Source organism: Ochlerotatus camptorhynchus, unplaced genomic scaffold, assembly GCF_037179485.1.
Source record: "Ochlerotatus camptorhynchus isolate MF236.1 unplaced genomic scaffold, CSIRO-AGI_Acam_v1.1 ptg000770l, whole genome shotgun sequence".
Classification (NCBI taxonomy): Eukaryota; Metazoa; Arthropoda; class Insecta; order Diptera; family Culicidae; genus Ochlerotatus; species Ochlerotatus camptorhynchus.
Window position 1 is genome coordinate 5,605 of NW_027041237.1, and position 72,089 is coordinate 77,693.

Below are 72,089 nucleotides of genomic sequence, written 5' to 3' on the forward strand. Positions count from 1 at the left end.
GCTATCATAGTACAGTACCAAACTAAAATGTCGTATGACAGGCTCTGTCATACGACACCGTCGCCGAAGACCGTCACGAATGTATGTATTTTAGTTTTTCTCATAATAAGAGCTGCTGATGGTGTGCTTGTGTGAATTCTGAAAATAGCAAGCAATGATGTGCTAGTAATAATATTTCTGATCAGAAATGGTTTGATTTACACCAAATTGAGGAATTACAACGAAATCATACATGTCATATGATAGCTATTTTGATCATTTTCTTTAAGCTCGAATGTTATTCTACCGCTCGTGTTGTGTGAGAGAGACGACGGTAGAGCATGAGTGTTCGAATACAAACAGACTGTCGCGCACGACAACGAAGCGAGTGTAGTAAAAAACGTCAACTGTTTCAACCCCTGGACTCGGGTGATGATAGGGTTGATGGCGTTAAAGTTGCATGGGCAAACCTTCGGCCTCGCTGAGGCCGCTGCTTCCAGAGTTGAGCGTCTTGGTCCGCTAGTGGCAATTTTTACTTTACTCACAAGCAGGGGAGTAGATCAAGAAAAAAAAACCCTTTCGGACAAAAAAAAAAATCCAATTTACAGAGTGCAAAAAATATCTTGTGACGGTGGAGGGTAGCACAAAATGAACTTGATCAGCCGAACGTTCGAAAACGAATGACCTTTCCTTTCCATTATCACAAACTTTGATTAAATGGCGTCGACAATTTGTTTTCCTTTTGGACCCGTTTTGTTGTAACCGTATCGCCAACTGTCAAATTACTGGTTTGCGTCCCTCTTCTTTCATCTGCATATTTCCCCCCTTTTTGTTTATTTACACGATCACGATCGAAAACTTCCTCAAGTATGTCACTTCTCTTCACCATCAATCCTGGCAGCTTGTCTATTAATATCAGCCCGAACATTAAAACTAATGGTGCAACTCCTATCGTTGAGTGTGGAGTAGAATTATGCATCAGAACGAACATGCTTAAGTCCCACTGCCAATCAGATCCTTCAAATTTTTGGCTTATCTTCAGCCTTTTTTCCTATTGAACAATTAATTCGGTCAATCTCCTTCTTTTCCTGAGGCCAATATGGTGTTGTTCTTCTATGTTCTATCCCAAACTGGTGGCAGAATTTATGGAGATCCATATGAATAAATTGTGATCCATTATCCGTTTTCAACAATTCTGGCATCCTGAAACGACAAAACATTTCATGCAATGTATGAACAGTTAGAGTGGCTGTAATCTACATCATAATGATAATTTCAGTAAACCGACTATAATAATTTATAAGAACGAGCAAGTTATGACCACTTGGCAAGGGTACATCAAAATCTGATGCGATGTGAACCCATGGATGTCGGGTAGGGTGTTTCATTTTGAAAAAAGTGATGAATTTTTGATAGGCCACCCTCCAGTTCGATTCATAGCCCCAAAATATGAACCTGTGCAAAAAATGGTAAAGATTGATGAAGGTTTAGAGGTCGCGCCAATGATTTGGATTTTGTATGGAGATTTTGGTGAATTAGTATGGGAAATTATTGATTTTCGTTTACATTGCTCTAACTTTGGTTGTAGTTGTCCAAACGTTGAAAAAAAAAAATATGTGGTTGTCATGACAATGATCAACAAGCCTGTTGTTGTTGCGATGAAATTGGCGTTGTTGCCTTGTACATATTCATCTGTCAATTTACCCTATTTTGCCATTTTTTCACATTTTTATAATTCTTGATACGCTGCAAAACTGAGCGTAGCAACTGTAGGCTTTTTGTTTATTGCCATAGCAATAACATACTAAATTTTTTCGACATTTGGACAAGTAGAAGCAAAGTTATAGCGATATAAGCGATTTTTTAAATTCTTCCATAGTAATTCCCATACAAATTTCAAATCATTGGCGCGACCTCTAAACCTTCATCAATCTTTACCAATTTTTGCACAGGTTCATATTTTGGGGCTATGAATCGAACTGGAGGGTGGCCCATCAGAAATTCATCACTTTTTTCAGAATGAAGCACCCTAATGTCGGGGCATGTCCGTCCGCTTCAAAGGCTCTGGATGATGAGGCGTTGAAACTAGTGTGCAAGATTTGCCTTTCCTTACAACGGATTCAATTTCTGAATCCATTTTCGGCCACCAAACTTTTTGTCGTAATCTCCTATTCATCGCTACCATTTCCGGGTGAAATTCATGAGCAATTTCGAGAATTCAATGGCGTAACACCAGCGGTAATACCAATCTATCACCTCGCAACACTAGAATTCCTGACCGACAAAGTTCTGTCTGAAAAGCTTTGAAGTCTTTAGTTGTGTAGTAACTGATTACAGCGTCTCAGCGTCTGCTACATCGAAATCAATCGGTTTAACGGATTCGAAATTGGTCTCCCTCACCATCCCACTCCAAAGGGGGAGTTTGGTAAAGAGAAATGAAAAAACCGATTTGTACCTTCCTTAAAAGTTGTCCTAGCTCGCTATTCTAATATCTATATGCAATCTTCACACTGCCGTACTCTAACGGAACTATCAACTCTATGCTTTCATCTACTCCATCTATCGTATAATAATTACCCCTACAGTCTGTTATTTGAAATTAGCATCTTCAACTATGTAAATCGTTTACTTCACGTAGAAGTAATACTAAAACATATAGTCAAAGTTAAAGATGTTATTCTTCTTCTTTTCGATTTTCCACACAAATTCTAATCAACCGGTTTACTAATACCCACTTCCCGTTCGTAACGTAAGGGAACTCATCTTTGCTTCTTTTTTTAAGAACTTATAAAAATTCGCCATCTTAATTTTCACTCTACACATGAAGTGCATGCATTCGCTACTTTATTCTTAGTAACAAGGAAATAGACTTACTTAATTTTTCTTGGCACTATGTACAATGAAGAAGATTTTCCGCCGCTTACTTTCGTTCACCTTTATCACAAAACAATAAAACTCATAAGATTCATCCGATCATCGCCAATGAAGTATCGGTTTTCCGGATTTATACCTTATACAATTTGCAAAGACACATCTATTCTTTTGCTCGGTACGAATACAAATCTCCGTCCTTTATTCTCCATCTCTAGTCCAAGATACATACATGTCACACACTCATAAAATAAATCACATAACCAGTGGAAAATATCCATGTGAATTTCACATAAATTTCATCTGATCCAATAATTGCACCACTAAATCACATGAACGTTATGTGTCCAATGAAATCTATATGATTTCTCATATAGAATTTCTAATGCTAGGGTCAACTACCCCATTTCCGGCCTATTAAGGAAAACCCACATTTAGTATTTCTTAGTCTAGCGCAATTTAGCACCAAACGGAACGTTTTTGTTACTGATGACTTCCAAATTTATTTACGTTTCCGTACGTACCGTAAGACTTGATAAAGAGAAACCAATCGTTGAGATATTTTCAAAAGTCTAACACTGCCTCTTGACGCCAAACTCGGCCTAATGCATTGAACCGCCATTGAAACGCCAATGAATTCACTTCGGCCTATCGGATGAAGATAACAATTGATTCGGTCGGAGCGCTTCTTTTGTTTTTGGGAATAATGGGTGCAAACCTTCATAACACGCGCTCTCATTAACTTCGTTCGGTAGCTTATTAACTAAAGTATCGGACCAAACGTATAATTGACTTGTTAACTCTGAAATCATGGATTTATTTGAAGTTTTCTGCTCCATAGGCCCATAATGGGTGATTAGGCCGAAGTAGTTCTCTACCCTATGTGATTTTCAGGGAAAAATCATTGTTTTTGTTTTTGGAAAAAATACTGTGTGCATTCCTAATAGAAACTAAGTGAAAACTTTTTTTCAGTGCAGTACCGTTGTTTATCAAACCAAGATGTGTATATATATAAAGGTTAATCAAATCAATATATGTACAGTAGACTGCCAGCGAAAATGGTAATTTTTAATTTCGCTAACAAACCATATACAAAATGTTTATTGCCTCGAAAAATGACCCTATGCAAAATTTGAGCTCAATCGGACAAGATTTAGGGGTGGCGCAAACGCGTCAAAGTTTGACTTTTTTCACTCTCGAAAATCTCCCAAGGGGGGGGGGGGGGGTACATGAAATTTTGGAAATCAAAAAAAAAATGTTGATGCCAAATGTCTTAAAAATGCATGTAACGTCGAGATTTGGTGTTATCTCGATTTTTTTTTTTCAAAAATCGACTTTCTTGGACTTCGAATTTTTTTCATGAGTTCTATATGGAATATAGAAGATTGATGAGTCGGCTACTAAAACTGTTCACAATTGTCTCCAACCTGCTTATATATCGAATTAAACCACCATTTAGGATGTAATACGAAATAATTCACTAGGGTGGTCCAATTATTCTTCATTAACGGCACCGGTAGTGTAGTGGTAAGCGTGATAACCTCTCACCCCAGCAGGCCTGGGTTCAATCCCAGTCGGCGCCGCCGGGATGTTCTGAGGCATAACATCTCTGATAACGCCTTCCTTCGGATGGGAAGTAAAGCCGTTGGTCCCCGGTTCATGAGTTGATGGGTCGATAGGTAGGGTCCAGGTGTGGGAGCTGCCTTCCTGGCACGTCGGTAGCATTGGTGCTCAGCACGGAAAACAAGATCGACGGAGAAAACAAACCAAAATAAAAAAAAAAAAATTATTCTTCATTAGGGTGGTCAAATTCAAAATTATATGAAAAACCACAACTTTTCATCAGAAATTCCTTAAATCAATTGTAAAAATATCTTGAATTGCGTTAATCTGTTTTTTTTTTGGGGATCATGAGTTTTACACAAGAGGAACATTTGCCTGAAAAGATTTATACTTTGCCATATATTTCCTTATTAGCTACACTAAATCAGATTTCCTGGTACTCTTAAATTTTTTTCGATGATCTTCAACTAATTGTAAAATACACTGCTTTTGATCTTCATCCGTTGATAGTTGTGAATTGTATGTTTTAATCAATGCTAAACCACGCTCTGCATTATCATTAACTACTTCCAAACATTGAACCCGTCTTTTCGCATTTTTAAACTTGATGGAACTACTCCACTGCTCCATATCGACATTCAGCAATGACTTCGGAATTTGGAGAGCTTTGAATAAGTTTTCAATACCACTGCTGCCTTGTACAAACGAGTGAAGTTCAATCGTTGAATTATCATATAATTCAACAATGGATCTGGCTGTAATGTTTTTATGAGTATCCGTAAAAAAAAATCATTAGAAAATTAAATGCAAATGTATCAATTAAAGCCTGATTACCTGATAGAGGTAAGGCTTCGATGACCTTTTTCTTAACCGGGAGGTCTACATTTTCGTCGAACAGACATAGTCCGATAAGGCTGTTGCCTAAATATTGCAAGTGAGCTAAAATTCCTTTATGTACTGCTTTCGCAACGTCTTCATCAACAGTTTCATATTCCTTCAATATTTTTACCAGGTTCAGATCGTTGTTGGGTGCCATCGCAGCACATGGAGAAAGAAACCAACTTTTCAAATAAATTTTTACAATGAACACACAAAATCGAGCTAGTTGATTTTTAGTTTTACCTGGTAAAGCAAATTCATGCCGAAGAATAAACATTTTCAAAGAATAAATGATTTTGGCCATCCACCTTGCATTGTGGAACGCACCAGGAGCTCTTATTTGTAATTTTTCATCGATTTTTCCACACAAATATAAAATGGCAAGTTGTAGAACCTCTCGGTAATCACCAAGGTGGTGTTGCTCTCTAATTTGTTTTTCATAAAACTCCAATAGCGCCAATCTTTCTTTTTCCGAAATAGCTATTTTTAAAAAATCAACATCCATAACTGAGTAGTATGAAGTCTTTTCCAAAATGTGCCATTTTGATTGGAATTCCTTAAAAATGTCAACATTTGGAGACTTTGACGTTTCAAATTTCAGAATTTTAAAAGCTTTGCCAAGTAGCAGTTCATATATGTGGTGTCTATAAGGGAGGCTTATAAGCTGCCTCTGAAACAATTTGTCCAGGTACTGACACGCACCTTTTTTTCTACCGGTGTTTGATGTAGTAGTATCAAAAGATGTAAACATAATTCTGAAAACAAACGATAAAATAGTCAGAATTCTGAGGTGAACATAAAAGATTTAAGATCATACCTATCCGCAAGCCCCCATTCGACGACTGCATTGTACACCGCTTCTGCTTGTTGTGCCCCCGTAGAGTTTTCGATGGGTGGAACAGCCAATAATTTACTAATGCCTTCGCCTGATACAACTATGGCCAAGCGCTCGGTTTTTGGTAGAGCTTTGGATGGTAATATGTTAGATAGCAGCTTAGAATCCCAATGTACTGTTAAATTTATACCTGGCTAAAACGACGCTTTTAAATCAGGTTGCATTTGTAAGCGAATTCCTGCTCTGGCGATTCTGACAGATTCCTTGTTCAACAATAATGATGAAACATCGTGCCCTAAAGCTTTAGCGATCGATGATATTAGAAACACAGCATTTCGATCACTCACTTTACAGCGGTCCAATGCAGCAGCTACCTCAACTGTAACAACTCGTATCAGTTGCGATTTACGTGTCAAAGCTGGTTTTGGAGAACCTAGAACGTTCAAAATATATTAATATGGATGGTAACAGATGTATAATCTAAAAGAAAAAAAAAAAACAATAGTCAAACATCACAACGTACCTGTTTTTGGAGAAGCTCTTTTGGATGTACTAGGCGAGTACACTGACCTGGCCTGACCTGACCTAGCCTGGCTGTCGTTTTGTGATGATGTTTCAATCAGTGCTGTAAATTCTCAAAATCATTTGAACATTTTTGATGAAAATGAGAAAAGTAGCTATTCGCTATCAAAGGAGACCTCCTCCGAATGGGTGATATCAGATGCTTACTCATTTGACGAAGGCAAGGATCATTCTCATTTGAGAAACGCTATATATCATTCAATTGAGTGTAACCTACACACAAACGGAGCTCTGGTCGACATATAGGCGAAAAAGCTATTTCAAGCCGACACCAACCCGACATAAACCCAAAATTGACCCGACAACAACACGACATTGGGTCGACATCGACCTTTAATTAGCCTTACATTGATCCGACATCGGGTCGACTTGTCTGTTCGGGACCATTTTACTGTATTCCTTCCATACTCTACTGTCGTATATCAAATGATACTGAGTGACTCAATTGACAGTGACAATGAGCTCGAATGAGAAAGGGGCTCTTCAAATTATGGTCATGTGAGAATTTGTTTACACAGAATTGATTGAATGGTTGTATTGGTTCATCTTCAATCGAATGATATGAAAATTTACAGCACTGGTTTCAATTGAGGTTGCACTACACCAGTCTTTGGCTTGACCCTTCTTCCTCAAAATCGCTACACGAAATGGTTTCATTGGTAGGGAGAACCTCAGTTTCTTCTTCAAGATGAGCTTGTTCCCGCTGTTTTTGCAAATATTGCATCGCCTGCTTTTCTTCACGGGTTTTTGCCTTAAAATTCTTCCCGATATCAAACAAACTCCGCAATGATCCATGAAATGTGTTCCTTTTTCGACGTCTTTCTTAGCAATTCTAAGTTTGCATTTTAATAAGGTATTGAAAAATAGCAACAGTTTTTTCTTTATGCGTATGTCATTTACCAAATGTGTTATGTTTTCTTTTCTTCCAAGCATCCTTTAATTCCTTTATTGTTAGGAAGGCACTAAGCTTACAACTTTTATTTTCAGCACGCAAATGAAACATATATTTACGAAAAACTTCACTATACGTCGGCAAGTTAACAGAATGGCCGAACGACGGCAGATATTCTCCAACTAGCCAAATGTCAACTATTTTTAACAAACTGTCGTACTCTATCAGTTCTCTGCTTGTTGTCTTCTTCAAACGCACTACTGATTGATCATTGACATCCTCAGATCGCATCCTTTTTATACTAAAGCATAGGTAGAAAAAGCCAAGGTAGAAAAGTTTACGTAGAAATAAGTACTTGAGACCGTTGCTTGTCTGTAGGAGAACACTGTTAGTGTGTGTTTTTTAATTAATACCCAAAAGGAAGCCAGATAAACAATATGCTTTATGCGGGTACTTTTATGGCACCTCTATAGGGTAGGAATTTAAAAGAAACACATATAAAGGGTTGTCCCGTATTAGGTGGATATGTTAAAAAGTCGTTGTACTTTCGTCAGACTGTACTGTAAACTAAACAACACTAACGGTTGTCCTGTACAATTTTTGGAATTATTCTACGATTTATGTCTGTCTATGCTTCTATTTTACGTGGTCTCAGATACTAAAAAGTAATATAATGAAATGTTTTGAAGTTTGGATTCTTAAAAATTCCAAAACACAACATGATGATATTTTCAGATACATGCGTTTGGTAAAAAGTAATGGTTTTCACATATCTTTTTTGATTTTTGGACCACCCTGAAAAATAATTGGACCAACCTAGTGAATTATTTCGTATTACATCCTAAATGGTGGATTAATTCGATATATAAGCAGGTTGGAGACAATTGTGAACAGTTTTAGAAGCCGACTCATCAATCTTCTATATTCCATATAGAACTCATGAAAAAAATTCTAAGTCCCAGAAAGTCGATCTTTGAAAAAAAAATTCGAGATTGCACCAAATCTCGATGTTACATGCATTTTTAAGACATTTGGCATCAAAAAAACTTTTTTGATTTCCGAAATTTCATGTACTAAGTAGATTTTCGAGAGTGAAAAAAGTCAAACTTTGACGCGTTTGCGCCACCCCTAAATCATGTCCGATTGAGCTCAAATTTTGCATAGGGTCAATTTTCGAGGCAATAAACATTTTGTATATGGTTTGTTAGCGAAATTTGATGGTAAAATTTTTCCCATACATTCATTGGCAATCTAATATACAGGGTGTTTGGTTCCGGGTTTTACATATTTCCAGGGTGGATAGGGCTCCTAAAGTTATGATAAAACTCCCCATGAAACATAGGGTTGGAAATGACTGCTAAGTGAGTTATTCAACATTTTATGTTTTTTTGTATTGCCAACTTTGGTTAGCTATATTTTTTAATCTTAATGTGGTTTTCTGATTTCAACATACCAAATGAAAGATTAAAGTCTTAGCTATCAATGCTCTTTGAAAAAAAAAAACTCGATTAAAGTTAATTATCATACGAAAAAAACTGATGAAATTTCATACATTTTAGTGTTTTTAAGTTGAAAATTTTCATTTCTGTTTATTTAGTTGTTCTACAAAACATTTTCCATGCAATTCCCTAGATTTGTGCCTTTGGTAGTAACCTTGTAAGCTTTATGGTTTCTTCGTAATTATTGATTTAAACAGCCATAAAAACTTGAGACGTTTTCATAAAATGCGCTACAGTCACCCTATTCGTTCGTACGTTCGGCTGTTGCAGTGGACTACACTCATAAAATAAATCACATAACCAGTGGAAAATATCCATGTGAATTTCACATAACTTTCATGTGATCCCGTACTTGGAAACTGCACCACTAAATCACATGAACGTTATGTGTCCAATGAAATCTATATGATTTCTCATATAGAATTTCTAATGCTATGTGATATTCAGGTAAAAATCATTGTTTTTGTTTTTGGAAAAATACTATGTGCGATCCTAATAGAAACTAAGTAAAAACTTTTTTCAGTGTACGCACATGAAAATTTGGTAGAATGATATTGTAAATATTTAGCTACATTCTTAACTTTTGATTACCGCACATCTCCTGCGCCGAAAGAAAACATAACTGCGGAGATGTTTCGCGGTATCGAATATTGCTCAGTCTCAGCAGAAAGCACAACGAGAGACACCGAATCGGCGAATTCTGAGAGCGGAAGGGAGAGAAGTAGGTAGTGGTAATAGATCAGTGCACGGTCCCTAACCTCACTTTTTGCTTCCTATCATTTTGTCTGTGAGTAAAAGAGATGGCAACGAATGGGAGCCAAAACAAACCACCCAAAACTGTCAAAATTTACGGGAGAGGGAAGAGTGCGGCAAATCTTCGTGCACTGATCTATAAGTCGATGTCCTTTTTATTTCATAGCACTCGCAGCTCAGCTGCGGTGCTTTTTCGATGGAGGAGTGTGGAGCTCCGCTGCTTCTGTATACACACTTAGATCTTTTACAGGAGTTAGTATTTTTACTGGATTTTTGGATTACTAACTCGGTTAAAATTCAAATGACTGTTATTCGTAAGGATTGGATAAAATTGAAATTTTTTATATTTCATCATTACACGGGGTTAACAGAAGTTAGTCTGTAAATTTTCGTAACACATTTTCTCAACTTTGAATTTTTTACAGATTTTTTAAATTTCTCACTTAAAAACTTCGCAATTCAAAAACTCGGTAAAAATTACTGACTCGATAAGTGTGTACTGATGTATGGTTGGTGAAGAGGCTAGCATGTAGAGGGTATTCTCGGGCTAGTGAATGCCACCCATTCCCACTTATAAATCAGTAATACACTATTTATTCATTTCTGTTTGATATGTTTACAAAGTTTGCAAACAGAAATGAGCGTTGCAGTGTAGTTACCAATTTTCCAAGTCATAGACTTCAGATAACTATTCAAAGTCCCAGATTTTTTATAACGGAATCATGAACAAAAAACCAAAGACCACTATGACAAACGTGATCGGTCTGAAGGGATCTTTACATAGAAATTGTTTAAGGTGATACGATCTAGAACCTCGGGCTCTGGTTCCACTTCGCTTTTTCCAGGAGGCCATTATCTGCTAACGGAAAACATACTTATGATAATTTAGTGCCTCAAATCGCAATAGTGCCCGAGATTAACTCCTTAGAAAACTCTAGGTGGCAGTGAAAGTGCCTGTGGACGCTGAATCGTATCACCTTAAGAACTCAGTATGCCTTAAGAACTCAGTCATAGTAATTAATTAACCATGTTTTGTTGTTTTTGACATCATCCACATCCAGAGGGCCAGTCACTTCGAATGTATGGGACTGGTAGGAAACCATTTGGAAATGCATGAAAATTTTCAGTTATTATTCATTCTCGTCTTTATGGGCAGTTTTAGGTGCACAAAAATTGCACGAGTACATTACTATGGTGATAAGGTAAACACTCGTTTATGTGTTTCCTTCTGTGAAAGCATATTTAGTCACAAATCGAGGATTTTCTGATATTCTCCATACTGCAAAAATGATTTTCCTACCACTGAAGGGGCGACATCTCTCGGATCTTCAGTATAGCTACTTATTTATTTATTTATTTATTTATTTGTAGTTTGTTACAGTCAACAGGTTAAAATACCCAAATGACAATTAAAACTTAGAACTATCGCACTATTGCTACTGTGACATAAATCTCAAGAAATTCTGCCTATTGGACGCACGTGAAAAACTAAAGTCAAATACATGTTGACAATGATTGAACACACGGCACATGCTACGAACTGGCTCATTCAAACCATAATTTGTCCTGGAAGTATCGATGAACAAAAAGGCGTGTGTACGTAGCTGACGTCTCCTAATGTTTATGTTTAGCTGTGTAAGTAGCGAAGGGCAGTCGATGAGAGACGTTAACAGATCACTGACAAAGCAAGCTTTTGCAACATCACGTCTAACACTGAGTAGGTCCAGATGAATGAGTTTGCAACGACTCTCGTAACTAGGAAGATCCAGACGGTCAGTCCAGGGAAGGTGTCGTAGAGCATAACGGATGAATTTCCGTTGAATCTTCTCAACGCGTTGAATTCCATTTTGGTAGTATGGACTCCAAACAACGGAGGAGTATTCAAGTATGGGTCGCACCAAGCTGCAGTACAAGGCCTTTAAGCAGTATACATCTTTGAAGTGCTTGGCAAAGCGAAATATGAAGCCTAGCTGGGAAGATGCTTTCGAGATGATGTATGTCAGATGAGCGTTAAACGTTAGCTTCGAGTCCAAAAGCACTCCCAGGTCTTTAACCAAGGATTCTCGTGCTAGAGACACTCCGGACAAGCTGTAGTTATGGATGAGCGGTGAACGTTTGCGAGTGAAGGAAATCACTGAGCACTTGGATGTGTTTAATACCATACGATTTCTTCTGCACCAATCAGCAAACGTTTCGAACTGATGTTGTAAGAACTCGGCATCGTCTAGTTTCTCGATGATCGCATAAATCTTGAAGTCGTCTGCATAGGATTTCTTGTGACACCTTAGAACTGAGTTGACGTCGTTCATAAACAACAAAAACAGAAATGGCCCCAGATGACTTCCTTGCGGTACACCGGATGTAACAGGAAACGAAGTTGAAAACTGGTTGCCGAGCCGTACACGCATGTTACGCCCCATCAGATATGAACGTAGCCATTTGAGTAGCCTAGCATCAGCGCCTAATTTATCATACTTGGCCAGAGCGATTTCGTGGTTCATCTTGTCAAAAGCTGCTGACAAATCCATGTAGATTGCGTCAATTTGGCAGCCACGCTCTATCGAGCGAGCAAGAAATGAAGTGAACGTGGTTAAGTTTGTGGTAGTAGAGCGCTTGGGCATAAAGCCGTGTTGATCTTCCGAGATGTAGTGCGAGCAGCCGTGTGAAAGGAAGTCCAGAACAATCAGCTCGAAGAGTTTTGAGGTTGCACATAGAGCGGCTATGCCACGGTAGTTTGAAACTGTTTGCTTACAACCTTTCTTATGTACAGGAAAGGTGCCACCGAGCTACTACTCAAATCATATAATTAATTGAAAGCTTTCTATGCCAACCAATGTATGAATCTGTATTATTACAAGCACAGTGATATGGGTCACATTCGTCGACAACCGAGTATCAAATATACAGCAAGCAACTCAGCACTATGCTTGGAATCATGTTGCTGGCCAACTCAACCTAGCGGACTGCATTTCCCGAGGAACAGAAGTGGAAACCATCCTTCACAACGATCTGTGGTGGTGCGGACCAACCATAGCTGCATCTTGAACCCTCTTCATGGCCCAACCAACTGACAACCAACATTTCGAACGACATTACACTTCACGAAGCACGCAAACTACCAGTACAAGCAACTGCAGTAACCACCGAGCCATCGTTCATCGATTTGCTAGTGAGCAAGTTTTCGAACTACCACCGGCTGCTACGGGTCGTCGCGTACTGTCGCCGATTTCTACGGAACTGCAAGCCACCTTCATCAACAACACATCCTTTTCTTAGCTCGAAATAGCTCGAAGCTCGATTGGTTCAGCAACAGTTCTACAACGAAGAATGGAAAGCACTACAGAAATCACTACCGGTTTCGTCCAAATTCAAACTCCGATGGTTTCAACCCTTTATCTCCAGCGATCAACTTATGAGAATTGAGAGCCGTCTAAATTAGGCTCCACACCTTTCGATAGCAAACATCAGATTATCATGCTAGCAAGGCACTTCCCTAATACAAATGTTATGGTTAATTTGCTTAACGACGTGTTCGTGGTATCATCCAAACCATTTGTGGAATAGTTCAATCATTTGGGTTATCGTTCGTGTAAGGTAATTTTTTATTAGGGTTATCCACTCTTTCGCTTCGTTCACCGCACCAAAAGCTTCTGCACGCCGCCCCTCAGCTTCTTGTGACTATCCTCCGCCTGCGATACTGGAGCCTGGCAAAAATTATCATACACAACTGTGTCACGTGCGTACGAGCCCGTCCATAACAGCTGCAGCAGCATGTCTGAATTACCAGCATCAAGAATTACAGCACGCAGACCATTTTCCAGCACTGGCATCCATTACTGGGGTCCAATTTCACTTCAACCACCACACCTTTGCGCCGCTCCCAGAAAGGCTTACGTTGCGGTGTTCTGTGCTTTTCGACCCGTGCGGTTCATTTGAAATCGGTCACCGTTATTGCAAGCGCTGAGACGTTTTGTAGCACGAAATCTACTCCCACAACGAACGAAATTCCATCGGTGCAGCTAACGAGCTAACTGATTCGAAGCTAGGAGCATCAAAGAGCGATCGTAGATGAATGTGCAGCCAACGGTATCCGATGGCGCTTCAACCCTCCCAAGGCATCACACTTTAGTGGCCTGTAGGAGGCAGCCATTTTAATCCACACAGAAGCATTTTGTGGTTCTTGGTACAAGCACACTCGCCCACGACGATATGGAGACGCTGTTGTCGTAAATTGAGTGCTGTTCCCTAATAAAAATTGTATGGTTAATTTGCTTAACGACGTGTTCTGGGTATCATCCAAACCATTTGTGGAATAGTTCAATGATTTGGGTTATCGTTCGTTTATGGTTATTTTTTATTAGGGTTTGCTTTCACATACGATGACCCCTCTGAACGATGATCCTACAGATTACGAGGTGCTTACTTCTGGTAACTTTTTTAACGGATCTGCGCTCAAGCTAGTTCCTGACAACGATGTCTCCAAAATCCCGTGCAACGGGTTAACTAAATGCCAGCAAGTCCAAAAGAAGTTTCAAATCATCTGGAAAAGATGGCAATTGGAATATTTAGCCACCTTGCAGCCAAAAATGAAGTGGTGCAATCCACCAATCAAACTGGAGAAGGGTCAGCTAGTTCTCCTTATGAAAGAAAGATCTCCGCCCTGATGGAAACACAAGGGTGGTCATTCTATGTACCGCCCACGCTACACTCGTCCTGTTAGCAAGATTTGCCTACTGCCGATTACACCATCCGACGAGAAAACATCAGACCCAAACACTTCAACTCACTAAGAAGCTGAATACCAACAACAACACTGAGTCATCGTTTCATCAATTTCGTCGCTGATGCTGCACTGCTTACCATCTGGAGTCACCTGAAATTATATTAATACAAGGCCCTAATGAATTAGGGACAAGGTTGGCCTCTGTCCAATAGTTTGATCCTGTAAAAACCATCAACCGGGTCTTCTGTTTTCCATGTAAATTTATATCGCAGCCGAGAGAAAACATCGAGGAAGAGTAAACGTCATCCGTCAATCATCAACCAGAAATGGTGCTTTCTGAAGGGGCCAGGATGTTTGTGTACGAATATACTAGCGCCGTCTAGTTGTCGGAAATGACCATCACCCTTAAGAAAGATCCCTTGTTCGTCGATTTCAACGAGTTGTCGTCCCAACGGAGGCAAGGAGGCATCAGACAAGATGGTGTTGTCATTTATATATTTCCTTTTTCCGCCGTTCATGGAAAACCCCAGAGTATAAAAACGACAATCCCGCATGTGAAAAGATCTCTTTTCGTAGCTGCTAACACCGAAGAAAGCATAGATTGTGCTGAACAAAAGTGGACAAAGTCCAATTTGAAATTATTGAAATTACTTAGTTGTTAAGCTGAAATAAAAGTTAATTAAGATGTTTTAAGTTGAAAATAAAGTGAACTCGTGAGTTGTATGAACATTAATCTGCAAAATAAAGTAATCTTCATGAAGTGATACCATCAGATAAAGTGAACTGAAACTAAACTGAGAAAATTAAGTGATCTGTGAAGAAAGTGCCACGAATCAACTGGAAATACGACTGCTCTCCGCATTGATATCGGCACGTAGTTTAATAAAAAAAATGCCACAGGCCCCCTCCAGTAAAATTTTCTAGCTACGCAAATGCCGATTCACTTGATGCAATTTGTAATTCCACTGATTCAGATCAATCACGGAGTAGCAACCATTGATAAATGCTGTCAGTCTAAGCTAAGCTAAGCAAAACATGTTGAATGGAGCTCGCTACAAAATTTGATTTTTGATAAACGATAGCATAGCGTTTTAAGGTAACCAACCATGATGAAAAATGTGCTACAATGCTTTAGAGGGTGACCAAAGTTGGTGCTTCATGAAACGTGAACAAACTTTAAACGTTTTTTTTTACGTTTTATAAAACATAAATTTTGGACCTCCTCCCCTTGTAGCGTATGCAGAAAGTATCCTCAGCATCGACTATGCAAAACAAGATCAAGGCAAAGTAGGCATTTCAATCGCTAAAACGAATTTACTCATAGTGATCCTCAAAAACATGCCCAACATGCATATCATTTATTTATTTCATTAGTTAATATTTAACAGTTGTCTTATAACTTGTCATGCAGATACCAATAAACATATTTTTATTTCTTTCAGAACTGTCATCGCTGCTAAAAATGAGAATGCGGATGTTTACCTGTCAGACAATGTACAAGAAGCATCGGTTCCATTTCATCTACTGAAAAATAAACCATTGAAATCAGTAACGGCGCAGTATTTACCTTTAGTTGCCAACAACCTGAAACAAAAGATTAAGACATTTGACACTAATGTTAAATACGGAGTAAATCAACTAAAAACTGCACTTTCAAACAACATAAATGCAGCAGTAGTACATTTGGATAGTTCAGTTTCTAATAAACTAAATGCTGGAGTAGCCCACTTAAAAAGTGCAGTATCACATAAATTGCACTCACTTGCTGAACAAGTACAGCAATATAAGCAAAAGCCATACGCTGCTCATTTAGACCAATTTTTATATTCGAGAAATCGTCTCAACATTCAACAATATGAAAAGCAGCAAACTCCAATTTATGTTTCATATGTAATTAAGAATCCAAAACTATTAAACAAACCTCTTAATAAGAAACGGACACAGCCCAATAAATACGATGCTTTAATGACTGACTTAGGTATTTCAGGATATAAACATTTTGAAAATTCAGTAATTCGTGATTTGGAAAAACGTGAGGAACAGAAAGTGGAAGCTACTATACATACGTTGTTTGAAAATCCTAAATACGCTCTTGAAATGCCATCTAAATTGACAAACGCCCTGAAACCTATACTTTTCGAGGATCTTCACAAAGCATCATTATCAGATTCATACGTAGCTAACTCTGTAATGCAAAATTACACAACTCAAGACAATGATATTGTCACAAATGAAGCTGATGCCATCGTACGAAATAAGAAACCACATTTTAGAAAACAGATTATCACTACAACTCAAACTCCAGTAACTACAAACAAATCACACGGGAAACATGGATTTGATTTAACAAGGGAAAAAAAATCCGAAAATAATACTCTGATGTTTCAATTCAAGTCACCAGACCTAAACGATCATAAACTTCACAGCAAGAAGGAATCAAAGAAAGTTAACAAAGATTCAAGATCTGTTCAGCGTAAAAAGCTACCAAAAATACATGTGACATCGACACCTTCATCTCCTCTGAAAAGTATTCATAGATCACCATTAGATTTGAAGGATCAAGAAAGCATCCAAAACCGAGTTATTTCGTTAAACGAGTTTGAGATATCCACAAAAAACCCTAATCAATGGCACAAACAAGCCCTCAATAAGCAACCACAAGAAACAACTACAATGCATCCAAATATTACAACGCAACGACCTACATACGTACCTAATAGGTTAACAAAGCATTCATCTCACAAACTAACATCAAATCGAAAATCTTTAGACACATATGGGATATTATCGCAAAGAAAACAAAATGCTGGCAAAGTTAGTGGCTACCGAGGTTCTATTAAATTTAGTGATCACATGCAAAGTGAACATACATATTTTTAATTTAAATCATTATTTAAATTTATTTATGACAAACATTATTTATTTTTGTGCAATAAACAATCGCTAAACCATTATGACTACAGTCTAAAGTAAATGTAGTAGCAGCAAAATAAACTCAATTATTGATGATCAAAAAGTATCCCTATTTCGTTGATTTCAAACAATTGTTTTTGATGTGTGTCCCTATGCCAAATTTTACAAAATGAATTATAACAATAAATGTCCATCCATCCAATGAGCTTAAAGTATAAAGAATGTATGAGCTCTTTTTAATAAGTGCAAGACCAGGAAACAAAGTATGCACCAATGTTGCATTATCCAAAGTTCCACTCACCAAATATCTTAAATATTTTTCGATACTTTTTTTTGTTGGATACGTTTTGTAAAATATCATTTTCACCGAAAGTTTAGTAAAACATATGATTTTACCAATTCTCCGCAATCAAAACTGCTGAATTTCCATAAATTACATAAATTTACCGAAAACTGTAAATAAAAATTACTGATCAAAACTGTAACAAACTGCAATTCCGCGATACTGTAAAAAGTGTGGCGAATGTACTGTAAACATAATCTTTTACAAAAACAAACCGTAATAGTAACAGATTATTGTAAACATTACCGAACAAGATTGTAAATTTCATTCTGTCAATCTCAGTATTTGCCACTATTTCAAAGTTGAGTTTTCTTCGGTTCTCCGATGTGAAAAGTAAGTAATTTACTATTTTTGCTACTTACAATCCGTTAAACCTATGCCGAAAGGTTAATTTTTCAGTGAACTTCTAGACCAATTGCTTTCAGTCACCATGGACTTAAGGCGGCCTAGTGTCCTTATCAAACGCAAAAAAACCAATTTGTGTATGGTTTGTTACGGAGTCAGTAACATCGTCCTTCTCTGTTGAATATTATTTTTGTACGAACGTAGGATGATAATATACAAAGAATAACGTTTTATGAGTCAAACAAATGGTTTGTTTTGTTATCATTTTAATTTTAAGAAAACACATGGAAGAAATAATCAATAAATCAATCCAAAACCATAATTTTGGTACATTCAAGAAAATAATGAATTACAGATATTTCGGCAAAAATGATACCGAACGCTATTGTAAACTTTACCAATCATTCTGTAAATTGACAATCCAGGTCAGTAAATTTTGACAGCTCAAGAGTGAAGAAAATTTACTGAACGGATTGTAAATAATAAAATTACCAAATAGATTACCGAATGTTCAGCTGTTCCATATTCGGTAAAAAATTACAGTATACTGTAAAAAATTCTTAGTGTGCATGATCGGTAATGGCGGCCTGTTTGTATGACCAAATGTATCCTTCACTGTTCTTTTTGACACTAACTGGAGGGCGTATGCAGAGTCAATGTTATAATAAGAGTCCCGCCAAGAGAAAATGTTGCGAACAAGCAGCACTATTTGTGATTTATTTTTCGTCAGAGTTAACGGCAACCAGATGTTTTGCGTTAGCATCGGAAGATTTTCATTAAGAAGATTTTCATTAAGAAGTGAATAATTTCATGTCGATAACGGAAACAAAAACAATTATAGAACCTGAAAAATGTTCAAATAAGTTCTTGGCATAGCTTATAAATACCACAATATACTAAATAAAGCGAAGAAATGTTTTTCATCTAAAATTACTAATACCTCGTTCACATTACAGCCTATATCACGTAATATAAGCTGTCTTGCAATGAGTACTCATACATAGAATTTCCAGTGAAAACTAGATGTATGAGTGCTCATTGCAAGACAGCGTATATCACGTGATATACGCTGTAATGTGAAATATTGTCAGTAATGAATGCAATACTTGTAGTTCAATAGCTGTGGGAACAATAATGTTTATTTACTTTGCTTGTTTGGTACCCCACTTGACAGTTTAATTTGTACTTCTGGCTTCACTGGCGAGACTTATTATAACCAGCCCTCCCCATGGACATGGAGGTTGACGGTACTGAAGCAAAGGGTTATGTTTATTTTCTTTATATTTGCAACGATGATGATTTCCTATAGTGACACATATCACCTTCTTAATGCTTCAGTATGCCTCAAACGATTAATTCTTGGTTGTTAATAGAACTTCCTTGATGAAATCGGCTGCTTCATGCAGACTGAGCAATTCTGATTATAGTATCAGATTTGTTCTGTATACAGAGGAACTGGGAGGGCTTATTAGAAACTTCTCACCAATCTTCTAGAAATTTTGCATATAATTTATTAATATTTTATTTTATTTAAGCATATTATTTTTGTTACAGTCAATTAGCATTAGCATACAATAAAAGAGATTTAATATTACTTGCTCGTTTTTGCGTAAAATAATCAAAATTTATTTTACTTGTAATAACCTTTGAAAGTTTTTTTCATGTTTTTTTTTGTGATCTGAAAATTTTTCCAGTTTGGTTAGAAGTTTCGAAGCTAACGCATGTCCACAGGCTTAATAGAAAGATAGGCAGAAAAAGTTTATCATGAAGAATGGTTGCATGTAGGGTTGCTTCCACTCACTTTCTATAGATGCGTGATTTTCGGAGTTTTGAATGCGTTAGATGTTGTAATGGAGATTTGTGTTGTTGGATGCAGGAGGATATTGGAGGGTGGGTGTTTGACGCATAGTGCCTGTCAATTTCGCTTTCAGAGTGTCGCAGTCAGCGGTTTTATGATTCGTGAGCGCTTGCGATTCGTAGAATCGTTGATTGTGACTGCAAGTGGATTTGGCGGGTTTTGTGTGTCGGACGCTTGCTTTTTGGCCTCTTTTTGTGTCTAACATGTGCAGAGTTTCATTATAGCGTCTAATGGTTTTGAGATTCCTGGTTGCGTGAAATATATTTGTGAGAATATCTTTTTGAGATTTTAGTAGTCACGTTTTGTTTGTAGTTTATATTTTATTTCTTTCATGTAATTATCGTAAATAATAGTTATTCAATAATATATATTTTATCCATATATTCGTACTTTGATGCGAAGCGCTCTGGATTATGAGATGCTCGATGACCCTGGAGGGATTGATTTTGCTTACTGAGCAGAAAATCATGGATTTAACCCCAAGCTCTTCCACAGCACAATAAATCGCCACCATCATTTGTATATTTGATATTGAACATTTACCTCGGAAACTATTTGCATATCAGGCGAAAATGTAGTCCTGTATTTTTGCGAAGCGTTATGGTTCTGAGATGCTCGATGACCCTGGAGGGATCGTTTTTGCTTACTGAGCAGAAAATCATGGGTTTAATCCCAAGCTCTCCGTCATGACTCTTAAAATTCATGATCACTAAACAAAATGAATATGTTCTTTCGATAGCCGGCTATCGAGAGATTAAATAAACAGCAAATAAACAATACATACTTTTGGTTGCATCGCCAATTTGAGGTGAATCCTAACCGAATACCCTTCCCAACCCTCCAACTCCGTAGCACTTATGAGGGTGTCGCTAAGTCGGTGGCCTCTCGTTAAGTAAGTACTACATCAACATTTCCTTCCCTATCCCTAGTTATGGTAAAGATGGGCGTGGCCGGGAATAGCGACAGTCATGCTTCTGTTACTCTTGTTTAGATTGGAACCAATGTTTACTCCCCAGCATTATTCCTGAAAGTAGTCTAACTGAGAATTCCAGAAGAGACGTGAGTGTCACTAGTATCCAATCTACGAAGTATATCATAACAACGCTAACGCTAACGCTAACGCACTGGCGAGACTTATTATAACCAAGGTGACTACATATAGGTGTTCTAATGTGTTAAATTCATGATTCAGCCATGTTGGATTTTTGTATGGGACAGCGACCGAGTTTGTTTACAATTTGCTCTAAAACCGCACTCCCCTCCCCCCTCCCCCGACCTCCTTGCCTATAAAGTGACAAAGCTGTATCACCATGATTATAACATTGACTCTGGGGCTCTGGGCGTATGTTGTTCCATTTTCATCCTGGGAGAGGGAGAGGGAAAGGGAAAGGGAGGGGACAAAATCCGAACATCCAGATAGTGTCAAAAAGCACAGTGAAGGATACATTTATTCATACAAATAGGCTGCCACTCGGGCTGCTATTACCGAGCATGGAAGCTGGATATATAACATAATGGGCGGTAAGCTCCACCCAACAAACAATCGTCTATTGAAGAAACGACTTCTTGGCCATTTTATTCAACTGCATGCTTAATAGTACTTGTACTATTTTTAATAATAACTTCTGTTCAGGCTTTGTTCACACAAATCTGAAGAATTTATTCAACCTCAACATTGAACTACTGGTGTTGTATAAGGTATGTCGAGAAGCTTTTATTCGACTTATATTGAGTTGTAACAGAGTTTATTCGATAACATTTTTGATTATTCAGTGTTTATTAGACATCATTGCTTCCTTAAAACAGTGATTGCTCTGTATACGCTTGATTCTCATATGAAGTAACGTTTAATTAGACATTATTATAAATTTATTAAACGATTATTCAACTGTGGGAAAATTAACCCAAAAATAAGAGGCACGGGGACAGGGACAGGGAAGGATGTTGTGTGTTTCTTAAGTGTATTGTATTTCAATATTTCTGACGTGGCTCGCACCTCACAGATATTAGAAAATTTATTAAATACTTATACATGCCATTGTATGGGATTCGAACCATGTACCTTCCGATCACCAGCCGCTTGCCTTGTCATCTGAGCTATCCTAGAATTCATCATATGGGCAACTCAATAATCTAAAAAAGCTTGCATGAAAGTAAATACCTATCAGCACTCCCGATCGCAACTCTAGCTCCTTCAAGGTCCTGTGGGAATGATTAATTCATTCGTCGTTGTTTTAAATGAGACCAATGTTGCCTCTTCACATCACCAAGTCAAAAGAAAGGATGCTTGGTTATATTTTAAACTAGATCAATGCATTCATTATCGTGAGTCATGTTATCGATATTACTATTTAAATTAATTATGTTCTACACAAAAAAAAAAAAAAAAGGTTGAGCTTGGGATTGAACTCACGACCTTCTAATTGGAAAGCGGAAACGGTAACCACTACTCTACTGATTTCGCTTTGTTGTAAGACTGAATCAGTGTTGTCGAATAATGAATCTAATACGTCGTTTATAAAGCATTTACAAATCATGTGATTACAACATGGACGCATAGAGCTATTTTGCTGACTGTATTCACCTTTATTCAGCAATATTTTAAAGTAATGCAATGAAATCTAATAAAGGAGCTGGAGAACATTTATTAGACGTCTAATAAAGCATGTTATTAAATCAATTGAAAACAGTCGAATTAAAGTGTCAATGTATGTACAAATTACACTTATTCAGTTTGTTATTAGATCGAACTTCTGGCGTTGAATTGGGAAGACATTTAACACTTTTACCGCTTTTAATAAATAAATTAATCAGATCAGAGTGGAACAATGAGCTTTTTCAGCACATAATTCGACAACTCTTTTTATTCAGTATTGTACACTGTTATACAGCATTTATTCAATATATATGCTTATTTGTGACTTTGAATTGTTTGTTGGGTGGTATAAGAGCTATTTTGCTGAGTGTATTCAGCTTTATACAGCAATATTGTAAAACAATGCAAAGAAATCTAATAATGGAGCTAGAAAACATTTATAAGACGTTTAAAAAAGCATTTTATTCAATCAATTGAAAACAGTCGAATAAAAGCGACAATGTATGTGCAAATTACACTTATTCAGTTTGTTATTAGATCAACCTTCTGGTTCTGAATAAGGAAGACAGTAAACGTTTATTAAGCTTTTAATAAGGAAATTAATCATATCAGAGCAAACGGCGGAATAAAAGCGCATTTATCGATCTCAATGAGCTTTTTTCAGCACATAATTCGACATCCTGTTTTATTCAGCATTGTACACTGTTAAACAGCATTTATTCAATGTGTATGCTTATTTGTGACTTTGAATTGTTTGTTGGGCAACCCGGAATAACTTTCAATCCCGTCCCTGTAAATATGACCTGCAAAGTGTTTGCTCAGAATCGTGCTGCTGCAGCCGGACAGTTTTGATCGGGATTTAATCCGAGGAAAATTCCAGTTGGAGCTTACCACCAAATGTGAGGTCCTGTACTAATACAATTGTGAAAACTCAAGTTTTATCATATATAGTAATAAACTAAGCCCAATCGAAGGAATACCATTCTCTATATTATTAGCACAGGTAGGTTGGAAGCCTTCAATTTGGACTACTACTACTACTACTACTACTACTACTACTACTACTACTACTACTACTACTACTACTACTACTACTACTACTACTACTACTACTACTACTACTACTACTACTACTACTACTACTACTACTACTACTACTACTACTACTACTACTACTACTACTACTACTACTACTACTACTACTACTACTACTACTACTACTACTACTACTACTACTACTACTACTACTACTACTACTACTACTACTACTACTACTACTACTACTACTACTACTACTACTACTACTACTACTACTACTACTACTACTACTACTACTACTACTACTACTACTACTACTACTACTACTACTACTACTACTACTACTACTACTACTACTACTACTACTACTACTACTACTACTACTACTACTACTACTACTACTACTACTACTACTACTACTACTACTACTACTACTACTACTACTACTACTACTACTACTACTACTACTACTACTACTACTACTACTACTACTACTACTACTACTACTACTACTACTACTACTACTACTACTACTACTACTACTACTACTACTACTACTACTACTACTACTACTACTACTACTACTACTACTACTACTACTACTACTACTACTACTACTACTACTACTACTACTACTACTACTACTACTACTACTACTACTACTACTACTACTACTACTACTACTACTACTACTACTACTACTTGGTTGGAAAATACACCTTCGAGTGTCATTTTTGTCATTTTAATTTTAACAGATTTTAACATCCAAACAGGGTAATAGCCGTGGTTTAGTAGGAGATTTCACTCTATTGATATGACTGTAATTTTTCCCAAAGACAAGACGAAGCAAGTTTTTTTTTTCATTATTTCGATTGCATTCTGTCTTAATTTCTTTATTGCATGTGTATTCAAAATGCTTTGCCGTTGTCGGCTATCGAGAGTTAAGCCAGAAGTAATAGATGTTCACACTTAAATTGAATCGCCGAGATTCCAACAGCCGAGTAATTCTGCAATTTATTTTGCTGAGATTCAGTCAAACAATTGCAGAGACTCAGCTAACAAATAACGTTTTGCTGAGATATTAGCTAACAAACAGATATTTTGCAGAGATATCAGCAAAAGTTGTTAAAATACAATTTCCAATTTGTAAGAGGGCATATAGGATGGTAGGCACGTTGCTTTTCCAACGCGAGGTTACACACACACTGACACCGCAGAGGCAGCCGATGTGCCACTCGGTACATAAGAAGAGAGAAGTATATAATATAAGTAGTCACGACCGTTTATGAGTCGCTAGTAGAACAGGACCATGAAATGTAATACACTCAATGTAAGCATAACAATGTATCTGATAAAAACCTTTTGATAATAGAGAATGAATGAGAACTGTGTCTCATTCTACTGTGGTCATATTGATGACAGACTATCTGCGGGTAAAAGAGAGAATCTCTGGAGGTGCAGATTTGTCTCTGAGAATTCTCATTGGATCAGGTGGTGATTTTCCCACTGAGTCTAAGTCAGAATAATTTCTGATAAACCACTGCTGCCCGCAGGTGGTGAATCTTCCCACTGAGTTTAAATCTAACAAAAGTGAATGCCGAAGTAATCGGCTGTTGGAGATTTTACCGAGCTAGATTAAGGTTCAATTTACTTTGATGCTTTTTGGAAAATTTCAAAAGCAGTTTTTTCCGACGCATTATTTCAGATTGCAAAAATCTCGCACTATTCGATTCCTTTTGATATTTTACACAAAATGACGCGAGCTTCTTGCAATCTAAAATAATGCGTCAAAAAAAAACTGCTTTGAAGTTTTAAAACATGCATCAAAGTAAATTGAACCTTAAGTGTGATAAGATGTAGAACTTGATGGATATATGAAATATGCTAAACGTGTTTGATTATGTTCTACTAGTGAGAGTAATCGATAGAGGAATGAAGAAGAGTAATTATAACTTAGAATGTCCGTCATCTAATTAACCTATACAACACAAGTAGCGCTTAGGATTTGGTCCTGTCGTTACCGAGTACGTTACATTCACCGGAACGAATGGTAGCAAACTTCTCGTACATAAAGATTAGACTGATGCAAAATTTGAAATTTTCGCTCCACAGTGTTCAAAAGGTTCCAATTTGGTTCCAGATTACCCTTTCAAAATTTGAAGTCATTTTGTAATAAAACCGACTTGGTACAAACCATTTGAAGTTTATATGGAAATTACTATGGGAATACCAAATGATGCATTCGTATCTACCTAATTTTTTTTTCCTTTATTTAACGTCGGTCTCTATTCCGAAATCTAGTATCTAATATCGCACCCATTCAACACACATGGGCCGGGACCAACGGCTTTACTTTCCTTCCGAAGGAAGACGTGACCAGAGATTTTTATGCCTCAGAAAAATCCCACCGACCTCGGCTGGGATTGAACCCAGACCCATTGGGGTGTTTGAAAGCAGTCACGCTTACCACTACACCACCGGCGCCGGCTGTATCTATCTAATAATTAACCCTTTTACTCTGCTGTCAAAATTGATAGCTGTACTTTTAGTAATTTTTTACAGCTACAACTTTGTTCAAAATCATCTTTCGATAAAATGTAAGGATCAAAAGTTATTAATGATTCAAGTCACAATTGTCTTATGATTATGCTCAATCAACTGCTCAGCAGGCAACATTAGTAGAAACACTAACGTAGTAGAAACGGTGCGTAGAATAGAGTACAAAAATCATGGCTACTATGTCACACTACAGAATACAGTGTTGCCCACAAAACAGTTGCTTGATCATGCCATAAGATTATCAATCTCTTAAACAATTAATAACTATTTAATTTGATGTTTGGCTGAAAATCAATATTCGGCAGCTATAGAATAGCTACAGAAATTTTTAACAGTGCAATATGTAAGAAGGATAGAAAACTACGAAGAAAAAGTTTGATTTCCCCATAGTAATTCCCATCTAAACTTCAAATGGTTTGTGCCCAGTCAGTTTCTTACCAAATCAGTTCAAACCTTGGGAGGCTAATAAAGACCCGATTTGGAACCGCTTGAGCACTGTGGAGCGAAAATGTCAAATTTTGCATCAGCCTAATATAGATATAGGTAGGGTCCAGGTGTGGGTGCTGGGTAGCATTGGTACTCAGTACGGAAAATAAGACCAACGGAAAACAAATCAAAGTAAAAAAATTACCGGCTGCAAACCACATATGTACTTCACTTCACTTCTGAATGCTTCTCCCAAAGCATAGCAGATTCTTCATCACAATTCTATTGGTTAAGAAAGGGATCCTGGGGATTACATGCATTCTTAAACTTCCGTAAAGATCAGAATTTTTCAGGACGTTCAGAGAAGTTTTTAAAAGTTAAGAGTTGTTACGAAGGGGTCAAAAGCTTTAAGGAAGTTCAGAAAGTTTATGAAACTTGTAAGAAGTCCAAAAATCTATAAACTTCTCTGGTATTACGTGAACTTTTCTGATCATCTCTGAGCTTCGAGAAAGTTCTCGTAAGTTCTTTGATATTTTATGATTAACATATTGTCCCTGTTCCCTGCCAACTGTTGCGGGGTTTCTCTTAGCTCAGAAGGCACAGAAATATCTGAAACGTGATTTTAATTGTTGGACAATTCTAGATCTTCAGAATAATGCCTGTTCATCCTGACATCTTGAAAAATATCCAGAAGCTATCATTATAATCTTTTGCATCCTGAAGATCTTTGGAATGTTTTTTGAGCAACCTGATGTCATCAAAGAAAATCTGGATGGTGAATACGTGATTTTAATTGCTGTGCAATTCTAGATCTTCAAAATAATGCCTGACCATCCAAAAGTATTGGAAAAATATTCAGAGGATTTCTTTAAGCTCTTTGATATCCTGAAGGTCCTTGAAATAATGTTTGAGCAACCTGGTGTCAGGGAAGATATACATGAGAAACGTGACTTGAATTGTTGGACAGTTCTAGATTTTCGGTAATACATGGTTATCCTGAAGTCTTGAGAAAATAGCTTGAGGCTTTCGTTGAGATCTTTGATATCCTGAAGGTCTTTCGAATAATTTCTGACAGAGACGAATCAGCCCAGGGCTGAAAGTCTCCTTAATAAAGAGACCGAGTACCGAGAAAAAAAAATATCTGTGAAACATGACTTGAATTATTGGTCACTCCTAAATCTTCAGAATAATGGTTGCACAGTTCAAGATCATCAAGATAAAACCTGGTCATTCTGAAGTCTTTGAAAAATATCCAGAGGACTTCCATCAGACCAGATTTCCTGAATGTTTTTGGACCATTTTTTGAGCAACCCGGTATAAAACACCTAAGAGACGTGATTTGAATTGATGAACACTAACTGGAGCTGGGATGGGACGTGCTGTCAAATCAGCCTACTGATCATTCTTGTATGAAATTGGTTCCAAACGTAAACAAACCCTGTAGGTTTCTTATGGCTTGTTTACGTTTGGAACCAGTTATGCGAGGTAGGCGACGATTGTTCGTATTTGACAGCCACCTCCCCCCCTTGAACTGGAGGGCCTATGTTATTCCATTTTCTTCTGTTCCTGAGAGAGGGAAAAAGAGGGGTCAAAATCCGAACCTCTGCATCCAGTGTCAACAAGCATAGTGAAGGATACATTTATTCATACAAACAGGCCGTCATTACCGAGCATGGAAGGCTGGATATGATTTTTTCCTTCACAGTAACTTTTGAAAAAGTGTATTAAAAATCATAGCATGAAAACTATTGATCTGATCAAAATGACACATGATAAGAAGTTATAGCATTGGAAGAAAAATACACTGAAAGAAAAAACTTAGTGAATAAATATTTGAAAAACGTAAAACGTTGATTATCCCAAAACACCCCCTTCAATTTTAATAATTTTTCTATCAAGAAAACTGAAAAAAATGTTCTAAATTTGGTGAAAAGGGTAGATAATTAATAATTTTTTAAGTTTTTGAAATTTCATTTTTTTTTAGTAAAATAATAATTTATTTGGATACTACACATAATTTTCGATAAATTTAAAACTTTTTTCTTAAGTCTAGCCGTTCTGAAGTAAATGCGAATAAATAATAATAGTAATACTTACTAAACATTTAAGATTATTTTTAAATCTTAGTTGTGATGTCCAGCAACGAGATGTTTTGTGAATTTACAAAGTATTGACCAAGAGCATTGGTCTTTTCAACTGGGGTTATGAGTAAGGATGGATCTGATTTCTGATTAAGAGGGAAGAAGAGAGGGATGGGCCTCGGTTTATTTTTGTTTAATTTTTCCGTTTCCAAGGCGGCTTAGCACAATATGGGAGGGAGTGAATCTTGTTTGCAAAATCTTTATTAATAAGATCCACCATTGATGATTTTGCTTAATCGGTAGCAATTGGTCTTCAGGTGTGGCTGACCAGTACGCTTTTACAACCTACGAATGATGTTGCGGAGTCTAATGAGGTCTTTAGTGGGCCTGTCAAGGTTCGTTGTTGGCCAAGTTGCTGATGTAGATGTCGATGGTGGCGTGGCCAGCGGACAACTCAACCGGTTGAGAATGTCTGGACTCAAGATTATGTACTGCACTTCCTGCAGGTAACTATAGAGGATGGTGTTTTTTGATTGGGTCGTCGTGTTAACTTGACAATATCGCTTCGCAGGTCTGCTGATGACCCGTCCCTGATGATCATGTTTGGGACAGTACGCCACGACGATGATGATGGGCTGGACAGGAGTAGAAACTTCCACCCCTACGGCTTCGATCATCTTCAGCTGGAAGCTCGGCAGCAGCCGACAGTAGATGTTCCTTTTAGAGCGATGACCACTCTTACTTCCCCGGAGCTGGTTCGATACAGCCTCACAAGCCATAAATCGGAAGGAAGACTCGATGCTTCATAGTCCTGGAGGGGGAGAGGTGCTGCGGGATGCAGCGGTTACCGCATATGACTGATGACTTGCATTTTCCGGAGAGTTAGGCACGCCCGCTGTTGGCGGGACCGATGCAGCAGCGGTTGTTGAGTGGAAGTGGTGGAAGCACCGGAATTTGGCGGCGATGGGAGATGGCGGGAAAGTTCTGCCCAATATTTTCTGGCACTCTTCGGCGACCAAGTTGGTTCTGCGTAGAGGTTTTATTGCGGATATCGATTAATTCCGAAAACTTCAGGCATGTCTTACTGGTTGCCCGATGTGCTGCCCCACAATTGGCACATTTGAGATCTGCGTCCTTCATTAATTCGCCGGCATCAGGTGCGTGCTGCTTGGGTCAATTGTTGCAGCGGTAGGCCATGTGACAGTTTTGACGTAGAACGGGAAGGTGCTGGGGGTGAATCGAAAATCTAAAATTGCGACCGTCACAACAGGTGTAAGGGTTTGAACACTTATAACTATGGCATTTATAAATGAAATAAAAATAAAAATACACCAATAAATAGGAAATAACTCTCATAATCTGCTAAACTCTCATAAACGCCATAAAAACTGTTGAAAAATATACAAATAAAAAGCGAAAACTTTATCACTGTTTTCATGAAATAAACGTTCTCCCCAAACCCAGTCGTCATAATCGAGTAGCATTTGGTTGCACATCGTGCTGCGTGAATCTGAAAAGTTATAAACAGCTCTGATTTTGTGCCTCAACTCATTTTCTCTTCAGACGGTGTGTGACCAGGTAGCAGCCGCAGCAGCAGCAATAGCAGATGCAGTAGGAAGACAGCCGTTCCTGTCAAGTGCGCAGCGTTCGAGTTTTCCACCTCGAACCTTGCACGTCGTTTCCGTCGAGATCACTGGCTGCTGGCCTTGATGGCGCAAGTGCTCCGAAATAAATCAACCTCCTTGTCTGAGTGATAACGATTCCGCGTTCTACAAATTTCGATTACTTTTCCGAAAGTACATATCAGCTTTTAAACAACGCATTTCATCGTCGGTTTGGCGTAACTGATAGCTCGCCCACCCATCTAACACCACTATATCAGGTAGGCGAAAATTTCCCCTATGTTAGCATGCGTGGGTGATCTGCCAGTTACGCCAAATCGACGATCAAATGCGTTTACAAAAGCTGATACATCCCTTCGAAAAAGTAATCGAAAAATACTCCCAATTGCCGAGTCAAATTTAACTCGTGGTTAAACGTGACATTTCGTAAGCTATTTTCAATATTCGAAAATCCCGAAAATTGATCGGTTTTCAAACAGAACTCAGCCACGGTGGCCATAATTTAACTTCTAGTCGGTCAGAAATAACCACGCTCAGATGAAGGGTTATTCGATAACTCTTCTTATTCGCATTTCAAGTTTATTGCTTAGTGCATTTTAGCTTATTACGTGCTCTAAATTTAGTGTTCTAAATGCACTTCCACAGTTATTAATTGAAAGTTTTCGATGTCATTACCAAAAAGGTAAAATAAGGCACCATCCATAAATGACGTAGAATTTTTTTTGGCCATTTACACCCTTCTCCTTCGTAGAGTGTTTTGATTTACTTAATACATGGCTGGTCACAACTTCTGAAACCCCTCTCATTTCTTAACTAAAGACTTGGCCAACAAAAAAAAAAAAAAAAAACAAAAAACATTTCTTTCAGTCAAAATTTATTTCACCAAAATCTTCTTATTTTTCTTTTGATAGTTCAGTTCATATATTTAAAAGAAAAAAATGTTCGTTTATTATTTTGGTTTGCCAAATCCGAACTGCCGGTCCTTCCGTTTAACCCCTTCCATTAAATTTTGCATAATGGTTTCATCGACCTTATTTGCCGCCGAACGCCAGTTAGATTTGATCTGCTGCTCGTTTTCCATGGATTTATTAGTTTTTTTTTTTGAAATTCCGTTTGACCAAGGCCCAATACTGTTCAATAGGGCGGAGTTCTGGGCTGTTAGGAGGGTTGTGGCAATCGAGTGGTACGATGCGAACAACGTGGTTGTGGTACCCAAACAACCACGTTGTTCGCATCGTACCACTCGATTGCCTTTTTCCCATAGCACTCCTGGACGTAGATCTCTTGATTGATGGTTCCCGTAGTAATGAAAATCCCGCTTTTTAAACCACACGTGCATATGGCCTGCCAGACGAGATATTTTTTTTTTCGAACTTCGATAATTTGATGGTTTTGAAAATTTCAGCCACCTTCCCTTCTCCTGATGCGGTATAAAACTCCTGTCCAGGAAGCTGATTGAAATCCGCCTTCACATAAGTTTTGTGTGAGAACGTCGCATTCTCTTGCTGCGCGAGCAAATTTTTGACTTGCTGCTCCTCTTGCTTGGGCGTCGTTTTGAAAACTGGTGAGCAAACGGTGAAAACTCATCTTCCAAATGCAACATTTCAGGATTTTTATGCATGTTTAACAGAAATACACCAATTTGAAGTTGACCAATTTTTGCGCGTTCCAGACATTACTACGTTATTTATGACAGTTTCCTAAGTATTGGGCAACAGGGACATCAGTGGCATGTCTCAACAATGTTCCTATTTTAATATTCAGGTAGAGCTTCCTCAGAATGCTTTAAAAAAGCACACAAAAACGAGTTTGACATTTATGCGAATTTTCGGTATTGATCGTGATATCGCGTGATCAGAATAGTTTAGCTCCATTTAATTCTCGGTACATCTTTTATTATTTTGAATAAGAAGTCGGGGTGTTTTTGTGGAGGTAAAAAAAGGATTTCCCTTCACAGATTTCAGATATCAGCACTGAAGTTATCAGACGTTACCTCCATTTATGTTTTTAGATTAGCTTTGTAAGTCCATCCTACTTGGAAAATTATGCTATAGAACGGTTTGTAAAATACCGTATTTTTTGCTGATGGGGCAAGGAATAGCAAGCCGTTCGATTGCATAATTCTCGAAGTAGGAGGGACTTACAATGCTTATCTCTTAGCATAAATACACTAAAAAAATTCCGCGGATCTAGCGACGCTGAGCGTTAAAGCCGAATACAAGTTGGGTAGAGTCGGCACTAAGAAGGTACTCCATATCAAAGCGGAGTATGACTTGGTCGTCCCCCACCTGAGGATTTCGAAGGTGGAATTCTTCACCCACGACATTCCCGGTGAGGTAAAGATCACAGAAGAAGTCTTGAAGGCAAGCAAAATGTCATTCAAGTTTGTAGTTAACAATAACGGTCATTGCCGTTTATGCACAGATCCTGACTCTAAACAGGATATGGTCGCATGCGATGAATGCGACCGCTGGTTTCACTATGGATGTGCTGAGCTAGAAGGCTTACCATCCAAAGAAGAAAAGTGCAAATTGTTGAGCAAATAAAATAAAAACTGGAATCATTTAAGAATGACCAGAGAGATGCTGGACCATCACAAGTAAAGCAGGAAGATTGGACGATATATTTAAAGCGTCAAGCTCTGCTGCAATTGCCAAAATTTGATGGGTCTGCCAGAAAATGGCCAATGTTCAGTAAAATATTTGATTAAACCACAAAGGAAGGAAGGTTCACAAATATATAGAATCTGACCAGACTACAGCAGGTTCTAGAAAGCCGTCAAAAGTGTGCAACCGCTAATCCTAGATCCTGCTAATGTTCCTAAAATTTTGGAAAGGTTGGAACAAAATTATGGAATTTGTTGAGTTGAATTCATATATAAAGAGCTAGTAAATGATTTGCATAAAATTCGAAAAGAAAGCAAATCAGTTCTAACTGAGATTTCCTATGCATTGGAAAATCTCGTGAACAACATCGTAGTACTAAACAAAGAAGAGTACTTGAACGATCCACGATTGGTGGAAGAGACGATACAAAAATTACAGTATAATATCCAAATTAAATGGATGGAAGTATGTCAAAATAATGACAGAGTACCTTGCTTGAAGGATTTGAACTTATGGTCCCACAGGCTGTTGCACCCGCAACAGCAGATATACGAAAAAAGGAATAGATTAAAACGTACATCAAGAAAAAAAAGTGTGAATAAAATTACCTGTTTGTTATGTAAGGAGGAACATCGAATAACACAGTGTAATAAATTTAAAAATATGTCTGTCGAGAACCGCACCCAGGCGGCAATGAAGCACAGATTATGTTTGAGGTGTCTAGCCGGTAACTATACAATAACAAATTGTTGGTCTAATAACAAATGCGGAGTGAATAATTGTAATTGCATAATCGATTATTACATCGACAATATCAAAATGAGGTGCAAGGAAAAGCAACAATTAATAAGTCGCGATATTATAATGAGCAGAACAAAAACGACAACTTGCGATATTATAGCAAGGGGCCTAATAAAAATTATGAACCGCAACATCACAAGAATAAGCTGAACGAAACAGCACGAGAGGACTCACGAAGTAGCAACGAAGAAAATACTTCAAATGTTCATCAGGATTACATATGCGTTTTTGGATCCAGGATCATCTTTAACCTTGCTGGACGAACATGTTGCGGATCAGCTACATCTAAACGGCAGATCTGATCCACTAAAATTAAAGTGGTCCCAAAACTTCTCCAGGGAAGAGAAATGAAGTAAACGAGTACAACTCAGAATCAGTGGATCTTCTTAAAAGGCTTTGAATTCATTGAAGGATGTAAGAACAGTTACAAATCTACATCTACCGATTCAACGTTATGCAGATAATGATGTTCGGATCAACATGTTCACCTGCTTGCGCTCAAATCGTCAAGAACTACAACGCTGCTCTTAACAAAGAAACAAAACCAAAGGCAGCGGAAGCTATTGTAAAGCAACACTAAGTGGATGATTATATTGATAGCTTTAATTCAAAAGAAGATGCTTGTTCGGATCAAAGAAAAACAAAACCGTTTTTTTTTTGTAAATCAACCCTAAATAAAGTTGTTGTTCCTCCTTCAAACAACCTTTCTTCTACCTTGACCGCTCTGGAATGTACTTTCGCCTATCTGTGAGTGGTCTGCTTGCCGTTCCATGCCTCTACTGACCTGAATTTGTCCACAAACTTTCTACAAATTCCCAAAGCACAAAATACTAAAAAAAAAACTCACTTTTTAGCACTTTCTAAACGATGCTGTATTGTTTGTGATTTCTACCTTCCGTTATTTGACACATTATCTTCTATCTATCTATATATCCTCCTCTCTTCAATCCGTCACTTCATCTGTCATACTTACTACCTCATCGTCCAAATTTACTGCAACGATGGAGGAGGGCAACGGTAAGTGTTGTCAGAACATTTCCCGGCCCGTAACTCTGTCCAGGAAGCCACATCCAGCTCAGGGTTACCCTCTGCTATCTCCATCACGGCCAGTTTCGCTGTCGCTCGTTTGTACCTTCCGGTATTGGTACGCATCCATGCTTGACGGACCCTGCCGTCTCCGGATACGGTTATCTCTTCCACAATTCCGCGGATCCAGCACTTCCGGTTGGCACCCTCCACGACGTAAACTAAATCTCCTGCTCGCAACGGTCTTGCCTCACCGAACCACTTCGTTTTTTGGTTCAACGTCGGCACATACTCCTTAATCCACCGCTCCCACATCACACTGGCCACCTGCTGCGAATGCTGAAACGCATCCCGAAGGGCCACTGCCGGATGGGGAGGTGGACAGATACTACCAGGCTGGTTCACTGACGCTCCCCGCAAGAAATGATTCGGGGTGAGCACTTCTGCTTCGTCGGACTACTGCGACACGTAGGTGAGCGGACGGGAGTTGATAATGTCCTCCACTTTAACGATGGCTGTCTGCAGTATCTCGCCCGTTAGTCGCCTTCTATCATCAAACGCTGTCAGCGCTTCCTTCACTGAGCTGACTAAGCGCTCCCAGACGCCTCCCATGTGAGGTGTGGCTGGGAGATTGAACGTCCACTTCGTTCTCGCGTTCGTTAGCTGGTCAGCACAGTCATCTTTAATACCCTGTACAGCCTCCACCACTTCCTTACTAGCTCCACGTAGGTTTGTCCCATTGTCCGAGAAGAATTCGATCGGCTAGCCCCGGCGACCAATAAACCGATATATCGCCATCAAACACGACTGGGTGGTCAGCCCATGTGCCACTTCCAAATGAACCGCACGTGTTACCATACAGGTAAACAGTGCAATCCACTTCTTCTCTGATCTACGTCCTACGGTCACATCGAACGGTCCCATATAATCGACCCCGACGTAGCTGAAAGCACGTAGATTTGGTGTGATACGCTGTACTGGCAGCGGAGCCATCCTAGGAACTTCAGGACGACAACGATTCGCCTTGCACCATACGCAGGACGCTGATACCTTCCTGACTACTGCATCTATGTGCGGGATGTAATACATCTGCCGCAACTCGTTCCTCACTGCTTGACGGTACCCGTGGGCACTCTTCTTATGGTAGTGCTGAACTATCAGCCTCGTGATCCGATGGTCATCTGGCAGAATCACCTGAAATCGCAGATCGTATGGCAGAAATTCCGCTCGCTCCACTCAACCCTCCATCCGGATCAGTCCATTCTCGTCGATCAGCGGAGTCAGCTTGTACAGCGGACTAGACTTTTCGATAGTCATCCACTGGCTCACCGGACGATCCTTGTTTCTCGTTAACACTTTCAGTTCGTCGATGAAGCTGTCCACTTCGAGAAACGGTTTACGACCACAAAAACCGCAGGCACCTTCACGTCATGTAATAGGAGGTGAACCCGTAGCTCTTCCATCGTGTTCGCTGGCGGCATTTCCTTTTCTGGCCCCTCCTGCTCACTCTTGTACAAAAACGCTGGTCCTCGCGCCCACGTGCTGTCAGTATGCATTTCGGGTTCCTTGCCTCACTTCGTTAGTTGGTCTGCCACGTTTAGTCTTGATGGCACCCAACGCCAGTCCGTCAACTTCGTTAGGCTGAGTATCTTACCGATCCGAAACCCGACGAACTGTTTATACCTTCGCTTGTCAGATGGAATCCATGAGACCACTACGTTTCCGTCGATCCAATTCACCACCCGGTCAATTGTAAAACTATGACTCTCGAACACCATTTATGGTAGACGTGCTCCTAAAACGGCCGCTAGAAGCTCCAGTCGTGGTATTGAGATCTGTTTCAACGGTGCAACTTTAGCACGGCTCATGACCAGCGCACACTGAGCTTGACCTCGTACAGTTGCCCAAAAATACACCACGCTTCCGTACGCCACCTCGCCTGCATCAGCGAATACATGCTGCTGTATGTCCGTAACTTCATCTGGAATTTCCGAAATAACTCCGCGGTAGCTGGAACGATCCGATGTTCTTCATCATTTGTATCCATCGCCGCCATTTTTCGAAGGAAATCTGGTCGATTTTCGTATCCCAATCACAGCCAGAGATCTTGGATCAGCATTTTTCCAAGTATAGTAACCGGAGTGAGGAATCCCACTGGATCTAATTGCGCCATTACGTAACTGAGGATAATCCGCTTCGTAGGATACTCTTCGCCGCCGATAACCATAAAGGATTCCACATTCGACGTAGTTGCGAAACAGAATACGTCTTCCATCGACTTCCAAACTATGCCCAGTACATGCTCATACTCTGCGTTTTTATCCCGGGAAAAGTGAACTGCTCTGTTTGCACTGCGATCTTCGAGTTCCTCTAGGAATGCCTCCGAGTTAGACATCCAGTTTCGTATATTGCATCCACCCTGCTAGTGGATGTACTTCACCTCCTTGGCCCTTCGTATCGCTTCGTCGACGGTATCTACACTGTCATAGTAATCGTCCACATAATGTTTCTTTATGATCGCTGCCGCTGCTTCTGGATACTGCTCTGCAAACTGTTCCGCGTTTAGATTTTTTACATATTGGGCGGAGCAAGGTGAACACGTGGCGCCGAACGTTGCCACGTCCATCACGTATCCTTGAGGTGCTCCACTTTCATCCGTCCCGAACAGAAATCGTAGTGCTTGCTTGTCTTCACACCGAATATTCATCTGGTGGTACATTTCCTGAATGTCGCCTCCGAATGCAATTCGACCTTCCCGGAAACAGCAAACAACTTTCGGAAGGGGAACCCGAGGGGCAATTCACTGCTCTCAAAAATGAATCGAAAATGCGTGAATGAAAAAAATACACAAAAATTCATCATAACTCGTCATTACTCAAAAAAATGCAAAAAAAAATACAAAATTCGGAAAACATACACAAATATTCGACGAATAATAAAAATACACGATAATTCGTCATTTGCACGAAAAATTCGAAATATGTACAATCAAAATGCTGAATTCGGACAAAATGCGTAAATTTATTATTTTTTATTTTAATCCGAGCTCGAATCACAAAACAATGCATTGATGAGTAGGATTTCACCCATTTTTAAGAAAAGTGCCTTAAATCGTTTATTAAATAAAAAAACATTAATGAGTAGTTGTGACCCAAAAATAAGTAACGAAGGCGTAACAGACTTGGTAACAGATGCTTATTTATGCGTAATGAGCGAGGTAAGGGGCTGTTCATGAACTACGGGGGAGAGGGGTTAGTTGGAAATTATCCACGGCCCATACACATTTTTAAAGTTTTGTATGGACAGTTGTCAACGTAGGTGGGTGGGGTGGCTCAAGAATCCCAAAAATCTGTCTACGTAACTAATGTCAAGCCCCTAATGAGTTTATGAGTTAAGCCTCTTTTCTTTAAATTGAGTGAAATTCTACTCATCAGTGGGTATTTCAAAGTTAGCGTGTGCTGTGCATTTGTCAAACAAAACGTCAACATTGTGAGTTTGATCCGTTTGATTATCGGTTCGAGTGGTAAACATAAACACTGAACTGACAAAATACACTTATAACTGATTTTCAATACATTAATGCATAAAAATACACTTTTATTTTTCTAATACACAGAAAATTACATATATTCAAAAAGTGCAAAATAATACATTAATACGCAAAATACACGTTTATTCGATAAAAAATACTTCAATACGTTGGCCTGAATCGAAAATACACAAGTGAATCGCACCTCGGGGGAATCAATATGTCCGGTCCTTTCAGCAGTTCCGAGTTCAACGACACTCCTCCAACTGATGCAGCCGCATCCCACACCATACGCACTTTACCAGGTTTCTTCGGATTTAGCACCACATTCAACGGAAGATACCACACCACCGAGCTTGGAGTATCTGCTAGTTCTTCTGCAGTTATCTTGTGTGCATAACCCTTGGTCTGATAGTCCTCAATCTCCTGACATACCATCTGTTTCAACGCAAGATCTTTACCAAGCTTTCGCTCAAGCGCTCGCATCCTTCGAACGGCCAACGGGTAGCTGTCCGGAAATCGCCGCACATCTTCACGCCACAATAGGCCCATTTCGAAACGATTACCTACCCTTTTTGTCGTCGCTTGAAGGATCTCGCGAGCCCTTTTCTCCTCAATTGGTTCTGGGGTTGCGTACAATGCTGCTGCAGTTTCATCCAGCACGTACTGATTTCAGATCATGTCATCCAGTTCCTGGTTACTCACTGGTGTGACACAATGCAGATTCAGGTAAGTATGGACACGTGGCTTCCGTTTCTCCGATCCGTAAATCGGCCATTCGATTTTCGACCGCACAGCGATTGGTTCGTTCGGTTCCCGACCCGTGACTCCAACGGCGCGAACAGATGGAGATTGTCCAATCCGATTAGAATCGTTGGAAGTCCAGACGGAAAATCCCTCACCGGCACTCCAACAAGATGCGGATAACGGTTCACCACCTCAGCGTATCGTAAATTCTGTTGTGGCAACTGCAACTCGGACACCGTTCGTGTGTTGAACAACGAAAACTTCTCCTTGGAGCCCTTCGCCAACATCATCATCTCTACACTACGCGATTCGTTCTCAAAACGGTTGATGTTTCCGGTCCACGTGACTATCAGTGGTTCAAGCGTTCCTTCTGCCTTCAGCCGTTTGGCCACCCCATCGTCCACCAACGTAGCAGACGACCCTTAGTCCAGAAATGCAACAGTGTCGTACTGCCGCTTACCGACATAGAGCGTCACCGACATCATCCGGAAAATCACCGTGCAGTCTGATTTGGCTTTCTGTAATTGAACAGATTCTTCTACCCGATGCAATAGAGGATGGTGATTGCCTTGGCAGTTCCACGCCATACATCGGATCTTCGAAAAATAACGATTTTCACCGTGCTTGTTAAGACAGACTCCACACAGTTTCTGCTTGTCCACTTCCCTTAGTCGTTCCGCTATGTTCATCCGCTTGAACTCTTCGCAGCTCTTGATCATGTGATCCGTCCGTTTACAAATCCAGCAAGGATGGCTGGCCACCACATTACGTGGTCCTTCAATCTGCTTCTGCTCATAATCATGCACATGCATGAACTCCTTCTTTCGGGAATTATCTCGCCCCGACCGTGCTCGCTCGTTCACCGACAAAGAAGAAAACTCTGTTACTTCAGACACATCGGAAATAATGTCGTTGGTAAACTCCGTAAATACTCCCAGGGGACGGCCAACCTTGTTGCGCTTGAACCTGACCCAATCCAGCTTGTAGCTTGGGGTCAACCTGTCCATTCGCACAGCTGCTTCACCGTAATCCCAAAATTCACGAACGTCTCCAGCCGATCAGCACGCGACGCCGAAGCGTTCCTCACTTTCATCAGCAGCGTCTTCAGCAGCTTTTCCGGCATCCCGAACAGATTCCGTAGGTCGCAAATCACGTTCGGAACGGAATCCGGCAGAATGAGCCGACTCCTAACTGCTTCAAGCGCGTCACCTTGTAGGCAGTCCTGCAGACGCTTCATATTCTCCAGGTTTGAGAACCCACACGCCTCCGTCGTATATTCTAAACTACTAATAAAAAGCGGCCAGACTTCCGGTTCTCCTCTAAACTTTGGAAGATGCTGCGAAATTGTTTTGCAAGCAGCCAGCTGATCCCTCGAGATTCCACCAACACGTCGCCGTTGATCATCCTGTTGGCGCGCTCCTTGGTACCAAGGTGGTGAATTCTCCTCGTCAAGGCGGAAAACAAGCAGAATCGAGTCAGTTGGTCAACCAGTCCATCGAATGCGGTGTCGAAAGCGGCAGAATAAAAGGAGGACAAGTTTTAACTTTTAATCTTTTATTCTCCGATATTAGCCGTGTGCGATACAAAAATTAACAGAGCTCATTCACGAATGGGCTGCTTTATTTACACTCATTCACTGATCCGACAACGTATAATGGGCGGAGCGTTGCGCGTTATTCTACGTTTTCTTCTTGTAGGTTGCCTTTTTTGGTGTGCGTCGCTTCCACTGCTGCCGCTGCTTCTGTTGGTGTGCGTCGTTCGGTTTCATTCGGCAGTCTTTCCGGAGCGAACGGTTCGGTCGCGAACATATTCCCCTAGGCTGCGAAGAATTCACTGAATCGATGTTTTGGTCTTCATTGTCAGCAATCGGAAGGACGGATAATTTGGATACCGCTCGTCTATAGATGGAACCTTCGACGTTGATATCTACCGCTCGCACCAAATTGTCGGAACCTGGGTAAATCTGGACGACCTTTCCCATCTTCCAACATTGCGGTGGGATATCCTTCTGCTCAAGCAGCACGATCATACCAGGGCGAATGTTTGGTTGTCTTTGGCGGTTTTTTCCCCTCAGTTGCAGGTTCAACAAGTAGTCCCAGCTCCATTGTCTCCAGAACTGCTCACGGAGGTACTGTAGATACTGCCATCTTGTCAGGTGATTGGTTGGTATCTCATTGTAGCTAGGCTCCGGCGTGGCTATCAGAGGACGGCCAATCAAAAAATGGCCCGGTGTCAAAATTTCGTCGTCTGGATCTGATGTTGAACAGAGAGGCCGGGAATTCATTATAGCCTCCACTTGGCTAAAGACTGTAGCATACTCTTCAAAAGTCAATTTGGCATTTTTTAGAGTTCTCTTCAGGTGATACTTAGCGGTCTTCACTGCGCTCTCCCAGAGGCCGCCAAATTTAGGAGCTTCCGGTGGGATAAATTTCCAGGAGATCTCCTTTGGCTGGCAGAAGGATGCTATCTCGTCAACGGCATTGCGGTTGCGAAATAGGAAATATAGATCATGTAATTCAGATTTGGCTCCGTTGAAGTTGGAGCCATTATCTGAAAAGACCTCTCGGCAAATGCCCCGTTGGCTGACGAAGCGCTGAAGTGCAGCTAGGAACGCGGCGGTAGAGATGTCGGGAACTAATTCCAAATGGACAGCTTTCGTTGACATGCAGATAAACACCGCGATGTAGACCTTGACAATTTTCGGCTTGTGACGACCTTCCTTGACAAATACTGGTCCGGCATAGTCAATGCCAGTTTTTAAAAACGGTTCAGCGGGTGTTACTCGGCAGGGCGGCAGATTTCCCATCAGTTGAATAGAACCTTTAGGCTTCGACCGGAAACATGTGATGCAGCTCCTGGTAATCTTCCTGACGGACGACCTTCCATCCAGCAACCAAAAACGTGATCGGAGAGCGGCCAATAGGGCAGTTGGACCAACATGCAGGTTCTCTTCGCGGATGCTTGGTTTCAAAAAGTAGCAGGGAATGTTGAAGCCTTCCTCCAACGCGCAGCACTCCATCGTTGTAAATCGGATTCAGAGCAGCAATTTTCTTACACGGTTCGTTGGATGTCACACGATGAATCTCGTCACCCAGAGCTTCAAGCTGAATGACCCTTACAATCAGCTGTAAAGCCGAGCGTAGTTCTTGGATTGTAGGATGACGTTGAAGGACTCGTTCGTTGCGAGATTTCAGTCGACAGTTACGGATAAATCGCTGGACCAACGTGACTACCCGTTGAAGCTTTCTGAACGAGCTGAACCTAGAAAATACTTCCATCTTCTCCTCGTTAACGACTGGAATGGCGGTTACATTTACCTTTTTCAACTCCGGAAGATCTTCATCTGCGATGTCATCGGGAAGTTCCAACTGGTACTGCGCGGTGCTTAGAAATGTCGGCCCATTCCACCAAAGTTCATTGGTGCTCAGGGCGTGTGGAAATTGACCTCTGGATACTAAATCTGCTGGGTTTTGTTTCGATTTGATGTACTTCCACGTGTAGCCTTCGGTGCTCTTCAAAATCTCTGCCACGCGGTTGCGCACAAACACTTCAAGGGATGATAATGGCTTCCGCAACCAGGCAAGTACCACCTGACTGTCGCACCACAGAACAACTTGCGATACATCTAGTTGAAGGGAGTCCAGCACTTTTACGAGTAGCCGGGCAAGTAGCCGGGCACCGAGTAATTCTTTGCGTGGAACGCTCAATTCAGCTATCGGAGTGACCTTTGACTTGCTGCATAGCATTTTGAGTCGAGCTTTATCATTCGGTAGGATACAGCGAATATAAATGACCGCTCCGTAAGCAGCCACCGAGGCGTCGGAGAAGCCATGGATTTCGATGGTGGTGGCATCAGAAGAAATGGTGCATCGAGGAATCTTGATTTCGCTTACCAGGAGTAGGGCTTCACGGAATTGTTTCCAGGATTGTAGAAGTTCTCCTTCCAACGGGGTATCCCACGGGAGACCGGATATCCAAATCCTCTGCATGATCATTTTGGCGATAATGGTTACCGGCGTCACAAGACCCAGTGGATCGAACAGTCTGCCAATTTCGGATAACACTGTACGCTTCGTAGGATGGCTTGCTTCTCGATCGGTTTGATTGGTGCTGAACACAAATTCATCTCGTTGTGGGCTCCAGATCAATCCCAATGTCTTCATAACGTCGATTGGAGTGTTGTCCATACGTACTAATTTCTCACGGTCGGCTTCTGGAACGTTTTCTAGAACTTCTGTTGTGTTAGAACTCCATTTGTGGACCGGGAATCCACCTTGTTCAAGTAGCTGTTGAATTTGGGTTTGACTTGCGATGGCTTCCTCTACGGTGTTCGCACCTGAGATGACATCATCGACGTAACAATCTAGGCGGATGATTCGTGCAGCGAGTGGAAATGAGCCGCCTTCATCGTCACAGAGCTGTATCAAACATCTGGTCGCCAAGAATGGGGCTGCAGCTGTCCCGCAAGTAACGGTTGTGAGTTCCAGGACACGGAGAGGTTCTTCCGGGCTTGACTGCCAGAAAATTCGTTGGAAACACGCGTGAAGTAGTGCCATGCGTATCTAATATCTGCCGGTTTCATCTCGACGATGGGTAGACTGGAATACTTTTTCGCACTTATCTTGCTCGCTGGGTTGTGTTACTGACTCAGAGATCTCCTCCAGCTCCCAGAATTGGCGAAGGACTTCAGAAATAGGATCCGTCAGGGCAGCTAGACACTGCTGGGAGGTTGACACGTCGTCGATGTCTCCTGCAACTACCCATCCTAAATGGGTTTCTTGTAGTTCAGGTAACTTATCACTCAGTTGAATACGGCCCGTCTTTAGCAATTGCAAAAAATGGGAGATACCGATTAGCATATCGATATCGGAAGGAGTGTGGAAGTTGGGGTCTGCCATAAGTAGATCGGTGTCGATTGGCCACGCCGAAACATTGATTTTCGTTGCTGGAATCGCTCAAGTTATCTCAGGAACTACGAGGCATTCGATAGTAGTACAGAAACCGGAATGCCTGGACTCCACTTCCACCATCATCTTCTCCTTGGCGTAGGTTTTGGACCCACCTATTCCAGCGATGGGTACATGTGCAGGCCGTCTTTCGGTGGCCAAGCGGTCAGCCATTGCCTTGGATAGGAAGTTGACTTGCGAGCCGCTATCCAACAGAACACGACAGGGAGTTGTCCATCCACGAGAATCCTTGATTCGCACCACAGCGGTTATGAGCATCACTGTTTTGGCAGCTTTAGAATGGTTGCACGACGCAACAGTTTCGGTGACTAGTTGAGACTCCAAATGGTTCTCGGAAGAGGTTTGGCAAGCTGGTTCTTCATTTTGTATGGTTGGTGCCACCTCCACTGCATTCGAATCTGCTTCTTCATGCAACAGAGTGTGATGTCTTCTCTGGTAGCGAGAGCCCGTCTTTTTGGACGAACAATCAATGGCTCGATGACCAGGGCGAAGGCAGTTGAAACAGATTCTGAACTCCTTCACTTTTTCATTCCGTTGAGCCGGTGACATTTGATGGAACTTCGGGCATTCGAAATGGCGATGGTAGCCTCTACATACCTGGCAGGAACTGCTGGAGGTCACAGTCGTTGCAGCGTGGGCTTTCTGGTTAGTTGGTTTCGAACCCTGTTGTTGCCTTGGCAATGGCTCTTTTGCCGTCATCTGGTGCCGGTTTTGGAACCTTTCCAACACCTGGCATTCGCTTCGAAGAAAGGCCACAGTTTCTTGGTACTGGGGCAGCTTGGCATGCTGCTGTGTCCTCTCCCATAACTGGAGTGTTTGATCGTCCAATCGTGAAGTGAGGATCTTCGTGAGGATGAGACCAGATAGTTCATCAACTTCTAGTCCCTGGTACTCGAGACCGCCAACATGACGGATGAATGTCTTCACTAGCTCGAGTAAATCTTCATGGTTGCGGGTGGTCATCGGTTTCATCTCGAGCAAACCTTCGAGATGCGTATCGACGATTACTCGTGGGTTTTCGTACTGGTCACTGAGCTGTTGCCAGGTTTGTTTGAAGTTGTTGTCAACGATCATTTTTGCCGTAATCCAACCGGAGGCATCACCCGTTAGCGCCTTATCGAGATGATGCAGCTTAACTGCATCGGAATCGGCGCTCCGTCCGACAATATCCTCAAACATCACCCAAAATTTCGGCCAATTCTCTACCTTCCCGTCGAATGTGGGAACTGGAGCTTGCAGTGATTGCTGCTGGATGATAACGGATTGATTTACACCTCTAGCATCGGAAGGGGAAATGGTTTCGGTGAGCAGTTCAAGCAAGGTAAGCGTGTTGGTATGGAGAGCGTCGAAAATATCCAAAGCATCATCTTCCAGCTCAATCTCATTGGGGGGTGTGGAAGCAACTATTGCTTGGTGAATTGAAATGAACTCGTTGTAATGTAGTACGAGCTTTTTCGAAAACACTTTCAAGAGCGATGCACAAATTTTACTTGGAGTATCCTCAGCTTCTTCAAGTGTGCGACTTATCGTTGTCACCTTTGCCTGAATTTGGCGACGCTGGTGAACTAATGCTGCCTTGGCATCATCTACTGCCACCTGCTTGGTAGACTTTCTCGTTTTCGGCATTTTGATCCACTTTTTCTACACTGGAATTCAATGTTGACACGACACTGGTTGGTTATCCGGTTCGGTAGGACCATGTGTTGGCGTGCTCCTTGGCACCAAGGCGGTGAATTCTCCTCGTCAAGGCGGAAAACAAGCAGAATCGAGTCAGTTGGTCGACCAGTCCAGCGAATGCGGTTTCGAAAGCGGCAGAATAAAAGGAGGACAAGTTTTAACTTTTAATCTTTTGTTCTCCGATATTAGCCGTGTGCGATACAAAAATTAACTGAGCTCATTCACCGATCCAACAACGTATAATGGGCGGAGCGTTGCGCGCTATTCTACGTTTTCTTCTTGAAGGTTGCCTTTGTTGGTGTGCGTCGCTTCTACTGCTGCCGCTGCTTCTGTTGGTGTGCGTCGTTCGGTTTCATTCGGCAGTCTTTCCGGAGCGAACGATTCGTTCGCGAACACATCCCACGATTCGCTGCTCTGAATATATTCACTGGATTCGGTCTCGGCATCAACGACAGGCAACTTCTTCAGTTCCTTCGTCTTATCGCTTTTGTTTGGTCCTATCCCTTTCTGTGGGTCACCTCCTTTCGGGTACGCTCCTCGAAAATCAGTTCTTGACTTCTGCTCGACTACCTTCTTCATATCATCCAACCACTACTGTTGCTTCTGGTTCGGATTGCCCTTCGAAAATCCACCAATGGCACCATCTTGGTCCTTCAGTGCGTTAATTCTGCTGATACTGCTGTCTGAATGCATCCGGATTGCCTCCCGCTTCATTAAAAACTCCTTCTCTGCAGCCAGTTGAGTCTCCAACATTTCCTGCTCGTACTCCAACTGCTGTGTCTCCATTTCTCGCTGAACCTGGAGTTCCAGCTCACGCATCTCTCTTTCCTGCATCAGCTGTTCTTCCTTCCACGCCTTCTGCCGAGCGAGTAGCTTTTTCCGCGCCTCCATTTACCTCACGAAAGCCTTCTCCTTGGCGAGCTGTTCTTCTTCCATTTGTTTTTCAATTGGATCAACGTTGGAACCAGCTCCCTGATCAGACCCTCCATCGCCCTTTTGGCCAGACTTCTTTCCACCTCGCTTCTTGCCTCCTGTGTCTGGAACCTACAACTGCTGAGCACTCGTTAAGACACACTGTGGGCAACGCCAATCGGTATTGGCTACCTCCTGGTCTACACCAGCCCACGAAAAAGGAGCCCAATGTTCACATTTCTCGCATTGAACCCAATTAACATTCGCAAACGTTGACTCCGTCATTGCGCAAAACAAACAATGCTCGTCCTTGGAAGATAAAAAGGCCATTCCGAAGTTCTTCAAAATAATTTTTTTTGATTTTGTTCGGATTAAAGAAAAACAAAACCGTTTTTTTTTTTTGTAAATCAACCGTAAATAAAGTTGTTCCTCCTCCTTTAAACAACCTTTCTTTTTTTTCCCCAAAGCACAGAATACTAAAAAAACTCACTTTTAAGCACTTTCTAAACGATGCTGTATTGTTTGTGATTTCTACCTTCCGTTCTTTGACAGATTATCTTCTATCTATCTATCTATCTATCCTCCTCTCTTCAATCCGTCACTTCATCTGTCATACTTACTACCTCATCGTCCAAATTCACTGCAGCGATGGGGGAGGACAACGGCCAGTGTTGCCAGAACTTTGCTATTGCAACAATAAAAGACGTCATTGAAATCCACAATAAAGCGGGATTCTTCATAAGAAACTTCATTTCCAACAGCAAACCAGTATTAACAGTGTAGTGCTATATTGGCAATATATTATATGGCCGATATATTGAGACCAAAAGGAAGTCTCTTAAATTCGTAATGACCTGTTTCGGTGGAGAAGGCTGTAAATTGTTTCGAAGCATCATCAATTTCGATTTGATGAAATCCGGACATTAGATCTAAAGTAGAGAAATATTTTGCTCTACCTAACTAATCTAAAATATCATCAATTCTAGGGAGCGGAAATTTATCTCCTAGAATTTTCTTATTCAGTTGCCTAAAGTCTATAACGAGACGCCATTTTTTATCGTCTGTCGTAGATTTCTTAGGGACAACCAGTATCGGTGAGTTGTAAGGAGATACTGAAGGCTGTATAATATCTCCTTGCAACATTTGATCAACTTGAACTTTGATTTCCTCGCGATGAATTTCGGGAAGTCTGTAATTTTTAATGTAAACCGGTGAATTGTCGGTGAGGTTTATTGTCTGTTTATAAAAATTGTTACATGTAAGATTATCTGTTTCCAAAGCAAAGATGTCTTGATATTTCTAGCACAAATTCATTACATTTAATTTTACATCTTGTGGGGTGTGTTCCAAATTTAGTTCAGATAATAACTGCTGATGCCTAGAATCATCGTTTGGTAATTTATTGAAAGAATAAATTTCATAGTTTTCAATATCGAATAAATGACGAGAAAAATTTCGTTTAACTTTGACCGTTTCGTTTGTAGTGTTCAAAAATTTCAAAACGGGGTTGTTGGAATTGATTATAGAATTAGAGATAAACACTCCTGGCATTATTGCATTGGATTTTACTAAGAAGGTTTTATGAGTATCTCCGATATTTATGCGTCTAAACACTTCGCATCGAGGTGGAAGAAAAATATTACCATCCATGTCATCATGAATGGGGATTTCGAAAACTTCAGATTTGCATCTACCTGTTAGCATCCAGATGTCATAATTAATTGAACAGAAATAATTGCATAGAAAATCTCTACCATCGGTAGGAATCGGTAATTGACCATCAACTAAATGAAATTTATGTTGCAGTTTTCCTTGGTTTGGTAGTAAAATATTTGATGTAGCAGTACCTAAAGTAAACACTGTTTGGCCGTTAATTCCAGAAATATAGCATTGGTCATTAGTATTAACAAAAGTTGTGGGGAGTATTTTTCTGGCCTTGAAAATAGATATGTCTGCTCCAGAATCCACAAGCAAGGTGCATTCTGTGTCGAGAAAATCTAACTTCAAGACTACGAAATTACTGCAAGCAGCATTAATTGAAAAAAATTGTTTCACTGCCGGTACGCTATTTGTGCTAGCTGCACGGGTTGGTTGATTTGATTTTGTGGTTGAATCGGTGGATTCATCGTGACTATTCCCCCAGTTTGTTGTTGGGTGACTTGGTCGTTTAACTGGCTATTGTAAAAAATTTGTCGACCAGGTCCTTGACTACGTGGATTGAATTGTTGATAATTTCTACCACGCCAATTATTATTGTTACCGTTCCTGTAATTGTTATTGTTGTATTGATTAAAGTTTTGGTTACTATTGTAACGTCCACTATTGTTGTGTGTTACTCTACCGCGAGGTCTATTTCCTCGGCTACTGTAACCACGACCTCGACCACGGTGGTTGGCATGTCCTCTTACATGAAAAATATGTGGTCGGGATGTATCTGCTGTCTCGTTCTCTTGCAGTTTTTGAACTGCGTCATTAAAATTGTCGAAGTTGCCTGCTTTCAAGATCAACTTCGTATCCTGATTCTTGGTGCCATTTATTAGTGTTTCCACTCCTCTCTTCGTAGCCATTTTTTCGGCAGTCTCCGGAGGGATTCTTTCGGTGAGATAGGCAGATCTCAGATCGTTGGTTAATTTTTCAACTGCATCGCAGAAACTTTCAGCAGTTGAATGCTGCTTAGTAGTTTTTAGTTTTGCTAAAATATTATCCGATGTTATCTTAGGAGAACATCGTCGTTTAATTGAATCAATGATTTGTGGGAGATCATTCAAATCTCCAACCGCTTGACGCGCGGTGCCGGTTAGTCTTGTTTTAATGAAGCATACTACTGTAGCCTGTGCTGTGGCTTTTTCTGCTGCCGATGCACCGTTAAATGTTGTATCGACGGTGTCGGAAACCAATTCGACAGCGTCAATGAAAGCACTTAGCTGCCCCGGGGAACCGTCGTAGGTATTAACCAACGAGGTTCCCAATTTGATATCAACTGTTGGCATATTTTCACTATTACGATTTGCACTAAAATCACTATTTTTAGATCTGCTATGTTCGTTTAGCTTTTTATCGATGATCTGCTTAATTTCAGAAACTGCTTCTCTGGAGCTTTTATATAAAAATTTAATTTAGTTTCTGATATGTACTGTTCATTTTCGATTAAATTTGTTTCGATATCGTTAAAAATAGCTAATATGTATTGCCGTTTGGACTGTAAAGTCTCCTTTTTGAATTTTTTGTTAATGGACTTTTTCAAATTGTTTTGAATTTTTATCAAAGTTTGAATGTCTAATTCAATTGATTCTATCATTTAAAATGAATACAACTAATATAAAGGTTTATTATACACTAAAGCGGAAATTAATAATTGAATCATTCCGATTATAATTAAGATAATAGCACTGATGAAACACTTTCAGTTAAACTTTTCCATAGCTCTAACAGTTTGTCCAAATGGGGAGGGTGTGAGTCGTTAGTTAGATTACCTTATTGATTGCCTTGTTCCATCGTTCGTTGACACCTGGTTTAGGTGGAGTGGAGGCGCGCTCCTCTACACTCGCTGCTCACTGTGGACACGGTGTAGGTGCTTTCCTACACGCTCGTTCTGATCTCCTAATGTTGATCCTAGCATAGTTTCACCGCACAGCTGATTCACCTGATTGCAGAAGGGGTTTCACGTTTCACGCTATGGTACAGCCTCGGCCCGTTTGCGGTCCGCAACCAGAGCACTGTAGCAATTTATCGTTGCACTTTCGTCACTAGTTCATTGGTGTTTGAAACCTGAGTATTGTGGGCTTCACGATTACGGTCACTTGATTCTTGTTTACTTCACATTTTGTCATAGTTCGAGTTTATACTTTTCACTGTCCATCAGGTAAGGTTCTTTACCGACTGTTGATGTAGGTCGTCCCAACGTTTTACATTGGTAAACTTGCCATAGATTTTGCAGCCTTGAGAGCCTGCTTCCGAGTGTGTTTCTTGTATAATACATACATTGAAATTGTTAAATGAAGGATCACTACGATCATTATTATTTTTAGTTTCAGATCGTGACTGGCGTGCATTTCTTCATGTGCCTCAAGTTCATTTAAGATCACCACTTGCGGGTCACCACTATTGTTTACCGTTTTCGAGTTGGGTTTCCCCATGGTTTCAATTTTTCACTTTTTCGATAAGTTGGTTAGACACAGCTACGGCGGTAGCCTATCAGATATAAGTCGCGGGTAGATCGCGTCGAACTTGTTCACTTAAACACTTTGATTCGTATGCCTGTCGGTCTGCCATGTAATGATGGTTGTCATCATTCCGAATATAATCAGCCTTACTCGTTGAGTGTTACGTTCCGAATGTGTCGGTTTATTCATTAATGCTTTATTGAGACCTATTCGTTAAAGTTTTACATAATGTGCTTAAAACGAAAGAGAGCGCAAGAGAGAGTTGGAGGTGCCTGGTAACCAAATGTGTTGGGAATTTATTGCAGTTGACAAAGTGTCGAGAACTGCCGATAATTGTGTAATTGGAGAAAGGTTAAAATTGAACCTGGGACTATGCATCGTTGGCGGTTGCAACATGTGCTATTGAACTTGGTTGTTCTTGCTCACGTTGCGAGACCTTGACGATGGGAAATATTGTTGCTGTGCCACATCGGTTGGCCATATGCAGCTAAGATAATTTATGCACTACAGCAGCATTACCTAAAGAAAGACTACAACAAGGTAATATGGGGCTATTTTAAGATAAGGATACACATAATGAAAAAGTTTTAGGCGTTTATTGGAATACTTACCTCGATTGTTTACGTAACAATCTCAAAATGGAACGATTAGATAAAAAGAAAGCATACAATGCGTGAAGTATTGTCTTTTATAATGAGCTTCTATGACCCCATGGGATTGATATCAAACTTGACAATCCATGGCAGGATTTTAATGCAGAACATTTACACAAAGAAAGTTCTGACTGGGATGTAGACATTTCCGACCGTTTATATCAACAATGAAAGTATTGGATTGAAATGATACAATCAGCTGCATCAATAAAAATATCAAGATGGATTCTTCATACCAAAGTAAAGACATCGGAACTACACACGGATTACGCATTTGCTGTTGTCACGTACATACGTGGATTGGATAGTATTAGATCTACCGTCAGTGTAAGGATGGTAGCGGGGAAGGCAAGAGTAGCACCTATTCGGAAGCTTTCTATACCAAGGCTAGAGTTACAAACAGCAGTTTTAGGCACAAGATTAACAAAAACTATCGAACACTAGCTGCGCATAAAACCAACAAAAAGCATTTTATAGTCTGACTCACAAACTGTGTTATCCTGGATTTATTCCGATCACAGGAAATACTCACAATTTGTAGCTCATAGAGTAGAAGAAATTCTTGAGTTTACTATGATGGATCAATGGCGAAAAGAATACAGCAAGGAGGCAAAAGGTGTATCTTCTTGGCAATCCGCAGCAAAATTCTTGTATGACCCAGAAAATATATGGCCAAAATCAAGGTTCGCAAAAGATACCAACGAAGAATTGAGAGGAACAATAATGATTCATACCTCGGATGATCCCGAGTTGGAATTCATTAAATAACAACGCTATTATAATTGGAATAAGCTTGTTAAACATAAATGAGTTATCAAAAAATTCTCCGATTGGATCAAAAATAAACAAGGCTTCACCAAGAAAATTCATTATGAGTATCGAAAAGAGGTCGAACAAGCGATAATACGAAAGGCTCAGTGGGATATGTTTGCTACTGAGATGAAAGGTCTAGTTGAAAAGGGTTATCTAATCAAAACCAGTCAGTTGGTAAGCTTAACACCGATGCTTAATGAATATGGAGTCATGGTGTCACAAAGTCGGATAAAAAATACTAAAATGTTTTCACAATCAACACGGCAGCCTATTATATTGCCGAGGACAGTGCTAAAAAATGTTAAAAGCAACTGCCAAAAATATAAAATAATTAGGGCGCGACCAACACCTGCTCAGATGGCCATGCTTCCAGAAGATCGGTTGGATATGTATGCTCATCCATTTACGCATACTGGAGATGACTACTTCGGTCCGTTCGAAGTTGCAGTAAAGAGATCCGTTGAAAAACGATGGGGTGTAATATTCACCTGCCTAACCGCACGTGCTTCACATATTGAATTATCAGAAAAGCTTGACACCGACGCATTCATTGTATATTTACGGAACTTCCAGAACAGAAAAGAGAAAATCATACACCTCTATAGTGATAATGGAACAAACTTCGTAGGAGCGGAAAGAGAGATGCAATATTTGATAAACGAGATAAATACATCCATGAGTCGAAGAGAAGCAGCTACGATGGAGATATCATGGACATTGAATCCTCCAGCAGTCTCACATTTTGGAAAAGAATATACCCCACCATTCCACTATGGGGCATTTTCATACAACCAGGCGGTCAAAAATATTTCTATAATTTTTTCACAATTTCTGCTATTATTCTTGCTTTGTTTCATCAATATAAGGTGTGCGTTATCACTTTTCAACATTTTCACGACCAACTTTTGAAAAGGGCCTAACTTTTGATTAATTAAAATTTATGTTTTACGATTTTATAACGGTTACAGTTTCAAGCTTGTTTTCAGAGAATTAAATCTATTGAACAAAGACAACCTACCATGGTTTTATTGGGGGGAACACCGTAAAAAATTAAAAAAAAAACCTTTTTTTTAAATATGTTTATTTTTTTCAACAAATCTTCCATAATAACCGAAAATTTTCAAATCGCTTATATTTCCAATGGGGCAGGTTGGGGCAGGCAAACTCTTCAGTACTTGTTAGAGTGCACTCAAAACTTCATCCAGAGCTGATAATTAGCCTGGGAATGTGCGAGACTCGAAAGTTTGTGATCAATAAAGTTAAATTTTCATTAATTTTCAATTATTTTTTTTCTATTTTTTTTTTGTCTCTATTAAATTTTCAAATGGATTTTATTTTCGGAAAGCTTATTAAATTACCTTTCCAACGATGTATAATTATGTGGTAGTTATATGATAAATAGTGGATGAAATTTTATTTGAGTGGCAGTGTATTTTTGCGGCAAAATTTGTACTTTTCTTACTCTTTTTTGACTTCGACATTCGATATCTCAGAAACTAAAACTGCTAGAAGCTTGAAACTTTCAGATTCTCTTAGTTGAAATGTTTACTATCGACCAAAAATAACGAAAAAAGGATTAGTGAAAGTCGATTTTTTGATTTTTGACCGCCTGATATCTGATAGTGCATTCTCGACATCAGTAGGAGAACTATCCAGGAAGCAGTGGCAGTTGATTCAGCATAACTCAAGACATTTTAGGAATAGATGGAACTTGGAATATTTACCAACCATAAAAAGGCATAAATGGACCAACAAAATTGATTCAATTAAGGTTAATAACCGACGACAATATAGCTCAAGGAAATTGGCTAAAAGGTCGAGTTATTGAAGTTCATACAGCTCCGGATGGAAAAGTGCGATCCGTTAAGATAAAGACCAGCAAAGGGATATACATCAGGCCATCTACTTAAGTAGCCGTATTGGACGTCAAAGGCAACATCGAACTGGAAGAAGATAATTCCAAAATAAAATTCATTCCTTTATTTAACGTCGGTCTCTGTTCCGCAATCTAGTGCCAATCACCGACGGATATCGATTGCCATCCATTGACGGCAATCGAATGTGCAGGAAGGCAGCTTCCACACCTGCGTAGGATATCGCACCCATTAAACACACATGGGCCGGGACCAACGGCTTTACTTCCCTTCCGAAGGTAGACGTCACCAGAGATTTTTATGCCTCAGAAAATCCCACCGACCTCGGCTGGGATTGAACCCAGACCCATTGGGGTGTTAGAAAGCAGTCACGCTTACCACTACAACACCGGCGCCGGCTCCAAAATAAAAGAAGACGATAATTTTATCAATCATCATCATGAAGAGCAGCAGACAAAGCTATAAAAGGTCCGTAAAAACCGAAAAAGACACTACAATCCTTACCAAAAGGAGAGTGTTAGCAATCCTGCGAACGATTTGCCAGACCCAATGGAGGACATACCTATAATTACTAAGGAAAAGATGAATTTTCACTCCTGGGGAAAACGGCAAAAAATATTGACAAGGTAAAGGAACTGAGAGATCGACTTGAAATAAAGCCACATAAACCTAAGAGAAAAGGTTTTCTGCGAGCTCCTTATTGGTCTATTACCATATTAATGTTCCTTTACTTACTGGGAACCACATTTGGATTACATTCACAAGGGTTAATAGCATACGATTGCGCTAATCCAGAAGTGAATATGACGAGCTATTCCTTATTAGATGTGACATCATGCCTATGAACGTATCCAGCGGCATACATCACGACAGCATCAACATTCCCCTAGATGCACGGTCCAATGCGAAGAAATATGACCAATGGAAGGCCAGCTTTCTCCCACACTGGGCACCTACTGCCTGCTCGTCATTCGACCTGCCCGACATTAGTGCAGCACCAATACTCTGCCAAAACATACGTCCTCCCGTTGGATCAACCCTGCCTGTGATGGGTGGAATACTTCCGCCTGTCCTAGGTGGGGCAATGTTTCATTCGGTCTGCTACTCAAGCCCACCGATGGTTATTTCCCCTGTGCCATCTCCTTCTTGGCTGGATGGAACACATATATTCAATCTTGATGAAGCCCTGACTGACACGGATCCCATGGCCGATGAAATCGACGTCACCAGTCCCATGAACGTACCCAGTGGCATACATCACGACAGTATCAACATTCCCGTAGATGCACGGTCCAATGTGGCGAAATATGATCAATGGAAGGCCAGTTTCCTCCCAAGAACAAGCGTGACTCCGGGGGAAAAGGCCCTTCATTGGTGGTCCCCAATTGTCAAAGTGGCCATTAAAGCCAGAAGAAAGGCCCTTCGGGCAGCCAAGAGACTTCCTGCCAACCATCCGGACAAGGAAACAGCACTACAACACTACCGAACGAAGAGGAATGACTGCAGAGATATTATCCGTGAAGCTAAAAAGGGGAGCTGGGAGTCCTTCCTAGACGAGGTTAACCCCAACCAAACAACAGCTGACCTCTGGAGTAAAGTCAATGCGATAAGCGGTAAAAGGAGACCCTTGGTATCGCCATCGAGCAAAGGCTATAAGACAATAAACAAAAAGTTTTGTTTTCCCATAGTAATTGCCATATAAACTTCAAATGGTTTGTGCCGTGTCAGCTTATTATCAAATAAGTTTAAACTTTCGGAGGCTAATTAGGACCCTATTTGAAACCGTTTGAACACTGTGGAGCGAAAATTTCAAATTTTGCATCAGTCTAGTAGATATGCTTACATAGCTAAAGAATTCACGTCGGAAGAGTGCAGAAACACACATCTGTTAGGATCAGTAGCACTCACACACAACAGAAGAATTGGTGAGTTACCACGAAATAGCACAACTAGAGGAGAGACTCTAGTTGTAGGCAATGTATGGTCAAGTTCATGCAGCGGTGGAGAATACAGAACGCCTGAGTATACCTGGTTAAATGCGTTAGTATACTTTGAATTCGAAATATCTTGGTACAACTAACATGGCAACTGTAGATAACGAAAATGACCAGATAATTCTTCGTCACGGAGTGGTATGTCTTTACTCACATGGCAAATGACTCAGAAGATGGATATTCCACATGGGATATAAGCTTGAATAAGAAATGTGAAGATGCCGAATTCGAAGTAATCTACGAAGGAAATGTTAACAAATCTGTTAACCTGGATGTCAGCAAGAAACACCATCAGGCCTATGCACTTCAATATCAGATTTACACTTATTTTCAATCCGGACCAAAGGAATAAAAAGCTATGTGGCTATAATGTATATAGTACGGATCATCCAAGAATTTTCATTTTGGAGTCAACTGAATTCAATTCTCCATTTCATCGAGAACCATCAAATGTGAAAAACCACGATATATTCACGTATTTCAACTCAAAAATCACTTTAGTTGAAAATTATATCGGGCAAAAACTTGACTACGTATACAATTCCGTAATGACAAAAATGTGTAAAATCGATAAGCCTTTGTTAGAAACCAAACTAACATTAGCACGATTGAATCCAACCGAGTTCGTTACCAGCATTATGCGCAGACCTGGATTTTCCGCTGTAGTTGCAGGCGAAATATTACACGTCTTAGAATGCAAACCAGTTTACGTTAAGCCATTTGCATCTGATAGATGTTATCAGGAATTACCAGTAAAGTACGGAAACACAACAATGTTTCTAACACCAGTTACCCATACACTGCAGCTAAGAGGAACAGAAATCGAATGCACACCATTGCTTCCAGCTAAATTTCATTTTGGCGGACGATGGTACACAATTGATGGAAAATTACGAGAGTCAGTTCCACCACAAACGCTAACAACGGATATAATAACTAAATGGAACTATACGCCGTTACCCAATCTAATGGAAGGCAAAGTATATGACGCAGAAAGTCTTCAAAAAATGAGAACCATGATATATGATCAAGGAGATAGCAGGATTGCTTAAAACATCATACACAAGCAAGGTTTTTACTTCGACGCCCTGGTATCAGAGAAACTCATCGACAATGTCATCATGCAGCAGCAGCAGGAACAGCAGCAGTAGCAGTGGAAGCATAGCAGCCGAGATTCATGAAGCCGTGACCGAAGCTGGAAACCTCGGTCCGGTCACGACAATGGCGCAGCAATCAGTGTCAATGTAAGTATAGTGTAATGAAAAAAAATATTACTCTCCGACTTAAGGGCGTAGGCTCCTTGGCGGAGTAGGCTGAGAATAAGAAAAAAAATACATGAAATATAGACTACCCTGGACGGGAAATTAGAAAATATCTCCGTTAGGCTCCCTGGCAGAATGGCCAGTGGAGTAGGCCGGAAGACAAAAAAAAAATATCCCCGGTAGCCTTGACGGAAGGGCAGTGGAGTAGGCCGGGATATAAAAGAAAAAAAAAAGTTCACCGTCAGAAGAACGGCAGAAGACAAATTTTTTTGGTAGGCTCCCTGGCAGAATGGCCAGCGGAGGAGGCGGTAAGAGGAATGAAAAAAAGGAGTGTCCCCTAATGGGGCAGTGGACTGCCCGGGAGATAGAACAAAGGGAGGCTCCTCGTCGGAGGGACGGTGGAGGAGGAGTGTCTCTGGTACGCTGGCAGAATTGCCGGAGGACGAAAACAAATTGGAATGTTCCCGGTGGGCTCCCTGACGGAAGAACAGTGGAGTAGGCCGGGAGATGAAAGAGGTTCCCCATCAGAGGGATGGTGGAGGAGAGAATGTCTAGAGGTTCCCTGACCCATCCAGCGATGGAGTGGTAGAGAAGAAACAAGCAAAAACGTTAATTATAAATTGATGTTTTTTATGTTTGAAAAAAATATGATTTTGGACCATTAAAAATCACTGGACTAGATTTTCAGGATACAGTGACTTTGAAAAACTGCTAAGAGATTTTAGATTTATTTTTCCAAAGTTATGTTGGTAGAGTAGGTAGACGGTAGAGTTTCTGGATAGTTTGAGTTTTCGAAAGGAGAACTTCAGGATAATTTTGAGCGAATTGCAAGACAGTTCTGATATAAATTGCATGGGAAGTCTAAGGATAATTCATGATAATAAAACAATAAAAGCTAATTCTTGGAGAAAGTAGTTCAAGAATTTCATGAATTCTGCAGAGAATTTCTGATTTGTTATAAAGAAATTTTTGAGGTACTCCCAGGGAGAATCTCAAATTAGTTTAGAAAAGATTGTTGTGATAAAATCTCTGCGAAGGGAGGTTGTTTTGAAGAAGATGTTTGAGAGCAATGAAGTGAAATCCACTAAAGTTTTAGACGGGTGTTGGAGAGTTCGTTAGTTAGTTGGTTGGTTGGATATCTGTATTTAAAAGATAAGTTGACTTCGAGCGCAGAACCAGGTTCTGGGAGTTGGAAGTTGATTTTAATATTGCTGGTGACAGCAATGGTAAAGTTTAAGATGATTCTAGGGTTGATGTAAAGCTGATAGTAAATAATGATGTACACAGTTTTAAAAAGTAGTGTAAATTTCTGTCACTATGATGCACATAAATGGAGCGTCACATTTCATACAAATTCACATTACAGATCGTGTAAATTTATGAGTCATTTAATGAAGTATTCTAAATATTGTATACAACCATCCATCTTTGTAAGCAATATTTCTTGCAAGTTGCTAGTTTACGTGAAAAGGAAGTTTACATGCTTCAATTTTAGCATGCATGGATATTTACATCACCATTAAAATTCATAATTTTTTGGTGTGTAGTTTTCGATTTTGTTAAAGTTGATATTCTTGATTAAGTTAATGTATTTTATTTTACATTCATAGTGTTGTGACGAAAAAGTTTGGCTTACAGGTAATGTTTGAAGATAATAATTATATTTTAGCTCATTCCAGACTTGAAGTGGACGGTTGTTTGCTAAAGTTGAGAATGATGTGGGTTGGGATGGCAATGTTGAAGCTGACATCATTGTTTGAGTTAAGCATTGAATTAATAATGCTGTTGATGATTATTTAGGTTGATGAGATTGATATCAATGCTAGAGTTGATTAAATTATTGAGGTTTTTGGCTTTATTGTTCATGATGGTGAAGTTCATGGTAATATAGAATTAAGTGTAGGTGTTGATTGTATCAAAATGGTCTACTCTGGATTGACAACAAATAAATAAATAAATAAATAAATAGATTGAAATAACTAAGTGGATGACGCAGTTGACATACATGGAAGTTATTAGCAATATTGAACTGATGGTAATAGTGGTTGACTACAGCGTTGTAATTTACAGCAATATTCAAAATGTTGTAATTGAAAGCAAATTTGAAGATGATTGTAGAAGCCAAGTTGATGTTTAAGTTGAAATTGCTGAAAAAGGTGAAGTGAGGATGTCATTGAAGTTTAAGATAATTTAAATATTGACGTTTCTATTGAAGCACATGGTGATAATGATGTAGATGTTAACTATTGACATTGATAATGAAACAAAAATTAATGTATGTTGATGACATTGTTGAAGTTGATGGTAATTTTCAAATTGATAATGATTTAGATTATCGATGAGATAGTTAAATGGATTATTGAAACTGATAGCGATGTTGAAATTGAAATGTTGCTGTTGAAATGTTCAATATCTATAACGATGATATTGATTATGTTAATGAGAGTAATATTTTATGTTGCTGACACTGCTGAAGTTGAGGTCAATATTCAGATTTATGATTTTAATGTTGCAGATGACAGAAATTGTGAAATTTAAGATGGTGAGAAACTGATGGTAAATAATGACGTAGCTTTTAGCTTTGATAAGGCTGATATTCATGATTAAATTTGTTTATTTTTTTGAAATTCATGGTAAGAGTGATGTTGTCGATAAAGTTGGGTTTACAGGTAATTAATAATAAAAATACAGTCGGGCTACAGGTAATGAAAATATTAATTATATTTATGTTCTTTCCAAACTTGAAGTGAACGGTAATGTTGATGTACACGGTGATGCTGAAGTTAAATTTCATAATATAGTTTATGGCACTTTAAAAATAGATAGTGTGGACATTGATGCCGCTGAAGTAAACGGTCAAAGTGAAATAGGCAGAAATTTTTAATGTGATACATATAGATGGAAATATTCTGTCAGAAGTCAGCGATGAAAATAATGTGGGTATGTTGAATTTTATTGCCAAAAAAAAAAAAATGTACAGTTTGGTTGTGTATGCAAGTAAAAAAAAAGTAATAAATAAAAACTAAATAAGTTTGCATTTGTATTCATAAGAGTACAAGAGGGGAAGAATGTGGTGTATAGAGCTGGTGTGAAATAACAATGATTAAAAAAATGAAAATTAAGCATTAATGAAACGCGTAATTTGAGTAAACCCAAATTAGCGTGAATGTGAATAAAATCTAACTATCATTGTTTTGTGAGACCAAATCCCGAGACAGCTAGCAGTGCTGTGTAAAAGAGTGAACATTCTTTTGGTATAAATATGGGCTAACTAAGCTCGCAGAAGTCATTCTTGTGACGAACGTTGAAGGCGACGGATGAGCAGCAGCAGCAGCAAGAACAGCAGCAGCAGCATTAGCAGCAGCAGTAGCAGTGGAAGCTTAGCAGCCGAGAATCGTGTAGCCGTGACCGAAGCTGGAAACCTCGGTCCGGTCACAACAGCTCTCACCCTGGTTAGAACAACTAGCTTTGAGTCCTGCGGGAATTTCAATAAAATTGAAAATAGCAAGGTTTCCAACTTGCAGTTGGTCGAGTACTTCTTCACCCGACAAATAAAAAATTGTTAGCAGCGATAGCGTTCCTTCGCACGTGTATATCGATCGCGTCGCTAACAGAAGGACTCCAACAGGCCATATCCATGGCTGACGAGGCATACGTTTGGCAAGTTCCTGTGAGGGGTAAATTTGTTGCTATTGATTCCCACACCCAATTACTGATTCGGTTGAGAAATGTTCGTAGACGTCAGTTTCAGAGGACTGGAGATCTGTGCATGCAGGTTAAAAAAAACCTTTTTTAAAATACTGAATTGCCAAGACATGAACGACTCCACTGCGTCCTAGCAAGAAGTACGGTCGACTTAGTTCGCGCTCTGTTAATTTGGAAGTTTTCTCACTATTCTCTGACGTAAATTATCAGTTTTTTTTCCTCTGGCATAATTCTCGGTAAATTTATCAAAATGTGAGTTTTTTTTTTCTGAGAAGAAAGTGTGTTTTCGGCATCAGCGGAAGGAAAAGTGCTCTTGCGATTGGCAATTCGCCAACCATTTTGCACACCATCGGTGCGTGGTTACATTGTTTCCCGGGTCATGAACTGCCAAAACTGTAAGCAGTTGGGACATACGGCCTCCCACTGTGGCAGCAAGGCACGCTGTTCCAAATGCGGGGAGCAGCATGAGGATTGCGCCTGCACAGTCACTGCACCAAAATGCGTGTACTGTAAGGGAACTCCTCATGGTCTCTCGTCGTGCCCAGTGTACAAACAACGCGGGGGAAAAGTACAACGCTCACTCAAGAAACGTTCTCGGTACTTTTTTGCAGAAATGCTTAAGACGGCCACGCCATCGACCAACGACAAAAATCCATTCTCTCTTTTGTCAGATGACGAGACTGAAGAACCCAAAAACAGCTTGCCCAAATCATGGAGTGGTGGAAAAAAGGAGACTTCTACTCCTCCTGGATTCCGCAGAACTGACTATTCCCAGGATTTTCCACCTCTCCCGGGGACATCCAAAACCCCTGATGTCCCATTTTTAAGAACAGAAGCCCCTTCTATATCTGGGTTGTTCTCATTTGATAAAATTGTGGATGATATCCTCACGTACCTCAATATTTCTGATCCTCTCAAAAGCATTGTTCTGGCAATGCTTCCTTCTGTAAAGACCCTCTTGAAGCAATTGACATTGAAGTGGCCCCTCCTTGCAGCAATCATTTCCTTCGATGGATAATTTTCCAAACGACGTCGGGGATTTGAACACTGTTCTACAATGGAATTGCCGAAGCCTTATTCCAAAATTAGACTCTTTTAAGTTTTTGCTTCACAATAATGATTGTGATGCATTTGCTCTTTGTAAAACTTGGCTCTCTTCAGATATTGATCTTCCTTTTCATGATTTTAACATTATTCGACTGAATCGTGAGGATTCGCGTGGAGGAGGGGTACTTTTGGGTGCATCTTCCACAATTTACAGGTATTGAAGTTGTCGCATGTCAGGCTATTATTAAAGGTAAGACCCTTTGTATTGCTTCTGTTTATATTCCTCCTAGAGCCATTGTTAATCGAAAACCACTTTCAGATATCTGTTCGGTACCTCCTGCTCCACGGTTGATTATGGGAGATTTTAATTCCCACGGTACAGGCTGGGAGGAACTGTATGATGACAACCGTTCTACTATGATATATGACCTCTGTGACAACTTCAATATGACAATTCTTAACAATGGAGAAGTCACACGTTTGGCTGGACCATCCTCGAATGGAAGTAAATTAGACCTCACACTTTGCTCTAACTCTTAATCGTTGGATTGCACGTGGAATGTGATCCAAGATCCCCACGGTAGCGATCAAAATTTCGATTGCCAGTGGGTTCAATCCGTCGGAATCCGTTAAGTCGCGTACGACCTCACCCGTAATATCTATTGGACAACGTTCAAGACCGCAATAGAGGAAGCCGTGTCGTCGGTAGAAGGGCTTCCACCGTTGGAGGAATATAACTTCCTCTCCAATCTGATCTTGGACAGCGCGCTTCGAGCTCAAACTCGGCCGGTTCCTGGAACGTCTTTCCGTAGGAAGCCTCCTTCTCCTTGGTGGGACCAGCAATGCACTGAGGTTTATCGTAAAAAGTCCTCCGCGTTTGAGCCTTTTTTCAGGAAACGTGGAACACCCGTGAATTTCGAAGCGTACTCTTCTCTTGAACGCAAACTCACGAGCCTCATTAAAGCCAAGAAACGCGGGTACTGGCGGCAATTCGTGGACGGATTATCGCGCGAAATGTCGATGAATACGCTTTGGAGCGCGGTGCGAAGGATGCGTAACCGGTCTTCGAATAACGAGAGCGAGGAGTACTCAGATCGTTGGATTCTCAAGTTCGCGCGAAAAGTATGTCCTGATTCCGTGCCGGCACAGATGATTCCTCGTGAAACGACGAATTCGGTAGACGAGATCAGCCAGCCTTTTTCAATGCTGGAACTCTCACTCGAGCTCCTTTTGTGTGGCAATTTGGCTCCAGGGACTGATAGAATCAAGTTCAAATTGTTGAAGAACCTCCCAGACGTCGCTAAGAGGCGCATGTTGAACTTGTTTTGTCAGTTCCTGGAGTTCAATATTGTTCCGGATGATTGGAGGCAAGTGAGAGTTATAGCCATTAAAAAGCCTGTTAAACCCATTTCAGATCATAACTCGTATCGCCCCATCGCGATGTTATCATGCATTCAAAAATTGTTGGAGAAAATGATCCCTTTTCGCTTGGACAAATGGGTTGAGACGAACCACCTACTCTCAGATACTCAATTTGGATTCCGTAGGGGCAAGGGAACGAACGACTGTCTCACGTTGCTTTCCACAGAAATTTATTTATTTATTTATTTATTTATTTATTTGTCGTCAATCAGTGTAGACCGTTTTACAATTGTTGTCTTAAGAGCTATGTTTACAATTTTTTCTTTGTTTATATTTAACATTACTTCTAGCTGACGTTATGCGAGGAATTAAAATATCGCTTTAATTTGGTTTTTGTCATTGTAAAGTCAATGTTATCGCAGTGCTTATTATATGTATCCATCATTTGGTTCAAGGGTCCAAATTTGGCATAATTCGTACGATGACGATTTGTAGCAAATATATTTCTATTTCGTAAATGCCTACACAGCAAAAAAATAATTTTGATATCACATCAAAGTGGATGCACTACAATCATGTCGAAAATTTCATGTAATTTTTATGACCACATAAATAAACAATTGCAGTAAAAGCAGCGTAATGTCAGTTCATGCATTGTATTAATGATAATTTTGTCTTTTTTAGCAAGTAATATTACACCATATTTTCGACATGATTGTAGTGCATCCACTTTGACGTGATATCAAAATTATTTTTTTGCTGTGTAGATGGTGTATATAAATTTAAGGATGACAATAGTTCTATAGAATCAATGCGATGTGATACGATATCGTTTACGAAAGAAATCATAGCAAATTCACGACGCTCTTTTAATGTTTGGATATTTATGAGCATACACCGAGCTGTGTAAGATGGCAGAGGAAATACAGTCCAACCTAACTTGCGGAGTGCATACAATAGAAACTGCTTTTGAACGGATTCTATTCTTTCTTCGTGTGTGATTGAAAAAGGTGACCAAACTATGCTGCAATATTCTAATATCGATCTTACATAAGCAATGTACAATGTTTTTATCGTATACGGATCGTGAAAGTTATAGCAGAAACGTTTTATGAAACCAAGCATGTTGTTAGCTCTGTTAATAATTGTGTTATAATGATCGGTGAAAGTAAGTTTTGAGTCCAAAATAACACCTAGATCCCTGACTCTATCACACTTTTCTACGATATGGTTTCCTAAAGTGATTGTTATATCGGGTAGGGTTCGTTTTCTACTAATGGTAATGGAGTTACATTTTTTTATATTTAATTGTAGCAGGCTTTTTTGGCACCAAGTATGGAATATCTGTATTTCCTCTTTGAATGTGATGATGTCTTTGGCATCTTTTATTTCCAAAAAAAGTTTAATGTCGTCAGCATAGATTAAAACTTTCAATTTCTTAATAATGAAAGATATGTCATTGACGAAGAGAATAAATAAAAGCGGTCCTAAATGGGAGCCTTGAGGAACTCCAGAAGTGACATAAACGGGATTTGATGTCTTTCCTTTGTATTTTACTATTTGATGGCGGTCAGTTAAATATGATTCAAGCCACTTGAGGAGTGCGTAATGAATTCCCATTTTTTGAAGTTTAAAAAGAAGCATGGGTATGTCAATTCGATCAAACGCTTTGCTGAAATCTGTATACAACACTTCTACATGGTTTCCGTTATCCATTGCATTCAACGAATAATTAATTAATTCGAGCAAATTCGTAGTTGTTGAACGGCCTTTAAAGAAGCCATGTTGCATAGTAGTTATTCTGTTTTTAATTTGAAGAAAGAGTTTTTCATTTACAATCGCCTCGAAAAGTTTCGGAATGCAAGAGATAATAGCTATACCACGATAATTACGTATGTCAGATTTTTTGCCCGATTTAAAGATGGGCACTAAAAACGAGTTTTTCCATATTTTAGGAAAGTTTCCGGATTTCAGTGACATATTGAAAATCCAAAATAATGGAGCAGTAAGTTCAGTTGCTAAAGCTTTCATAAAAACTGGCGGAACACCGTCAGGGCCAGGACCTTTAGATGCATCTAAATTGTTTAAACCCTTTAAGATATCATGAACCTTGATTTGACTTACGCTGATGTCACTTGAAAATTCTGGATATGATTCAAAATATTCACGGTCACGGTCCTCTTCTGAAAACGTAGTATAGATTTCTTGGAAGAAATTTGCAAACAAATTGCATATATCATCCGAGTTCTCACCTACCCTATCGTCCAAATGCATATTTGATGGAAAATTATCAGATTTTAATTTGGTTTTCACATAATTGAAGAATTTCCTAGGACAAGATTTTATTTCAAGTTCAGTTTTTAAATTGTACTCCTCAAATGCCACATTCACGGCTAAATTTAACTGATCGCAAATGTCTAAATAGTATGCCAAAGTTTCTTCACTATTATATTTTTTATAAAATTTGTGCGCTTTTTGCTTTTGATTTTTTAAATTTTTCAGTTCCCTGTTGTACCAAACCGGATGTTTTGCATGACTCTGACGTCTTCTTCTTTTAGTTGGCACTTCTTCAAGTATTATTTCAAGCAACACATTGTAGAATACGTCAACTGCACATTCAACATTTCCTGCAGTTCTTAATATTGCTTGCCAATCGACAATGTTCAGTCTATTTCTAATGTTATCATAATTTGCTGAATTGTAATCGAAGATTTCATCAAATTCGCAGTCGTTTGTTTTTTCATTTATGTGAACGAATAAAGAATATTCTATTGCTGTGTGAAACATTTCATTTCTCCATATGGGACTTAACGATTCAGTCACACAGAAATCTTCATAAGTATTTGTTAATAAAAGGTCTAAATAACAATTTTGTTGATTTTTCACATGGTTAATTTGATTAAGTCCTAAATTTGCAGTTTTGTCAAAAATGAAATGGAGTGTTTCATTTTCCCCAACGACTGGAAGTAAGATGCTTTCATTGTCCATATCAGAAATAAAGTCAACATTGCGTTGGTTAAAGTCCCCATATATATGTAATTTTACTTCAGGGGGTAAACTAGACAAAATTTCTTCCGCTTTTCCAAAAAACTTATCATGCGTGTCCTTATGAGCATTGTTCGGAGGAAAGTATACCGAAGCATAGACATGAGTTTCATCTGCTACTTGCGCTTTTACCCATACATGTTCAAATTCTTTAAATTTAGTAGCCATAATGATTTCTGAATTCAATTTGGTCGAAATAGCTATTAATACTCCACCTCCCGATTTTTTTCCAGACCATTGAAAATTGCGGTCGTCTCTATAAACGTTATAATTGTTACCAAAAACTTCTTCACTTCTCACACTATCATCCCAACTTGTTTCATTAGCCATTATGACAGAGTAAGTAGAACTGAATATATTTTTGTTAATTTCATTCATTTTACCGGCGCTTCTCATGCGGTTAACATTTTGGCAATATACCAAAATTTCTGTACTGGTCTGAAGATTAGGTGAAGAAGTTGATGGTAACCTGGCATTCATAAAACTATTATCAAAATTATTTACCCCTGATCCATGTTCCGAATTTGTTTCGTTCTGCAAAGCGTCGTGATCTTCGTTATTTTCTTCCTCTATGGAGCGTGTCAGTTTTGTAGAAAAAACGAGTGCCTCTTCTTGATGTAGAGAAGTCGTCAAGTCCTGGATAATGTCGGGGTCTGCCGGATCATTGTCTTCCTCCAAGGGGTGCGTCAATTTCGTACAAAACACGAATTCCTGCATACACACGCCTCGCATGATGCAGTTGCAGCCATCCCGTTATGCAAGTGCGCTGGAACGGTACGTGGGAAAACATCGCACGCCGGGTAGGGGTTTAAGATTTCCCCACGTTGGAATTGCATTGTGGGTCGATAGTTAGCCTGCGGCGGTCTGGAAAACCGATCTTTCGCTGCCGCTAGAAGCTCTCGATCAGGTGGCAGTAGGTTGTTTCTATTCTGACTAACACTACTGTGGAAACTGTTACGGTTAGTGTTGTTGTTTCGATAATTGTTAGATATGTTATTGTTGTTGTTGTTGCCAAAATTGTTGTTGTTGTTGTTGTGGTTGATGTGGTTGTTGTTGTTGTTTTTGTTGTTGTGGTTGTTGTTGTTGTTTTTGTTGTTGTGGTTGTTGTTGGCGTGATTGGTGTTGCAGTTGTAGTCGTCGTTGTTTCTGTTGTAGTTGTTGTTGTTGATTTTGTTGTTGTTGTTGTTTCTTCTATGATTGTGTGAGTTGTTGTTTTTGTTGAACAATTTTTGGTAGTCGATGCAAAACTTGCGTGTTGGTATCCAGTTGTTTTTCAAAAGCCTTATGTTGATCAATTAGCAATCTAAGATCAAATTCCAACGTGACGAGCACTTGGCAAGAACTGCAGCACGGTAGCACGTAAGATTGCACATCAATCTTTTTGTCCCTTTTCCGTAGAGAACCACGTTGAACTGAGACTCCCACGCAGGAGGCATGAAATGAGCGCGCACACCCGATGCAGCTCCACAATTCCGTATCGACGGTAGTTTCCAGTGAACAAATTTCGCAGCTCATTTTGTCAAAAATAACACACAAGAATAAAAACCGAAGAGCACGCAAAAAAAAAATGTGCTATACCACGAAAACGCACGTGGCTACGAGCGTTTTGAAAACGCGTCCGCACTGAATGACACTAAATACAGGAAAAAGTCAGTTGGCTTTTGCTAAAAAAAGAGCAAATGGCTTCTGTGTTCTTGGATATCAAGGGGGCTTTTGATTCAGTATCGGTTAGTCCTTAGTTACTTTTGTTTTGTTCGTGTGGGTTTTTTTTTAATGTTTGTATCTGTAATAATTGTATAATAACACTGTGGATACCAAATTGAATAGGAATAAGTTCATGTTTTAGGAATAATGAAATATTTGTATCGTAAATCATAACTCAAACTTCCTCCTCCCTCTTCCCATCCATAAAACTGTAAATCTCTACTAACCTCGAGACGACCGCGAGTAATCGGTTCAGTTCCTTTAACTCTAGATTAAAGACATCAATTATGTGTAACGCAAATGATAACTTGGCTCTGTAAAGTTTATTCGATTGAGCCTGTAAAAATAAATTAATTAATAAAAAAAAAGATATGAACAATGTAAAAACACTTAACTACATATCATAACAATTAGGCTGGTAAGCTACTGTAGTAGCTGGAGCACCTAGGTTAAAATGAAATGTAATTTATTTTAAATTTGGAACAAATAAAGAGTTTAAAAAAATTGAAATCTGGGCAAAAAACGTGAACAGGCAGATTGCTTCTAGAATGGACTTACTCCGAAATGAAAGTTTCGGGCGTGTTGTTCAGAATCTGGACGACTGGAGCAGACCATACTGGAAGGTAGCAAAGGTTCTGAAAACTCATCCCAAACCCATTCCACCTTTCAGAGCCGAAAATGATGACGATCGGCTTTTAATCACCCCACAGCGAGCATGTCCCTTCATCGCATTCGCTTGGCTCGACTATCCAAAGTCCGCTCGATGATCAGGTTGCGCAATGTGTTCAAAACCTAGATGCCTCCTCTTGTGTCGTGCCTCCGGTGGATATGATTACAGTACAACAGATTTGCTCAGCGCTGAAATGCACCAAGTTTGACGGTATATTCAACTTGATCTTGAAGAGACTCAGCATGAAAGTGCAGCCTCTTCTAACCGCTATCTTCAACAGATGCTTGGAACTGCACTATTTTCTAAGCATATGGAAAATAGCAAAAATCATACCAATCCGCAAACCCGGTAAGGACCCAACATTGCCTTCAAGCTACAGACCAATCAGCCTCCTTTCAGTACTGAGCAAATTGTTCGAGAAACTCATTCTCAATCGTTTGCTCAAATTTGTCGAGGAAAACAACATTCTCCTTCTGGAACAGTTCGGGTTCAGAAAAGGGCACTCCGCCAATCACCAGCTAGTTCGGGTGATGAATAACATCCGAAGTAACAAGGCTGTATTCAAGTCCACAGCCATGGCCTTCGTAGACGTCGAAAAGGCGTTTGACAATCTCTGGCACGATGGACTTGTGTACAAGCTTTTTAACTTCTACTTCCCATTACATCTGGTTAAAATCACCTCCAGTAAAGGTCGTTTAAGGTATCGTTGAGTGGTTGTCTTTCATACACGTTTTCCATCCCAGCAGGTGTTCCGCAAGACAATCGGCTGAGCCCCTTGCTTTACAGCATTTACACTTCCAACTTTCCTCCCTTCGGAGACGGTTGCGTGTTTTTGCTGTTGGCAGATGATACCGCAATAGCCGTCAAAGGAAGGATGCCTCGCGAAATAACGAACAAACTTCAACGATGCCTAAAGCCTTTGCTTATTATACCATCACGTGGAAAATCAAAATCAATGCTTCTAAAACTCAAGCGATCATGTTCCTCCATCGACAATCGCCCAAACTGAAACCGGCTCCCTCTTGTACTGTAATCATGGATGACACAAGGGTTGAGTGGTCTGCAGAAGTATCCTATATCGGGATGTTGTTCGATGAAAAGCTCCTCTTCCGTTCGCATGTATAAAAAAAACTATAGTCGAGTGTTCTGCTTTGGTTAGGTGTCTGTATCCGCTGATTTGCCGCAGATCCCGCATCTCAAGGGTGAACAAACTGGCTGTCTACAAACAAATCATAGCACCTGCGATCCTCTACGCAGCTCCGGTGTGGGAATCATGTGCAAAGACTCACAGGAACAAAATTCAGGTCGCTCAGAATAGAGTGCTGAGGATGCTACTTGACCATCCTTTCGATACAAGAATTTCCGATCTCCATCTAGAGGCGAACGTTCTTAAATTTGATTTCAAAATTGCTACTAGGTTTGTACAAAAATGCAATTCATCAGAAAATGCTTTGATAAGTAATTTTTATATAGTAGGTTACGTGTATATAGTAGTTGTAGGTTAGTTGTAGTTGTAAATAGTAGTTTTAAGTAGTCTCCGTTTTCAAATTTATAACAAACCAATCCCACCAAGGTGGTCCTAAGTAGGCCTGATAGGACTAGGAACTGTAATTAGTTATTTATTAATTTGTTTATTTGTATATTGAAAAATTCAACTTACAATTATTGTCCTAATGAATTAAACTTAAACTAAATAGGTACGGCCAAGTAACCGATGAACAAACACGTCAGTTGATACATTGAAGTCGAACATATAAAAGAAGGTGATGAATTGCCGGCTGATTGCTCGAATTGGCTCATGTTGTGTATAATTTCGGCGTCGTGGTTCCAAACACAGAAAGTCGCGTTTACGAAGAGGCCTCTCAGGGGCATACATATTGTCACCCGCAAGCAGCTTTCCAGCGAACATGGCTTGAGCGACCGTCCGTCTCACCTCTAATGATTCGATTCCCAGGAGACGGCAACGCTCCTCGTACGGTGACAAGTTTTTTGGGTCACGCCAGTTGAGGAAACAATGAGCATACCTCACAAACTTGCGTTGAACGGATAAGGATCGCATCGAGTGACCTGAGAGTGACCATTGTAGTGGATTCTAAAAGTGAGTCTGCAGTCCAATGTAACGCCGAGATCCTTTATGTGCTCTACACAAGCAAGACAGCGTCCGCAGAGAACATAGTCAAACATGATTGGTTCGATTTTTCGGTGATAGGAAATAATGTTACATTTTTCAATGCTTAAACTCATCAAATGTCTTGAGCACCACCCGAAAAAAAAATTACAGAGAAATTTTCAGTGGAAACAATGCTCTAACATTAATATATATTGTCGACAATAAAAATGATTGTTATAATGTTGTACTCTTCCGAAAACGGCAAAACTGCTACCTAGCTGTACAATGAATGTACATAATAAAATGTTGTTACAATGATTTTTATCGTATTTTTCATTTATTTTATTGTTAACATGATTCGATCATGAACAATAATGAACAACTTTATTACAATAAAAATTTTTGTTCCAGTGCTGAGATTTGTCATTGTCATTGACAGACTTTTGCGCAATATTGACAAAATTGTTTTTCACATAGTCAATGATAGACTTGATCCTCAAAAAAATCTTTGTCAAAATCTCATTTATTTTTCGTCAATGACAAAGATTCACCTGGTAACAGAAAGTGTAATTTCTTGCATTTTGAGACACATTATTGTTATCCAAGCGGTTCAGGAAGTAGATGCTTATTCACTTTAATGGCTCCATGTAATTGTTTTGCTCAAGCCATTTAATTTCATTTCAAATTTAGCTAATAAATAAATCAGCACATGTTCGTCACTGACAAAAATGCTACTGACAATTGACATGGTTTGCCTTGACGATGACTGTTAGCTCAAACGAGTGACCAAAGCAGAATTTTGAGTATCACCGTGTATTGTCGAAATTTTGCAGCACTGGTTGTTACATTAAATATTGGTGTGTTTTCATTGTAGGTTACTTCACGAAAAATAAATCTGATTGAAGCATGTAGACTATGAGAGCGTCAGCAACACTGCCAATGTAATCAAGATATGCGCTGCTTGTATGGCTCTGGCTTTGACTGTTCGTTTGGCTCAAAACCAGCCAGCCTACGACCAGATCGGTTTGAGTTGAATTCAACTCACCTGCCTCATCTAAATCCCTC

At 39.8% G+C, this 72,089-nt stretch overlaps 4 protein-coding genes across 4 annotated transcripts; 1 reads left to right on the forward strand and 3 right to left on the reverse strand.

Annotated features, from left to right (window-relative positions):
- Positions 1-16,018: 16,018 nt before the first annotated feature.
- Positions 16,019-35,010, forward strand: LOC135714982 (uncharacterized; the record flags this gene model as incomplete). Its single annotated transcript, XM_065238387.1, has 2 exons — positions 16,019-16,763; positions 34,981-35,010. Coding segments are annotated over 2 exons (775 nt in total), but the record flags the coding sequence as incomplete, so codon positions are not given.
- A 5,734-nt stretch (positions 35,011-40,744) lies between these two features.
- LOC135714974 (uncharacterized) lies at positions 40,745-41,872 on the reverse strand. Its single transcript, XM_065238378.1, has one exon. It carries the CDS (start codon positions 41,870-41,872, stop codon positions 40,745-40,747), a length of 1,128 nt encoding a protein of 375 aa, XP_065094450.1.
- Positions 41,873-41,888: 16 nt separating this feature from the next.
- Positions 41,889-43,253, reverse strand: LOC135714975 (uncharacterized). Its single transcript, XM_065238380.1, has one exon. The coding sequence runs from the start codon at positions 43,251-43,253 to the stop codon at positions 41,889-41,891; it is 1,365 nt and encodes a 454-aa protein (XP_065094452.1).
- Positions 43,254-44,021: 768 nt separating this feature from the next.
- Positions 44,022-45,659, reverse strand: LOC135714976 (uncharacterized). Its single transcript, XM_065238381.1, has one exon. It carries the CDS (start codon positions 45,657-45,659, stop codon positions 44,022-44,024), a length of 1,638 nt encoding a protein of 545 aa, XP_065094453.1.
- Positions 45,660-72,089: the final 26,430 nt, after the last annotated feature.

What these genes read in the sequence shown, in the direction of transcription:
- LOC135714974 (XM_065238378.1), bottom strand. Translation starts at nt 41,872, where the DNA reads ATGGGAAATCTGCCGCCCTGCCGAGTAACACCCGCTGAACCGTTTTTA.
- LOC135714975 (XM_065238380.1), bottom strand. Translation starts at nt 43,253, where the DNA reads ATGGACAACACTCCAATCGACGTTATGAAGACATTGGGATTGATCTGG.
- LOC135714976 (XM_065238381.1), bottom strand. Translation starts at nt 45,659, where the DNA reads ATGCCGAAAACGAGAAAGTCTACCAAGCAGGTGGCAGTAGATGATGCC.